Source organism: Mesoplodon densirostris, chromosome 13 (genome assembly GCF_025265405.1).
Source record: "Mesoplodon densirostris isolate mMesDen1 chromosome 13, mMesDen1 primary haplotype, whole genome shotgun sequence".
Taxonomy (NCBI): Eukaryota; Metazoa; Chordata; class Mammalia; order Artiodactyla; family Ziphiidae; genus Mesoplodon; species Mesoplodon densirostris.
This window is the reverse complement of record NC_082673.1, coordinates 52,686,140-52,758,228: the sequence shown is the minus strand read 5'-3', so window position 1 is coordinate 52,758,228 and position 72,089 is coordinate 52,686,140. Positions and strand designations below refer to the sequence as shown.

The 72,089-nt window shown below is 40.1% G+C and overlaps 1 protein-coding gene across 3 annotated transcripts; it reads right to left on the bottom strand.

The window, feature by feature from the left end:
• Positions 1–13,784: 13,784 nt before the first annotated feature.
• Positions 13,785–64,605, bottom strand: ESRP1 (epithelial splicing regulatory protein 1). Of its 3 annotated transcripts, none has more exons than XM_060116010.1 (15): positions 64,459–64,605; positions 63,822–63,950; positions 62,443–62,556; positions 59,398–59,512; positions 48,053–48,151; positions 47,854–47,908; positions 46,244–46,354; positions 45,986–46,118; positions 45,621–45,663; positions 43,388–43,689; positions 39,754–39,972; positions 37,297–37,495; positions 34,018–34,186; positions 17,632–17,782; positions 13,785–13,859 (listed from the first exon to the last, which is right to left on the bottom strand). In XM_060116010.1, exons 1-15 carry the CDS (start codon positions 64,588–64,590, stop codon positions 13,785–13,787), a joined length of 2,046 nt encoding a protein of 681 aa, XP_059971993.1. In that variant the 5' UTR covers positions 64,591–64,605. The 3 variants fall into 3 exon arrangements, with proteins under 3 accessions (XP_059971993.1, XP_059971992.1, XP_059971991.1); XM_060116009.1 differs by having other exon boundaries at positions 37,309–37,495; positions 64,459–64,590; XM_060116008.1 differs by having other exon boundaries at positions 46,244–46,351; positions 64,459–64,590.
• Between the last annotated feature and the right edge of the window lie 7,484 nt (positions 64,606–72,089).

Below are 72,089 nucleotides of genomic sequence, written 5' to 3'. Positions count from 1 at the left end.
AAAGAATCCAATACTGAGGCAAAGAACCAGTGAGAGTTACTGATGACTAGGATGGTGAGGAAAGGAAGTTAAGAATGGCTTTCTTACCTTTAATACCTGGTGGTATGCGGTGCTGGTTCCTGAAGTAAAGAGAACACAAGGACCAGCAGGTTTTTGGACACAGAAAGATATGTTCTTTTTTAACATGTTGAAATTGAAACGCCCAGAGAGACCTCCAAATGGAAATATCTGTTGCATTGTTGGGTTTAGAAGCCGGTATCTCCAAAGAAGCGTGTGGAAGTAAATTAGTGAGTTTGCCCAGAGAACAGATAGAGAAAGTGGCTGAGGAAGAAATCATGAGAAACACCATCAGGTAAGGAAGGATGAAAATCTCTCTCTCTCTCTCTCTCTCTCTCTCTCTCTCTCTCTCTCTCTCTCTCTCTCTCACACACACACACACACACACACACACACAGGCTGAGAACTGTCCAGAACCAGCTGAGAATTCCACATTGGTTTTTTTTGTAAAAAATGTTTCTAGTGCTTACTATCATATTGGTTTTATATGCATTATAAAACACTGGCTCAAATTCAAGTCTGTAATAAGCAGCTTTGTTACCCATTTATCAACATTCACTTTTAGTACAGCAACAATACATAGCTATTGAATAATTCAGCAGCTGAATTAATGGCATACTGGCAATAAAGTAAAAAGGCAGACCAAAGGAACACTATGAAGCACTACTCTGTGACCCTGTAACGATGGACTGTATTTGTGCTATGCTAGGAAAAGAGGAGCGGCTAAGCAATTAGGAGAGCACTAATCACCTCAACCTGTCTCCAGATCTTTATATTCTAGATCCTTTCCTGTACTTTCTGTGCAACCATGATATGTTTTTTTTTTCATACTTTTGATATTGTATTTATTTATTTATTTATTTTTATTTTACAAATTTAATCAGTTATACATATACATATGTTCCCATATCCCCTCCCTTTTGCGTCTCCCTCCCATCCTCCCTATCCCACCCCTCCAGGCGGTCACAAAGAACCAAGCTGATCTCCCTGTGCTATGCGGCTGCTTCCCACTAGCTATCTACCTTACGTTTGGTAGTGTATATATGTCCATGCCGCTCTTTCACTTTGTCACAGCTTACCCTTCCCCCTCCCCATATCCTCAAGTCCATGCTCTAGTAGGTCTGTGTCTTTATTCCTGTCTTACCCCTATGTTCTTGATGACATTTTTTCCTTAAATTCCATATATATGTGTCAGCATACAGTATTTGTCTTTCTCTTTCTGACTTACTTCACTCTGTATGACAGACTCTAGGTCCATCCACCTCATTACAAATAGCTCAGTTTCATTTCTTTTTATGGCTGAGTAATATTCCATTGTATATATGTGCCACATCTTCTTTATCCATTCATCCGATGATGGACACTTAGGTTGTTTCCATCTCCGGGCTATTGTAAATAGGGCTGCTATGAACATTTTGGTACATGTCAACCATGATATGTTTTACTTAACCTACCCTTCACTTCCTGGTCTATAAAAATAATAATAGGGCTTCCCTGGTGGCGCAGTGGTTGAGAGTCTGCCTGCCGATGCAGGGGACACGGGTTCATGCCCCGGTCCATGAAGATCCCACATGCCGCGGAGCAGCTGGGCCCGTGGGCCACGGCCGCTGAGCCTGCGCGTCTGGAACCTGTGCTTTGCAACGGGAGAGGCCACAACAGTGAGAGGCCCACGAACCGCAAAAATAATAATAATAATAATAATAATAATAGTGTTACCTACTGTAATAGGTTGTTGTGAAGATTCATTTAACCAATACAATGCTTTTTATTGTTGATCACACATATTCTCGGTGGTGTTTCTGGTTGTAGCTCATAGTATACTCTGCCAAGGTAATGATTACCAGCTTGGATTTTGGCTCCAAATATCCCTCCACCTTCCACGTAAAGGAATTGAGGGGAAGTACATTGAAATAAGGACATTTGCCCTTTAACTTAGGTCTAAGCTAGGGGCAAGTCAAGCTCTTTGTTTCTGAACCTTTTATCCCTCGGGCCACACTTTGGGATCTTGGCCTTCAAGATCTCACATAACACAAAGGAGGCAGCAAAAATGTAGAAAAACAATTTCTCCCTATGGCACCCACTCAGTGCTCTCTTACTCCTGAATTTCATCCTGGTGGCCTTCCAGTCCTCAAAATTTACATCACCTCCTGTCTAGTCTGTGGCTCATATTAGCACATGGGCTAGGGAATGGAGTACTGAGCAGAACTGTAGAGATTCAACCTCAAACAGAAGACATCCGGAAACTGAATTACTTCCACCAGTTCAGTCCTATTTATCCTCTTCCTCTTCTCAATAAGAGCGCTTCCTACCGTGGCCCAGTTTTTTGGTTTTTTTTTTTTTTTTTTTTTTTTGCTGTACGCGGGCCTCTCACTGTGTGGCCTCTCCCGTTGCGGAGCACAGGCTCCGGACGCGCAGGCTCAGCGGCCGTGGCTCACGGGCCCAGCCGCTCCGCGGCATGTGGGATCTTCCCGGACCGGGGCATGAACCCGTGTCCCCTGCATCAGCAGGCGGACTCTCAACCACTGCACCACCAGGGAAGCCCCCGTGGCCAAGTTTTAAACCTGGAACTCCATTTTACTCATGACCCAAAGAATTTGCTTCAAAATAATACAGCAGTGGGGAAAGTGGAAAGGAATATGGATAATCTATATAATTACATATAACCCTATATATAATAGATTATACAATTGATTACATAATCAATCTATAGGAATGACTGGTTTTGAGTTCATAATTGTTGAAGCTGGAAAGCGACATGGTGGTCATTATTCTATTTTTGTATGTGTTAAAAAAATTTTTCCCCAAAGAGCTAGGGGAAGCAGAGAGAGGAAGAGAAGTTGTGAAATCAACTATAAACCTAAGAGGTGGACCTTTAAGGTTTTTTAATATACTCAAGTCCTCTCTCTTCTCACTCTCTTCCTTCCCCACCAGCTTTACTCAATTCCATACCCTCCTGACTGCCTGTGTTCCTTTTCTGCCATGAGGAGGGCAGCTACATGAGGTGCTATTTCAAGGAGGTAAATAGGAAATCCCCTTAGCCCACGCAACCTGTTTTTCTTGAAGGCAAGGAATAGCCTGGACAATGTTAAATGCCTGCCAGAGACATCAAAGCGCAAAGGAACGTGCAGCAGAACCTCAGCTTGCCTAGAGAGCACTGTTGCCTCCTCGCAGATAACAGAGGCCCAAAGCTGAAGCACAAAATTGAAAGAAATTGCATCATTTTTATAAATGACATTGGCAAGGACTGAGACTGAAAAACTGTCTAGGTGAACCAAACTTCATTTGGTGAATGCTTAACAAGAACATGTACGTAGAAATGTACTAGACATTGAGGGAAATACAGGAACTTCCTGCCCTTGAGGTTATAGCCCAAATCTGGAAATGAACTCTATAAATAGAGTATATACATCAAATAAGTGATACTGACAATATATGTAACGCTAAAGTGGTGTAAGTCACACAAGACTTAACCAGGGTCCTAAAGAAATTTGGCTTAGAGAGAATATTGGAGAACTCAGCCTTAGCAAAGAGAGTAATTGGAATAAAGGAGGAGCATGTGGGATTCAGAAACACTAAAGTTCTAGCTCTTATTATACGGCTTTTAAGAAATGGCTTGGACTTCCCTGGTGGCGCAGAGGTTAAGAATCCACCTGTCAATGCAGGGGACACGGGTTCAAGCCCTGGCCTGGGAAGATTCCACATGCCACGGAGCAACTAAGCCCGTGCGCCACAACTACTGAGCCCACATGCTACCACTACTGAAGCCCGGGCGACTAGAGCCCATGCTCCGCAACAAGAGAAGCCACTGCAATAAGCCTGCACGCCGCAACAAAGAGCAGCCCCTGCTCGCTGCAACTAGAGAAAGCCCGGGTGCAGTTCAACAAAGACCCAACGCAGCCAAAAATAAATAAATAAATAAATAAATTTACAAAAGTCCTTAAAAAAAAATGGCTTATGTGGCTTGAATAGGTTTTCAAATTGTCAAGCAAATAGAGCCCTAGTAATAAGATGCAAGGACCACATATTAGTATCTATCTATCACTACCATAACTTAAGAATTTCAAAATCAAAGTCTCAGTGATTTATGTTCTAAGGATGGTTGTTTGATCTGTATCTGAAGTGCATTAATCATTGATAGCTTTTACAAATATTTATAGTAACTTAGATAAATATCCTACCACCTCAGGAAAAAAAGGCTTTACCCACCACACCCTTCCACCATTACCCTTAACTCTCCTAATAACAAAACAGAATGCAAACATTGAGATTAAACAGGCAAGTTTTATTATCAAATGTAACAATTCTACAAAAACTCAGTAGTATTGTAGTATTACTGCCTATCTTAAAGTCTTTCAGAGCTTTGGGCAGACAGCATCTTAAGGTAGCCAAGTATAAAGAACTATTTTTCTGATCTTAAGTGCCAGTTATCACCAATTTTCACACAAAATGGTTTTTCTTTTTATTTCTCCTACTGCAGTTAAAGGGCCATTGCTGGTCAGTGAAGAGGGAATGTTTGGCTCTCCATTCAAGGTGTTAAAGTAATGCAAAGTAAATAAAAATAGCAGCCACATGAATCTGCATGGCATTGCATCCAAGCTAAGGACAATATGAGTAAATTAAAGAAACGTGTGCACTCAATTAATCAAATCCTGTTTCCTCTTTGGAGTTACACAAGGCAGCAGTGCTATCTAGCTAGTGTCTAATATTGCACGTCTGGAGCATAAACACAGCGAAACACACAGTGCTAAACACTGACAGCATCAGTACCTGTGCTCACCACATCAGTGTTTACCTCTCAGTCTAGCATGCTGACTATAACCCTATGCTTTTAAAAGTTTTCATTATTTGACAGTTAAGGCATTAGAGAAAAAGTTTTAAGGCTATCTTAATATATACAAGCATTCACTTTCGTTAGTATATTGCTTTCTAGAATACACTGTTCAAATATCTCATTTTTGTGATATTAAAAACTATGGAATTCCTTATTAAAGTCCAAACCATCAATAATGGGAATAGTACAATATAAAATAATACATATGAAGCCATAATATTCAATTACAATTCAAACTAGAAATTACTAACCACACGTAGCTGCTTCATTTTTGGTTTTACATTTTGGCCCCTAGTTCATTCTTATTTACAACTGATACCTACTGAGAAAAAAATCCAACTTTTTAAACTATGTATGTTTTGTGGTGGGTGTGCCATTTCTTCTCACTTCTTCCAGGGTGTTTTAAAAATAGTTTCGGTGGCTTTTAACTGTAAGACATTGTGATGGCCAAGAGACTGGGAAAATATTAGTTTTATTTCTTTTTGTAAGTTTGTGACTTTATTCCAGGACCTTATTCTTGAGTTACTTAGGAAGAGCACGTGGTTGTGCAGAAGATGGGGAGAAAAGAGTGGGAACACACAAAAATGAAGCTTCCATAACAGAGTTCCTGATGGAGATAGTAGACACTAGTGGAGTTTTCTTTTTCCCCCAAGACTTAAAACTTAGGAAACACCTATGATGCCACGTTAGCTGGGAGTAATGGAGACACCCGATTTCAAATTCGCATTTTAAATGCCTATTTGCAATCAGCAAGGAGCCAAGCATGCTGCTTGCAATAAGAATTTGGCTTCACTGGCTCAAATTTTTCACTCCACCAAAAGATAGGGCACAGGCCCACTGTCCAATCATGTTTGCTGAAAATACTGCAGCCTGAGTGTAGACAAACTTCTCCTGAAGTTGCTAGAAGTTGTCTTATGTCTGAAGGTTTCAGGATCACCATACATCTTTCAAACACTGAAAAAAATGAACAAAAGGAAAAATTATAGTCTCTAAATTTTACAATTCTTAGTAGCCATAAAAAAAGAGATTCTCAATTCTAAACGGTCTGGAAAAGCCTTTAGGTAGTCCAATTTTTTATTTTACACAGACATAAGTGGGATTTACACAGCAAATTCTCAGGGAATACAGGGCTGACAAGTGAAGTTTATGTGATAATTGGCATTTCCACAATACCCTACCCTTTGGATTATCATGCGTGGGATAACGTGTGTGTTTTCACCTCCCCACTTAACTTTTTTGTGAAGAGACTATTCTCCTCATTCCTTATTCTGGGTCCCAAAGTTATCAGAACATTTTACTGATACTAGAGGTTTAATACCATTTTTAAAATAAATTAAACCATTAAGACAAAAATTTTAAATTAAATTCTAGTATAAGAAATTTAAAAAAATTTCAAACAAGAATATTTGTATCAGTAAGAAGCACTGAAAGGGGACTTCCCTGGCGGTCCAGTCGTTAGGATTCTTCACTTCCAATGCAGGGGGCGCAAGTTCGATCCCTGGTCTGGGTACTAAGTTTGCACATGCCGTGTGGGGTGGCCAGAAAAAAAAAGCAGCACTGAGGAATGACACTGACACTGTAGCAAACATGAGCTCTACATGTCAGTGACTAATCGATAAAAGCCACCTTTATGTGGATTATTTCATCCTTACAACCACCTTATTATATTACCATGTTATCCCCACTTTACAGATGGGGAAACTGAGGCACAGAGCAATTAAGCCAATAATTGGAAGATCTAGAATTTGAATGTAAATTGGTTCCACTGTGCTATTTTTCTTATACACCACACAAAATCTTTAAAATGAAAACTGTAACTAGGCATGTGTATACTTTGACATGTAAATGAGAAACAGAAATGAAGATAGAAATAAAGATAGCTGTTTGGAGTTCAGCCTTATTCATATGGCCAGTTTGTAACTGTGGTTAAGACTAGATTTGCTTTTAGAACAGATTCCAAAATTGGTAGAGATTTAGATTCAGGTACTTTAAGAACAGAGAAATCTTTATTCGTTAGAACTCATTTTTAAAATGTGGTTTACAAAGTGACCATAGTTAACATTTAGCTTTAAACATTATGCATTGAAACCTCCTCCTTGGTACAGACAAGAAAATCTCTATCACTGACCCGACAACATTATTGTACAATAACTATTCTGTCCTTCTTTTGGCAATAGCAACAGATTTTCCTTAAATGACTGCCCCTCACCCAATCTCAAGGCCACAAATAGGCAACTTTACTGCTGAGCCCAACAAGTGACTCAGATATAGCCAATAAGAGCCCTGCATATCCTTGGCCACAGTGGTTTCAGAGATGGACTTAAAGTGGGGCCAGTGACACTGAATTCCTGGCTTCCTCTGGACTTGCAATGGAAGGGTGGGAAGGCAGGAGTTGCTGGGGGTACGTCATGGAGAGAGTTTGGCTGAGAGTGAGCCCTTGGATCCAGCCAAGTCAGTCAACTCTGGACCTGTCTGTTATCAGAGTCAATGAATTCTACCTTCCTCATTCTCAGCCCATACTATTAGTATTCTAGTAGGAAACCATTGTAGATGCTGAAAATTATACCTTCATATTTTGTCAAAATGTGGAAGAGTTCAGAAGAAATTAAAAGTTTAACCTTCTCAGACCTGCCTTTTAATCCCAGTGGTATCCAATGGAATTTTAGCATTTAGCAATGAGCACATTCCTAGCTGCCAGCAAAAAAATAGAAAATCTCATACAAACAAGGAGAAAATGTTTCCTATTCCCCTTTAGCTGCAGAAAAGCAAACACTATTATGCAAAGACAATTTTGAAGCTACAACTGCAAGTATCCACAAATCAGTCTTTCCTTTCTAGTAAGGTCTGTGTTAAAACATACAATGTTGTATTTTGCATTAAACTGTCATTAAAAGTATTATGTACAAAGAATTCTTTTAAGATATCTGGATTTCACCAACTGGTGTTATGCCCTATGGAATGAACCTAAACCTCTTAAAAAAAAAAAGCTTGCAATTCTGATTAGTTGTAATATTTTATTTCCTCCCAGTAATTCTGACATCTCTTTTCTGAAAGCATAATTCATAGGTGAGATTTTTTTGTTAGGACAGAAGAACAGTTTCTTCTTCCTTATAGTAAAGCTAAAATAAAACCCATAACTCAGATTCTTTAATCAAAGAAAGCCTGTTTCTCATTTAAATCAATACAATCAGCATTTATCTGTTGTTCTTACCCATTTTTATAATACTAGTTGGAGGAGGAAGACAGAAGTTTTGTCTAATTTTTTTTTTTTTTTTGCGGTACGTGGGCCCCTCACTGCTGTGGCCTCTACCGTTGCAGAGCACAGGCTCCGGACGTGCAGGCTCAGCGGCCATGGCTCACGGGCCCAGCCGCTCCGCGGCATGTGGGATCTTCCCAGACCGGGGCACGAACCCACGTCCCCTGCATCGGCAGGCGGACTCTCAACCACTGCGCCACCAGGGAAGCCCAGTTTTGTCTAATTTTGAAAGCTGCTTTTTTTAATCCAAAAGATACCTTGAAGGACTTCCCTGGTGGTCCAGGGGTTAAGACTCCATGCTCCCAATGCAGGGAGACCAGGTTCAATCCCTGATTAGGGAACTAGATCCCACATGCCGCAACTAAGAGTTTGCATGTCGCAACTAAAGATCCCACATGCTGCAATGAAGACCCTGGGTGCCCAAGACCCGGGTGCAGCCAAATAAATAAATAAATAAATATTTAAAAAACAAAACAGAACTGAAATCTCTAAAATCAAGCAAACAAAAACAAACAAAAGGTACCTTGAATTTTTTGGCCAAAAACTAAAATATTGATCCAAAAAAAAAAGATTTTTCAATCCACAAATTAATCTAAACTATACACTAAGAGACCAAGTATAAAAAACACTCTTCAAATGAGAGTTACATGGAGATTTTGTTTTGTTTTGCTTTTTTGCATAAAATTTAGCTGTTGTGAGAATACCAGGCTTAATATATTGCAAGAATCTCCAAAAATACCTAGTATACAGACAAAAGTTTTCACAAAAAAGCAAAGAAAACTATAAGCACTTTATCTTGACTTCCCAGCTTTCAGAACTGTGAGAAAGTAAATATTTGTTGTTTATAAGCCACCCAGGGCTTCCCTGGTGGCGCAGTGGTTCAGAGTCCGCCTGCCGATGCAGGAGACATAGGTTCGTGCCCCGGTCCGGGAAGATCTCATATGCCGCGGAGCGGCTGGGCCCATGAGCCATGGCCGCTGAGCCTGTGCTCCGCAACGGGAGAGGCCACAACAGTGAGAGGCCCGCGTACCGCAAAACAAAACAAAACAAACAAACAAACAAACAAAGCATATAAGCCACCCAAATCCATCGAATTGCGTTAGGACAGCCTGAATAGATGAAGCCATTTACCAAATGATCAAATTGATACCACCAGGGAGGTCATGTGGGTATAGTACAACAGATATTATGTATCATGAGATCTAATGAGAGGGGCTCTTCACCTCTATGTATTCTTTCCTAACACCCATTACCCCAGCCTCATCACAAGAAAAACATTAAACAAATTCAAACTAAAGGACAGCCCATAAGACTTCAAAAGCAGCATAACTCAGAATTGTCAAGGTCTAGAAAATAAGCAAAGACTGAGAAACTAACACAGGCCAGAGGACACTAAGGAGACAGGCCAACTAAATGTGAAATCCTAGACTGGATCCTGGAATAGAAAAAGGACATTAATGGAAATACTGGTGAAATATGAAAAATGTCTGAAATGTAGATAGTAGTCAAAAACATAGCCTGTGTAATGATTATTGTGATCATAGCAACAAAATAGTTATTTGTATACAAAAGAACTTTAGTTTGTATAACTGTATATTCATTAACCCATCTAATTCTCACCCCCCAAAATTGTTACATATGTAGAAGAGATTTTTTCCCAATTTTTACAGAGGAGGGAAATGTCACCTCTAAAGAATTATCATCTCCATATGTATGCAAAATATAGTTCTAAATATAGTTAAGAAGCACTTGTTGACAGATTTAAATTTATGAGCTGACCCTGCCCCTTTGAGATCCTAGGAGTATGAGACTTGGAACTCACAGTGAAAGTGGGGGGTACAAGAACACTGGCCATCTGAGGAGGCATTCTTTCCAGCCTGCCATCACAATCTCCTTCTCTGGAGGGAAACTTGGGCATCTTTAATAGACTAGGAGCTGTCCTTGGGGGTCTTTTATGACCAAAAAAAAGAGGCATATCTACAGTAGTTCTTGGGGCAGTCAACAAATATTGGCTGGTTTGAGAGGACTAGGCTACATGAGAAGACAGATAGTGTGACTTTTTTCTTTTATTGATTGATTGATTGATTGATTGATTAATGGCTGTGTTGGGTCTTCGTTGCTGTGCGTGGGCTTTCTCTAGTTGTGGTAGCGGGGGCTACTCTTTGTTGCAGTGTGCGGGCTTCTCATTGCAGTGGCTTCTCTTGTTGCAGAGCACGGGGTCTAGGCACATGGGATTCAGTAGTTGTGGCTCGCGGGCTCTAGAGCACAGGCTCAGTAGTGGTGGTGCACAGGCTTAGTTGCTCCGTGGCATATGGGATCTTCCCCGACCAGGGCTCAAACCCGTGTCCCCTGCATTGGCAGGCGGATTCTTAACCACTGCGCCACCAGGGAAGCCCCAGTGTAACTTTTTACCAGACCTCACTATGGGCTTTGGCTACCTTTATCTGATTCTATAACCAGCAGTGACACTGTTCTTTCAATAAATTTTTAGAGCACTGTATTAGTTTCCTGTGGCTGCTATAACAAATTACCACAAATTGGTTGCTTAAAACAACAGAAATTTATTCTTACAATTCTGGAGGCCAGAAGTTAGAAATCAAGGTGTCAGCTAGGCTGCACACCCTCCAGAGGCTGTAGGAAATAATCTACTCTTGGCTTCTTCCAGCTTCTGGTGGCTGCAGGTGTTCCTTGGCTTGTGTCCACTTCATTCCAATCTCTTTCTCTGTAGTTACACTTCCACCTCCTCTCTTATATGTGTCTACCTGATCTCTTTCTGCCTCTTTCTTGTAATTGCACTTAGGGCCCACACAGGTAATCCAAAATAAACTCCTCCTCTCAAGATCCTTAATTTATATCTTTTGCCATGTAAGGCAAGTCACAGGTTCCAGGGATTAGGATGTAAACATATATTTTCGGTCACTGTTCAGTTCAATGCAAGCACTTACTCTGCTGTGCTCTTATTTGCCCAAAGGAAAAGAGCACCAAGACTGAAGCTAGGAGTTATTGGTCTTTTTATCAGCTTGGTCACTAGCTGTATGACTCTGTGAAAGTTGTCTAACCTCTCTGGATTTCATCTCATCTGTCAAATGGGGTCAGGGTACCTGTCCTGATGCCTCACAGGGCTGTGGTAAAACTCGAATGAGACTGCAGATATAAAAGTGCTCTCAGAGCGTAAGCCACTCTATTGGTGTCAAAGATGACTGGTGATGATGAATTTGCTATTCATATGGATGAGGAGAAAAATATACAAATATACAGTCACAATATAAGGTTAAGGGGAAAGAAACAGGCCTAAAATTCCTTGAGGGCATACAAAAAAAGGAGCTGAAAGGAACTATTCACTGTGGTTATTTCTGGATGGTGGGATTATTTGTGATTTCCTTGTACCTGTCTATATGTTCCAAATTCTTTATACTAAGCACACAATACGTTTATGATCCTTACTTCCTAGGGTTGTTAACTAAATGAGATAACTTATGTTCAGTATTTCACATAGTACTCGATGTGAATTTTTATAAATCCTCAATATAAAGGCAGATTAATCTGATGTTATAAGAAAATGCAAAAGTCTGGATTGTAACAAAGCAGCTGATATGTTATCCTATCATGACCCCAAATATACAATACATAGATAGAATTAGAGGTACTGAGTAATGGTCATAGTCAATTTAACATTTCTAATGTAATTTCAAAAGGTTCCATTTCTAGTCAGATTTTTTTGCTTGTTTGTTTTCTTTTGGCTGCACCACGAGGCATGCAGGGTCTTAGTTCCCAGACCAGGGATCGAACCCTGGTCCCGGCAGTGAAAGCACTGAGCTCTAACCACTGGACTGCCAGGGAATTCCCCAATTCTAGTCATTTCTTATTCAAAATACTCATTTTACAATATGAACAATATGCTTGTCAAGTTCACAGACAGCATCAAGGGGTTAAATAAAGAACATTTGAAAAGACAAAGTATGAACCAAAAAGAACACCAACAGGTTAGAATAATGTGCTCTCATCACTGTGAACTAGACTAGAAAATACCCCATTCATACTACCTCGTATCTGGGCATGCTCTTTGATAGTACCAAGATATCTTGAAACTTCACTGAAAATGGCAGAGAATCAACACTTCCAACCCAGAATGGGGGGCTTTACAACTTCAGAATGAGAGGCTAGGACTATAACTGTCATTTCTCAAAGATGACATTGCACTGGCAACCTCTTTTCTAATTTAGAATCCATGTGGTTGAAGCCCACATGGTCCTTGGCCATGAAAATGGCTACAAAATTTGAAAATGACATGCCAGCAAACCAATTTCTGCAAACCCAATATTAAAAAATGAAGAAATAAGCCACACCAATTCCAGACCATGTCCTTATAACTCTATCTCTTTTGAGGAGACTCATAGGCAATGTCAGTATCCTTTAAGGGAAGTTTATAGATTAGTGGGGTGGGGGTGGGGTGGCTCGACTATCAGGATCCCTTTCTTCTGGATTTAGTTTAAAAGAGAAGAAAGACATGCAACAAAAACCTCACAGTCATTTTGGAATGGAGCATATTTAAAAGTATACCCAGATGAAGCTTAAAACCATTATGCTAAGTGAAATAAGCCAGTTATGAAAGGACAAATATTGTGTTATACTATTTATAAGGTACCTAGAATAGTCAAACGCATAGAAACAGAAAAGAGAATAACAGTTCCCAGGGTGCTGGGGAAAGAGGGAAAGGAGATTGTTTAATGTATTTAGAGTTTCAGTATGAGAAGGTGAAAAAGTTGATGGTGGTAATGTTTGCATAACAATGTGAATGTACTTAATGCCACTGAACTATACACTTAAAAATGATTAAAATAGTATTATAATATATATTACTTTACCACAACATTTAAAAAAAATGAAACTAGGAAAAAAAAGTGTAACCAACTCGACAGAATTATCCTATGACTCAGTGATTCTACTCCTAGATATATACCCAAAATAATTTAAAATACTCAAATATTTGTACATAATTGTCCATATCAGCACTATTTACAATATCCAGAAGGTAGAAATAGCCCATATGCCCATCAACAGATAAATGAAAGAAACAAAATGTGGTATAGCCATACAATGGAATATTATTCAGTCACAAAAAGGAATGAAGCACTGATACACACTACAACGTGGATAAACGTCAAAAACGTGAAATGAAGCAGATTGGTTGCCTGGGTCTATGGGGAGGGGAAATTGGGAGCTACTGCTTAATGGGTATAGGATTTTCTTTCAGAGTTGATAAAAATCACTTAATTGTATACTTTAAAATGATTTATTTTATGTTATGTGATTTTTACCTCATTTAAAAAGAAAAACAAAAGAAAGAAAGCATACCCAACCTGTATTCCACATGATATGAATAAATTTCCAAATGGAAAAGTATTTCCATATATGTTGCCTAGATACTATCTACTTAGATGACAAACTTAATTCCAGTCTCCATTCCTTCTAAGATTTCTGACATTCTTACATCACATAAAGGGAAGATGGCAACTGCCACCTGACTTCTAAAACACACTTTGAGATTCTTGACCTCTATTTGTTTGGCCCTTTATAATTTAACTTTCACATCATAGAGCCTTACCTTCTTTTCTGAGGATGGTCTAACTGCTGGGGCCCTTAAATACAAACCCATTCTTTGGATAGAGTCCTGGCCTGGTCATTTGTGTGTACAAGTCCATCCTCGGTTGCATACTAAAATTCAAGTTAAAACAAACAGGATCAAAAGATGGACAAACTGTCAATATGGATGGTTAGTATTTCAACTGAATAGATCTACCAGTGGAATTATAGGACATTTAGACCACAGGAAACAAGTTAACGCTGATACAAGCCATATATGTAACTGCTAATCCCAAGTCATCATTTCTTACTTAACACGTCTAAATACCATAAAAATCCCTACTAGGAGGGAAGTTAGATTGAGCACATGGATAGAAAAAGAACATCATACTGCAAAGCCACCAAACACTTCAGATCTTGATAATAGTACAGTTTCCATCACACCACAAGTGCGACTAGATATCAAATATTTGAACACCAACTATTTTCAAGGTATTCTACAATAAGCCCAATATCTCTATATAACTTGGTGAACTTTAAATAGTATTAGATATATTTGTAATACCAACCTAATTCTCTCAGCAGTGCAGCAAGTAAAAAGCAGTGAGAGGCCCAAGGAGATAATGAATAAAATCAGTACTTCGAGGAGAAACAAAAACTAGCACTACTGAAAATGCAAAGCCATTGACAGTAGAGGTTAATGCAAAGAGCAAATGAAAAAGTTAAAGGACTTATATAAGGATACCTAACAGCCCATTTCAGAATAAGAGGCCCACCAACTAAAATATAGACACAGATTTATTTCCATGACCAGAATGACATCCTCATCACCAAATATTTTTATAGTAGTCTTTTAGCCTTTGTAAATTCAATCCTCATTCTATTAATCTCATTTATCAAAATGGGCCTAACTCGGGTACTTTTACTTTACAAGAATGCAGACTTGATAGCAGAACCCATGTCCTGCATCTTGCTTTAGCATCAGAATTCTTCCCTTTTTGTAAATCCTTGCCCTTTCCAACTTTACAGCCTCCTTGACCCCAAATGAAGTATGGAAACATTAAGTTGGAGTAGTTTTATAGAAAGAATTTTGCTGAGGATAGAGGAAACATACATCCAAAAATTAAAAAGAACATTTATAAAGATGACACATGCCATTTTATATATAATATATATATTTTAAAAGACAGAAACAGAAACCATTAAGAGATTTCATTCATTCAACCAATTATTACCAAGGATTTGCTTAATTACATAAGTAAATTATATAATTATGTAGTATGAATCATAAGTAACCAAAAATCAAATGAAAACCTCCCATGAAATCAGCAACAGCAATAAACGCACTATAGGTAAAGACAGACACAGATTACACTTGAGAACAAATTTTTTTTAAAGCCATCCATTGATTTTTGTCTTGTGACAAAGCCATATTTAAAAGAATCTAGACTCTCATGGTTAGCGGCTATTACTAACATAACTGAGAATAGGCAAAAATAAATAAGGCAAGGAAGGACTCAAAGGCAGTAGAAAATATAAGCTTTTATGTAAGAGTGATATGAAATTAGGTTATATACAGAGATTTTGAAAGTATGCATTGTAACTACCTTAAAGCTCAAACTACTGAAGAATAATATGATATACTGAATTAGATAATTCAGGTTCCTATGTAATCCTACTTTATTGATCCAGTTCATAAATTCCAAGCACTTCAGAAACAAAGGCAAATGCCCTGAGACAAAATAATTTCACAGAATCTTTGTGCTTATGATTATACTAGGTCTGCTCCAACCTTGAATGATTCCCTAGAAGCTACTAGAAGATAAAATAACTTCAGGGACTTCCCTGGCCACCTGGTGGTTAAGACTTCCAATGCAGGGTGTATGGGTTCGATCCCTGGTCGGGGAGCTAAGATCCCACATGGCTCGTAGACGAAAAAACAAAACATAAAACAGAAGCAATATTGTAACAAATTCAATAAAGACTTTAAAAATGGTCCACATCAAAAAAATCTTTTAAAGAAGTAAATAAAAATTTTAAATAAAATAAAATAACTTCAGTCTGTAGCAGTTTGTCTTAATTTTGAAGCATGTCAATCTTTTAGCCATAAATCTAGAAATAGCTGCTATTACGTGTTTGTGGTATAATAAATACCCACAAAAGCTAGCCATGGCACTCTTCATAGTAAGAGCAATTTTGCTTACTCTCATAATCAATATATGTGTATGACCACTTAATTCTATTCAGTGTGAATGTAATAAAAGTTAATTAGTCAAAACAAAAGAAATTAATTCAACTGACTACTAAAACCTGAAACTTTGCTTATACTTTCTAGAACTGGAAAACCATGGGAGAAAATACAAAACTCATATGTATTCCCCATGAGATTAAATCATCTTTTCAATAGCCTTCAGTAAAATTATCTACTCTTTTTATAATCTAGTGAATCAGATACAAAGTTCGGAAAGTAACATTTTTATTCCTGTAAGGGTTTCCAACAGGCAGCATAATTGTTTAGGGAAGAAGTAAAGTATCTATTGATCTCTGAAAAATAGCTTACTTCTGGAAAGAATGTGCTAAGCCAAGCAGTAAAAAAAGATAACTTTTGTCCACCTTCATTCAGTCTTTCACTATCAGACACTGATTTTCTTCATTTGTCAAAAAATATCCCATCATGGTAACTTGGTAGGTTCGGGGCATCCCCACTGACATCATTTTAGCTGAGCTCCACAACCCTCCATGATCCATGGATACCAAGAGCTTGTAAACCTGTTCTAAGAGTGAAATGGCACCTGCAGGCACAGCCCTTATCATGCTGTACTGTAAATGCTCAAGGGCTATTTTAGGATTTGATGATTATGCCTACAAGTGCTTCTCAACTCTGAAGACTCAAGCACGGCTCAGCTCCAGGAGGAAAGACCATTTTTGCTTTTAGTGCAATTAAAAGGCTGCAAGATACTGATTTTCAGACATTGCAGGAAAGGAAGGAGTTTGGGTTCTAACCATGTGATTTAAGGAAGGAAAGGTGTCCGCTCAGGTGAGATGACAATGAGAAGATTTTGCTTGCTGTTAAGGAGCTCTTACCAAGATGTTCTTAAGTCAAAGAACAGCTGATGGACACAGACAGTCGTAGAAAAACTGACAAGAGTAAATATCAGTTTCACAAGAATTAATAGATCATAAAAGACTCACTGAATATCTTATAGCTCATTTTAAGGAGTTACCATCTAAAGATTTACTGAGTCACCCTTATTTTTCCAGATTAGGCAGAGAGGCCTCAGACTACTTTTTAAATATTCCAACTCCACGTCTGAGGAAAATTCCTTCTTAGCCAATCTTACTATAGATAGAAACACCCAAATCACTGTGTGCCCTAAATAGCTTTCTCAAAGCAGTCCAATTGGAAAAAAAAAAAAAGCATCAAGAGATTAAGTTGGGGCTTCCCTGGTGGCGCAGTGGTTGAGAGTCCGCCTGCCGATGCAGGGGACATGGGTTCGTGCCCCGGTCCGGTAGGATCCCACATGCCGCGGAGCAGCTGGGCCCGTGAGCCATGGCCACTGAGCCTGCGCGTCCGGAGCCTGTGCTCCGCAACGGGAGAAGGCCACAGCAGTGAGAGGCCCACGTACCACAAAAAAAAACCCCAGAAAACAAAACAAAAAATAGATTAAGTTGAAGTAATTAAAACAGCATGGAAAGCCACAATCCTATTAAAGGGATGAGTTTGAAGTTAGCACTCAGACAACTAGTCCCCCTGACTTTGACTCTGGTTCTTCATAAAGAAAATCTATTTATTAACACGTACACATGAGTTTCAGAGGATTTGCTTCTTTCCTGGCTGCATTCTTTAGGCACATCAACTTAAGTAATAAGGGCACTGAGTATTTTTCTTCTTCAAGGTACTGACCTGGTAACCTTGGAAGAAGTTAAGAATTTCCTTAACTCCAGTATTGTAGGCCAGGCCCTGCATTCTGACCACCGTGCCAGGCTGTGGAGGGACACCGCTAAGATTAGCAGCTGTAGGGAAGTAGCCAAGACTATTGGGCGAACCTGGGGGGCTAAAGGGAGAGAAAGCACAGTGAACCAATAGAAATAGACAATGTCTAATATTTACTCTAAAAACATTAGTTACTTAAGGAAATAGACTTTCTCAAGGTGATCTTTCTTAGAATTCTCAGAGTTATCTCTCCCAAGACAAGTACACCATAGCTATTCTGTCCCACAGTTCCACAAAAGCCAAAAGTTGAAAGATAGAAGGGTTAATGCAGAGTTAAATACAGTGTTTCCCCAAAGATCCAGTTCTGTCTGAGAGTCCTAAATGAAGGAAGGAGAGAAGGAAACTTGTGCAGCCACTCAACCACAAAGCACCACTTCCAAAGCCTAGCTCACTGATGATTAACTGGCTAGTTATCAGGAATATTAAGGCATGAAAAGGCATGAACACAAAGGAATAATAGAAACCATAGCCACAAAGACCAAAGAGTATACAAAATGACTGCTCCAAAGAATAGACTGTTTTACTGCTATACACAAATGTACAACACAGTAAGTACAGCATAATATGACAGCAAAGTACTATAGCACCCATGAGTTACTGCTTCCAACCTGACTGAAAAAAAATGTGTGGGGGGTGGAAAGGAACAAGTAAATTAGAAGGGATGCATAACAAACTACATCAACCACCATTAACACGAGGGGAAATTGATGATGGGTCCTCTTTGTGTATCTGGGGCAATTACCTCCAAGGAACAAAAGCCACACGAATAGCTAATAATTCTTCTTTTTTAAAAAAATGTTTATTTATTTGGCCGCACTGGGTCTTAGTTGTAGCACTCAGGATCTTCATTTCCACGTGCAGGATCTTTAGTTGTGGCAGGTGGGATCTAGTTCCCTGACTGGGGATCGAACCCGGGGCCCCTGCATTGGGAGCCCAGAGTCTTAACCACTGGACCACCAGGGAAGTCCCCCTAAGCATCCTTTGTGTGGTAACTCAACTAATTACTAGATTATGAAATTAGTTTCACCCTGTCCCTAAACCAATCTGCTTCCTACCACAGTTAGTTGCTAGATACCCATATTTAAAAATATATACACATAGGGAAAATTTTTTTTAAAGTAGTCATTAGCTTAAAGAGCAATAAAGACCCACAGCTTTAGATTATTAACTCTTATAAATCATTCTAAGTAAGTAATTATCCCATTTCAAAGACAAGTAAACACATAATGGAAGGGACTAAAAATCTTTGACATTATCTATCTTACATAATCCTAACTGATGGGTTAATAGGAATGATACCAGATAGTGAATCCAGTCCCAGACTCCATTTTAGTAGCACAGTAACCTTGAGCAAGTCACTTAATGTCTCTGAACTCCAATTTTATCATTTGTTAAATGGGGATTACACTTCCTAGTTTCTCAGAATTGTTCTTCAGCTTCAATGATTTAACATGTCAAATTACTCCACAAACCATAAAATGCAGTAATTTGTTGTTCTATTATTATTCTCACTCTTGCTATTTCCATAATCATTCTTCCATTTCATTTCTAAAATATGGGAGCCTGAAAATATTACTTGACATCAAGCTGCCCATAACTTGTTAAGTCTCTAAAACAGTGATTCTCAACTTGTCTGAATATTAGAGTCACTTGGTGAGATTTTTACAACTCTCTGAGGAGAGTCTCTTTAGAGATCAAGAGTCAATCTGTGTGTAACTGTCAGAGCAAAGAGAGGGAATGCTGAACTTTACGCCTGAGAAGGACTTAAGCCATCATTTAGCTACACCTCCTCATTTTTACAGAGATGGAAATGGAAACTAAGAGTTAAATAATTTCCCAAAGGTCACACAACCAGTTAGCTCTTCACAAAACTGAAGAACTACCCAGATTTCTCAACTTCTAGTTCAGTGTCTCCCCCCTATACAAGCACCACTCATTCAAAGACCATATTTGCTCATGTCAAATGCCTGATAGATACTAACACTAATACTCAAAGACTATCAAGACTTCTGTGTATTGTGCTGAGTTACTCTGACTTTCCACATTGGATATGAAAATCAGATCATTTCCATAGTACACAACTTACTTCTATGACTCTGACCTGGCATATTCTATGCCTCTGGTTAAAGATCTCTTATAAATTAAACCTAGGTATCTAGTATTGGGTTGGCCAAAGAGTTCGCTTGGTTTTTTCCGTAAGATGGCCCTAGTAGCACTTAGTTGTCTTAACTTCATTTGAAACAATTTTGTTAGATTGCATTGTGACAGCTGTCATATCAGCGTGCATTAAAAAAAAAAAAAAAAACCTTATCAAAGTTGGTGATTTTTGTGTAGCTATTTTAATATTGAAGATGGGAGAAAAAAAAGCAACATTTCCGGCATATTATGCTTTCTTATTTCAAGAAAAACGCAACTGAAATGCAAAAAAAGATTTGTGCAGTGTATGGAGAAGGTGCTGTGACTGAGCAAACATGTCAAAAGTGGTTTGTGAAGTTTCGTGCTGGAGATTTCGAGCTGGAGATTTCGAGCTGGGTGATGCTCCAAGGTTGGGTAAGACCAGTTGAAGTTGATAGTGATCAAATCGAGACATTAATCGAGAACAATCAATGTTACACCATGCAGGAGACAGCCGACATACTCAAAATATCCAAATCAACTGCTGAGAATCATTTGCACCAGCTTGGTTATGTTAATTGCTTTAATGTTTGGGTTCCACATTAAGTTAAGCAATAAAAACTTTCTTGACCATATTTGTGCATGCAATTCTCTACTGAAACATAACGAAAACTTTTTTTTTTTTTTTTTGCAGTACGCGGGCCTCTCACCGTTGTGGCCTCTCCCGTTGCGGACCGCAGGCTCAGCGGCCATGGCTCACGGGCCTAGCCGCTCCACTGCATGTGGGATCTTCCCGGACCGGGGCATGAACCCGTGTCCCCTGCATCAGCAGGCGGACTCTCAACCACTGTGCCACCAGGGAAGCCTGAAACTGTTTCATTTTAAAACAAATTTGTGACAGGTGATAAAAAGTGGATACTGTACAATAATGTGGAATGGAAGAGATCGTGGGGCAAGTGAAATGAACCACTACCAACCACACCAAAGGCCAGTCTTCAACCAAAGAAGGTGATGTGTGTATATGGTGGGATTGGAAGGGAGTCCTCTATTATGAGCTCCTTCCGGAAAACCAAATGATTAATTCCAATAAGTACTGCTCCCTATTAGACCAACTGAAAGCAGCACCCGACGAAAAGTGTCCGGAATTAGTCAACAGAAAATGCATAATCTTCCACCAGGATAACACAAGACTGCATGTTTCTTTGATGACCAGGCAAAAACTGTTATAGCTTGGCTGGGAGGTTCTGATTCATCTGCTGTATTCATCAGACATTGCACCTTCAGATTTCCATTTATTTCGGTCTTTACAAAACTCTCTTAATGGAAAGAATTTCAATTCCCTGGAAGACTGTAAAAGGCATCCGGAACAGTTCTTTGCTCAAAAAGATAAAAACTTTTGGGAAGATGGAATTATGAAGTTGCCTGAAAAATGGCAGAAGGTAGTGGAACAAAACGGTGAATATGTTGTTCAATAATGGTCTTGGTGAAAATGAAAAATGTGTCTTTTATTTTCACTTAAAAACCAAAGGAACTTTTTGGCCAACTCAATACCTTCAAAATACAACCAAGATAAAATAAAAGTTATCTAACTAGAAATTTAAGGCTATAAATGACAATTATGTTCAGCGTCTGTAGGGTAGCACCTACTCCAATGAAGCCAAAACACAATACAATTGGGATTCAATATTTATTCTTTGCACTAGGATTATCTGCTGTAGACAAGATATCTTAAGAAAAATTAAATAATCTGTTTCTACCTGACAGGGCATGAGAATAAGAATTTTTTCTCAACCTAAATTCCAGGTCTTTCAGATTACTGAAATAAAAGACAGCAAGAAATAAAGTAACTTGTGGAGCAAAAATGATAGTATAGAGACAAGGCAAACTTATACGTAGAAAATCGAATAGAGTTTGCTGAACTATTACTAGAATAAGCCAGTTTGGCAAGGTTACAAGATATAAGATCAATGCACAAAATAAATTAACTACATTTTTATACACTACAATGAACAATCCAAAACGGAAATGAGGAAATCAATTCCATTCACAATAGCATCAATAAGAACAAAATATTTAGGAAAAAAATTTGACAAAGGAAGAGCAAGACTTGTACACTAAAAACTATGAAACACTGTTAGAAAATAAAAGATCTAAATAAATGGAAAGACAGCCCATGTTCATAAACAGAAGATTTAATTTTTGTTAGAATGGCAATACTATCTCTAAATTGTACAGATTCGATGCAATAGCTGTCAGAATTCCAACTGGCTTTTTTGCAGAAAACGACAAAACTGAAGCTAAAACATATATGGAAATACAAATGACCCAGAATAGCCAAACTTTCTTAAAAGAGAACAAAGTAGGGAGACTTACATTTCCTAAATGCAAAACTTACTCTAAAGCTACAGTAATCAAGATGGTGTGGTACTCCCATAAGGATAGGCAATGATCAATAGAATAGAATTTGAGAGGTGAGAAATAAACCCTTACATTTATGGTCAATTGAATTTTTTTTTTTGGCCACACTGCACAGCCCATGTGATCCCAGTTCCCCGACCCAGGGATCAAACTCAGGCCCTCGGCAGTGAAATCATGGTGTCCCAATCACTGGACAGCCAGGGAATTCCCTGGTCAATTGATTTTTGATGAGGTTTCCAAGACAATTTGATGAGGAAAGAATAGTCTTTTCAGTAAATGGTGCTGGAACAATGATATATCCACATGGAAAAGGATGAATTTAGACCTCTACCTCACTCCATATAAAAAATTAATTCAAAATGGTAATATACTTAAGTGTAAGAGCTAACACTACACAACTCTTAAAAGAATATGTAGTAGGGCTTCCCTGGTGGCACAGTGGTTGAGAGTCCGCCTGCCGATGCAGGGGACACGGGTTCGTGCCCCGGTCCGGGAAGATCCCACATGCCATGGAGCGGCTGGGCCTGCGAGCCATGGCCTGAGCCTGCGCGTCCGGAGCCTGTGCTCCACAACGAGAGAGGCCACAACAGTGAGAGGCCCGCATACCGCAAAAAAAAAATAATATGTAGTAATACATTTTCATGACCTTGCATTATATCTGACAACAAAAGTATAAGTGAGAAAAGAAGAAATAGATAAGCTGGACTGCATCAAAACTTAAAACTTTTGTGCTTTAAAGGACTCCATCAAGAAAATGAAAAGACAACCCACAGACTGGGAGAAAATATTTGTAAGTCATATAAGCTCTCCTACCTAGAATATATACAGAAATTTTACAACTAAAAAACAGTAAGAAAAATAACTCAATTAAAAAATGTGCAGGGACTTCCCTGGTGGTCCAGTGGCTAAAACTCTGCTCTCCCAATGCAGGAGGTCCAGGTTCAATCCCTGGTCAGAGAACTAGATCTCATGCTGCAACTAAGAGTTCACATGCCGGACTTCCCTGGTGGCACAGTGGTTAAGAATCCACCTGCCAATGCAGGGGACATGGGTTTGAGTGCTGGTCCGGGAAGATCCCACATGCCGTGGAGCAACTAAGTCCCTGCGTCATAACTACTGAGCCTGTGCTCTAGAGCCCGCGAGCCACAACTACTGGGCCCGCATGCCACAAGTACTGAAGCCCGTGCGCCTACAGCCTGTGCTCTGCAAAAAGACAAACCACTGCAGTGAGAAGCCTGCGCACCCCAACAAAGAGTGGCCCCTGCTTGCTACAACTAGAGAAAGCCCACATGTAGCAATGAAGACCCAATGCCACCAAAAAAAAAAGCCAGTCACAGAAGACCACATATGGAATGATTCCATTTATATGAAATATCTGAAAAAGCAAATCCATAGAAACAGAAAATAGATTGATAGTTATTTAGGGATGGGGGAGGGGCAAGTAAAGTGGGTAGAAAGGAAGTGAACGGGAGTTTCTACTAATGGACACCAGGTTTCCTTTGGGGGTAATGGGTTACTCTAAAATTAGATTGTTATATTATCTAAAAATTAGTTTACACAATTGTTCTAAAATTAGCAGCACAACTCTGTAAATACACTAAAAACCACTGAATTGTATACCTAAAATAGGTTAATTTTATGATACGTAAACTACCTTAATAAAGTTGTTCTTAGGACTTCCCTGGTGGTGCAGTAGTTAGGAATCCTCCTGCCAATGCAGGGGACATGGGTTCAAGCCCTGGTCCAGGAAGATCCCACATGCTGCAGAGCAACTAAGCCCATGCACCACAACTACTGAGCCTGTGCTCGAGAGCCCAGGAGCCACAGCTACTGAGCCCACACACCACAACTACTGAAGCCCGCATGCCTAGAGCCCGTGCTCCACAACAAGAGAAGCCACCGCAATGAGAAGCTTGCGCACAGCAACAAAGAGTAGCCACTGTTCACCGCAACTAGAGAAAGCCCGTGTGCAGCAACGAAGACACAATGCAGCAAAAAATAAATAAATTTATTTATTTTAAAAAATAAGTAAATAAATTAACTTTTCAACTAATCCAATTCAGTTAAATACAATTTACAGTCAATGTTTGAGATATTTAATGCTTTCCATGGAAAGTTACTCAGTTATCAGAAAATCTTAGCCTTTTTCAAATCCCATGTAATTTAAGGAATGGTAGGGAGTGCTGTATGTTATAAGGGAAACAATTTTAAACATAAGAATAGCTTCAAAGTATAAAGTATAAATGGATTATGCCATCGCCACAGAATAAGGATAACGTAAAAATTATGTGCATTTGCTTTGTGGCAGTTTAGAGACGGTTTAGAGAAGATAAGGCATTTTTTAACCACACCCTAAATAATGGCAAAAAGAGAGCTGTCCATCAAAACAAGACTATGCCAGTAGCTCATCCTAACATTCATTTTAAGTCATTGTTTTGGGTTTTTACTTCCATTATATCTTTAGTTAGGTTTCAGATTCTCAAGTGTCAGTATTTATCAGTCTCAGGTGTACATGGTAACAATAATGTAACTGCTACTCAAAAGCTACAGAGGTTCAAAAATTGATAAAACTACAAAGGAACCCAAGGGTTAGGGGCCAAATGAGTGAGTCAATGTAACCTTGAACTCCAAGGTCCTACAGTGCATGGAGGGACTGTACCGCATCACATAAACTAACAAGGAGACTGCACTTGAGCTGGGTAAGAAACCCTGTTGGAGTTGCCTGAATGGGCAAAGAACTGAAGGGAGATGAGAGGAAATGAAGGGAAAAAGTAAGTAGCACAGGAGGGGTCTCCCCATAGATTTATATTCAGAAAACTGCTAGAGCATCACAGTTATGAAGACATTACTGCTGAGACTCATTCAGCAAGTCACACTGAGATTGCATTCAGAAATTACTGAGGACTTCCCTGGTGGCGCAGTGGTTAAGAATCCGCCTGCCATTGCAGGGGACACGGGTTTGATCCCTGGTTCAGGAAGATCCCACATGCTGCAGAGCAACTAAGCCCGTGCGCCACAACTACTGAGCCCACGCACCACAACTACTGAGCCCACGCACAACTACTACTGAAGCCTGCACGCCTAGAGCCTGTGCTCTGCAACAAAGAGAAGCCACTGCAATGAGAAGCCCACGCACAGCAACGAAGAGTAGCCCCCCTCAGCACGGCTAGATAAAGCCTGCGTGCAGCAACAAAGACCCAACGCAGCCAAAAATAAAAAAATAAATTTATTATAAAAAAGAAAGAAAGAAAGAAAAAGAAACCACTGAATGAAGCACACCAGTGACTACATTATAAAGTTGGTGAAGATTTCCTCCATGGCAGTACTCCATGTTCTCTCTATGTATTTGGGTAAAAACTTTCAAACCCAATGTAGAGAAAAACTGTATTTCCCTGAGAATTAATGACTTTCTTTCCTTTGAAATTATGAGTTTCATAATTCAAGTTTCCTCCTGCTCAGAGCCTATGATTGTTATGCCAATATAATTTAATTGCCTAAGATTCTGTTGTCAGACTATCAAATATTTCTTCCTATTTTGTATTTTTTCAAATCCTAATTTACATAATCTAATTTTATAATATTCTATGTATCTTAATAACTCATAGAAAATTCTTTGTAGAGCAGGGAAAGATATGAAAATACTGAAGGCCAGGGTGTCTAACAACACAATACATACTCTAGCGGAAACAATTCTCATAACAGCCTTTCATCTAATAATTACAAATTACTAAATATTGGTAACACTGATGTTATCAGGTAGCATTCCAAAATAGAAGTAGTCATAAATATTCATATTTTGAGGACCTGCCATATTTCTCTAGAGGAGAGAGGATCAAAGCATTATCTGTCCTATTAGAAAAAGCGGTTGGGGTTCCCTGGTGGCACAGTGGTTGAGAGTCCGCCTGCCGATGCAGGGGATACGGGTTCGTGCCCCGGTCCGGGAGGATCCCACGTGCCGCGGGGCGGCTGGGCCCGTGGGCCATGGCCGCTGAGCCTGTGCGTCCGGAGCCTGTGCTCCGCGACAGGAGAGGCCGCGGCGGTGAGAGGCCCGCGTACCGCAAAAAAAAAAAAAAAAAAAAGAGGTTAAGGGAAAAGAAGAATAGAAGACTATATTCTCTCCTCTGGATGAGAGGACATTAACATAGAAAATTAAAACACATAAAAACACATTTACATAGAAAACATGCCGAGAAGTCTTGCAAAAAGAAATCTGATTTCCACTTCTTGCAAAATTATTGCACCGAGCCTTTGTATTAAGGTTATTAACACCCCTAGTGTTACAAAGACCATATATTTTTGGAAAGTGACTGGAGAAACAATGTTTTAATCCTAGCAAGTGCAAAAGCTGGAGTCACTTTTCAGGAAATTTCTGAACTAACTTGTTCATCTGAAATGAACAATCTCAAGAAGGATGACTTTTCAACATTCTTTTTGAGTTTAATACTGAGGCAGAGGGACTGATGATCACATCTGGATTCTCAATTTCTGTTAGCTCTTCCTAAAGGCTGTACAAGCTGCTCTGTGCATGTGCATCTATCTCTTGGAGAAAGTTTAAGTAACCAACAAATATAAAAACACTTTGGAAGGAATAAAGAAATCTTCTAAGAATCTATTTCACTGAAATAGTAAGCAAATTTAGGTACTGTCAAAATAGTTTGGTAACTAAACTTAACTTACCCTAATTATGTCAAAGATTACTAAAAACAAACAAAAAAAACCCCCTACTACAGTTATCATAATATGCTCCAAATACATAGTAAAGTTACAGACTGCTTATTCAAAACATGAATTGCCCTCACAAAGCTTCATTTTAAATTTGAAAACTGAATCCTATAGTAGAAATTATTTTATAAGTAATCTTTTTGCTTGATTTAAAGTATAAAATGATAACTGATCTTCTTACATGTTTAGAAAACAGTGACATTTTTAAAAGTAATATTTTGATGAAAAATCTAGATGAAGAAGGAAGCAAAACACACTGTTAACCGTGGACATTTGTAACAGAAGTAACAGAAGACAACAATTTCCAGAGAGGCACATTTACAGAAGTTATTATTTTGTAAACTATTATGGCGTTCTGTTTTTTAAATGAGCTTTTGTCTTGTTTTGGAATAGGAATAGCATACAACATTGAAAGGTACAAATACAGAGCCAGCAGTGTGACTCCATCACACCCTTCCCCCTCCAGATCAGAACCTCTCTAGAAGCAATCCCATTCTAGCTTCGTGGTTATTATGGTTTGATTATTTTGAACTTAAATGGAAAATGTTTGCTAATAAAGCCATTTTGCTTTTTATTTTATTTTATTTATTTATTTATTTATTTATTTGCAGTACGCGGGCCTCTCTCACTGTTGTGGCCTCTACCGTTGTGGAGCACAGGCTCCGGACGCGCAGGCTCAGCGGCCATGGCTCACGGGCCCAGCCGCTCCACGGCACGTGGGATCTTCCCGGACCGGGGCATGAACCCGTGTGCCCTGCAACGGCAGGTGGACTCTCAACCACTGCGCCACCAGGGAAGCCCTGCTTTTGGTTTTTAAAAAGGCAGCTTAGGGACTTCTCTGGTGGCACAGTGGTTAAGAATCTGCCTGCCAATGCAGGGGACATGGCTTCCAGCCCTGGTCCGGGAAGATCCCACATGCCACGGAGCAACTAAGCCCGTGGGCCACAACTACTGAGCTTGCGCTTTAGAGCCAGTGAGCCACAACTACTGAGCCCACGCTCTAGAGCCAGCAAGCCACAACTACTGAAGCCCGTGAGCCTAGAGCCCGAGCTCCACAAGAGAAGACACCACAATGAGAAGCCCGCACACCACAACGAAGAGTAGCCCCCGTGCAGAAACAAAGACCCAAAGCAGCCAAAAGAAAAAAAAGGCAGCTTAAAAGACCACATAACACACAGTAAAGGAAATCAAAAGTCATTACTCTGTATTATTAGATAAAATTCATAGACAAATGTCAATTTTTCCTTTAAGCCTACTTCAAGGTAATGTCTTAAAGATATACCAAGGAAATGCTTAAATAGGGCAATGGAGGGCCTCCCTGGTGGCGCAGTGGTTAAGAGTCCGCCTGCCGATGCAGGGGATACGGGTTCGTGCCCCGGTCTGGGAGGATCCCATATGCCGCGGAGGGGCTGGGCCCGTGAGCCATGGCCGCTGGGCCTGCGCATCCGGAGCCTGTGCTCCGCAACGGGAGAGGCCACAACAGTGAGAGGCCCACATACCGCAAAAAGAAAAAAAAAAAAAATAGGGCAATGGAGGCAAAATAGGTTTATCAAGATTGGCACATGTGTTTTAGTTAAGTTCTGCTTTAACTAAAGTCATTAATGCTTAAGAATAAGGTGCTTAATTTAAAGATATATTGGGCACATAAATAGCAACAGGTGAAAGAAATGATCTCTAGGTTTTTGTGCTTTGAAATGTTCTGCAGGTAAGGGTATAGCAGGGTACGCATGGAAACAGATGATACAAGATTGGGAAATATTGATATTGTTGAAATTGGGTAATAGATATTCTCCCAAATTATGTTAGTTTGAAATTTTCTGTAATAGATTCTTTTAAAGTTATGCTTGAAAATAACATATATAATACCATCCCCATTTTGTAAGAAAAAAAATCCTTAGGAAAAAAATCCTTACACATTGAAATCAATCAAGTGTTTTGGGTAATGAAAATTTTTTTCCTTGAAGTTCACTGCACTTGATAATTTTCTACAATGCTAAAAAGAATTTTAAGCATGTTTTAAATTCCCTGAACTGCTCATCATATGAATAAGGTCTTTAGATGACTAACAAATGACTATTCCATGAAACTACACTGAATTCTCAGGGACTGATAGTATAGACTGAATTGCCCACAGCAGTTCCTGCTTACATCATTTAGCAATGTCATTCAAGCTAAAAAAACAAAAAAACAAAAAAACCCCAAAAAACAAAAAAAGAGTTGTTCCCACCAACAAAAATTATCTGGTGCTTCTCCATTATAACAACATTGCCTGATATTGCATTAATATTGCATTGTTACAATGTTCTAGTATAATTTCACTGCATGCTGAGTTCCAGTTTGCATTTGTGGCACTAAATGTTTAAGTTATAAAAATAATGTTTTTAAAATAAGAATTCTTTCTTTTTCTTAATCCTATCAGAAAGCTTTTGGGACTTCCCTGGTGGTCCAGTGGTAAAGAATCCACCTTTCAATGCAGGGGATGCAAGTTCGATCCCTGGTCAGGGAACTAAGATCCCACATGCGGCGGGGCAGCTAAGCCCGCATGCCACAACTACTGAGTTCCCGCACCTCAGAGAGAGAGCCTGCATGCCACAAACTACAGAGCCCATGTGCTCTGGAGCCTGCCTTGCAACGGAAGATCCCACATGTATAAAGGAAGAGCCCGCGTTCTGCAACTAAGACCTGATGCAGCCAAAAAATAAATAAATAAAATATATACTAAAAAAAGAAGAAAGCTTTCAATGAGTAAATTAGAAAGTAAATTTAACTTTACATTTGGTTTTCAAATGTTACCATTGTGAGAAACTAGTTAAAGTGTATATGGGATGCCTCTGTACTGTTTGTTACAACCGCTTGTGAACCTATACTTATCTCAATAACAAAAGGAAACTGGAATAAGAAAGCCAAGCATTCAAAATAGGAAATGCATCTCTCAGAGGCCTGCTATTCTTTTTGACTCAAGTGCAAAGAATTTCAGAATAGAATACAAAAGCACCACACAATACACCAAGCATTGCAGAATGCCTCAATATTACTAAATTATACGTATTCATTGCTTGGGTAGAAAGAATGTGATTTTACAAGTAATGGTTATCCGAAAAAATAAAAGTCCCCTCCCACACCTCCCAAACCTTTCTCATGGGCATGCAAATAAAGCATCACTCATTAAAAATGGCAGACATCCCTTGCCCTCTCTTTTGGTTCAAGGTGATATGTTATTATTTATAATGTCCTACAAAAGGTGAGGCAATGGATATACAAAAGACATTTATGTTAATCCATCTTTCTTTAAATTACATGACATTTCATTGAAGACTCAGCATGTTTCTTACCTGTGCTACAGCTTTGATGCAAAAGATAATATTCTTTTCTAAGAAAAATGAGAGGTCGGAACAAAAGGTAGGACTTTATGTAATGGGAGAGACAAGGTGTGATAAAACAGAGTTCTGAGTAATAAGCAGGGTGGGCACGAACAGTCCCTTCTAATTCTTTTGTACCTTGGGCTAAGCTCTGGGATACTGGGGTAACTGAAATTTTCTTCCAAGGGGTGAAAGGAAAAACCAATGTTCATAATCAGAAAATAGAACCACTTGCTTTAATTTCACTTGCTCTTCAAGATGCTGTTGTTACAGCCACACATTTAGACTGCTAAAAACTCATTTAACAATAAACAAAAAGAAAGCAATTCACTGGTTCACTGTTTTCTCCTTAAATGTTCCTCAGGTAACCCAAATCCTTATGAGGAAATACCCATCATGGGTTCTATCTCCAAATATACCAAGTTAGAGGAAATAAAATAAGAACAAATGTGTCCACTAGCTGAAGGAGCCCTTTGAAGTCAGACTTTGCACAAGGATGAACTCTGTCAGCTACTCTACACCAGAAAGGGTCCATATTTTATTAACCCTAATATTCCCAATATGTCACACACAGAGGTACTACCTAATAGTTTGCCCGGATAAATTCAAAGTTAAAAACAGTAAAACCAGTCACTTTTTTTGAGGGGCATACTTTTAAAAGTCTGCAAAATGTTAGCATATTAATGTTTTAAAGTAATGAGCATGTTGCATTAATCTGAAGTCAAACAGACATATTTCATTTAGAAAGTGGATAACACATTTTAAATCAACTATACTCCAATAAAAATTTTTTAAAAATTAAAAAAAATGTGCAGGGACAATATTGTGTAATAAACCATAATGAAAAAGAATATATAACTGAATCACTTTGCTGTACAGCAGAAATTAACACAATACTGTAAATCAATATACTTCAATGAAATATTAAAAAAGAGGGAATTTAATTTTTTTAACTTAAAAAGAGACAAACTCCAGAGCTTCTGATTTAATATCTTGTTTTAGCCTGAAGTATGCTATCTCACACTTTCCTACGTATCAGAGAATAGGCCAAAATATACTTAAACATTTATATTACAGAGCCTCAAATGCCTTACAGTCATGTGATATTAGAAATTAATGGCTTTCTCCCAAAAATGTAAAATATTTTATCGTTTTTGGAATTTGCTTTTTAAATTCTTACAGATTTTAAGTATGGTTAACAGCACATCCCCATGTTTGAACACTTTGTGTCAGTAATTTCACTAGAATTAGGGAAATGTAAATTAAGAGAGTGAACCATACAAGGAGTTATTTGGAAATATTAATTTAAATATAACACACATGACTTTTGATTTAAAAATCCCACTTCTGTGAAATTGTTCTACAGAAATAGAAGTATTTAAAGATCAATACGAGTTTTGTTTAACAGAAAAATAAAATTAAATGTCTATAAAAATAAAGGAATTGTTAAATTATGATATATTTTCACTCTTGGGATATCATATGGAAGTTACAAGAGTGAGGTAAAGATACAGATATTCCTTAGGGAAGAAGTCAATGACATACTGGCAAGTTAAAACAAACAGACAAAACAAACCAGTGGGCAGTACGTTAGTACGCCACATTATTTACAAGCACACAGATATGTGTATATTATCAAACTGATAGTAGTGGTTACTTTTGGACTTGGTGTTGTATAAAATGGGAGTCTACTTTTCCTCACTACTTCTATCCTCTTAGACTTAACAATGAGGACATTACAAACTTTAAAACTACTAGTAGAAAAAAATTAACACATAAGCAGGGGCCCAAAATTACAGGAGCTATTAAGCCATAAATGTCAGTTCCGCTTGCTTTTGGGGCTTCAAGACTCAAGTTCCCATCTCACTATGATGGAAAACTATTTCTAAGAGATTCCTTCTTTTAACAGTGTCCAGATAGCAAGGCAATGGTGGAACTGGATACTCTGCAAGTGTATTATAGGCACAAGAAATTGCACCAGGCGTCCAGTGGCACAAAGCATTCCACTCCTGACATTCTGATGGTGTAAGACAGGAAGACAGAGATCTTTCTTATAACCAGAGCCACTATCAGCAAGTGACTGTCACAGGGTCTAGAGAAGGTGGCAGATTGGGATTGGGCTGGGTGTCTGACATAGTACTCAACCATGAACAATTACTCATGCTTCTGAGCCCTTTTTCAAGCTTTCAAAAGATGGCCAGCTGATGATTATCATGGCTTTCTCCCTATTCTTCTTCCCCAGGAGAATAAAGAACATTTTCAAAAAACAAAACAAAACAAACAAAAAGAACATTTTCAATAGCATTAATGAATGTTTTTAAAATTTCTAAAAAAATTAAACAAATTTAATTAATAGTGGCTACCAGCTTCACTGCTACCAAGATTCCAAAGTTCTTGCTCCCTATTGGGAAACTGCAGATGGAGAGGGAATAAAAAATACAGTGTGACAGGGAATCCCCTGGCGGTCCAGTGGTTAGGACCCCGCACCTCTACTGCAGGGAGCCTGGGTTCGATCCCTGGTTGGGGAAGTAAGGTCCTGCAAGTCACGTAGCAAGGCCCAAAAAAACCAAAAAAAAAAAAAACCACACAGAGATCAGATAGGTAAGTTCCAGGCCACTTATCAAAAACCTCACATACACATTGATGGATGTACTTAAAACATTTATTTTAAATAGCTTGAGAAGGAAAAAACAAGGCCTGGTATACTTTAAAAATTTTTTGAGCAATACTGCTTGTGCCAAAGTAAAATTTTATTTTAATAAAGTGAACTGGTTAGTAGCTAAACAAAGACTTTTTTTTTTTGGCTTTGCAGCATGTGGGATCTTCCCCAACCAGGGATCGAACCTGGGCCCCCTCCAGTGGAGGTGCGGAGTCCTAAACAATGGACCACCAGGGAAGTCCAAACAAAGACTTAAAAAAATTTTTTTGTTGTTTTTTGAAAAGAAAATTGAGAACAAGAGGTTATTATATATCCAAGTTAGAATCACAGGCAATCAGACCTGGGAGGGACTCCAAAACCTTGGCTGATCTCATCATTTTGTAACAACCAGAAAGGTCAAGTGAATTGCCTCAGGTAGCAGAACAGATGAGACCAAAACTCGGGTCTCCCAATTTCCAGACTGACAAATTTCTCTCCATTATATCCTGTTGCCTCCAAGAAATTGAGGACAACTAAAAATAACCAGATTTAAAATATGTTGATTCTAATAAAGTACTCAATCTCATCCTGGACTTGTTAGTAAAGATTTAGAGAGGAAAGAATACGAGCCCTATAAAATTTAAAACAACAGTTTTTATTTATTTTGGGTTGACATGAATTCATGGTACTTAAAAATATAATTGTCCTCACCATGGATTTTCCCGTTTTGTAATTCATTCACATGACACTGCCACCCTATTAGAATGATTACTGTGCTACTCACTAACGACCCTAAAATAGAAGGAAAGATGGAAAGTTGTATACACACGTAACCTAAAATATCATGTTGTCAATAGATGGTTAAAAAATAAACATTTTGGTTTGTCTTGAAACAAACTTCTTGGTCAGAGATATGACCAGAAACTGTTGCCGGTCATGCTAACCTTCAACGTGGCAGACAACATTCTTCTGTGAACTCAGGCAGCAGCTATTAAAGGAGTCCTTTGTTTCTGTCCCTCATTTCCACTGCCATCAGAGCCTTACCTGGGATAGTACGCTGTGTAGTTCATGAAGAGCTGGGTGCCCGCTGGGTAGTATGCCGTGGAGGGCTGCAGTGCTCGTGGATTCAAGAGCACAGAGGGCTGATAAATGGCAGCTTCAGGAGGAATAACTGCTGCAGGAGCTGGAAATGTGTAGGAGGGAGGAGACAGGCCTAAATAAGCAAAGAGAGAGACCTTGAGATATATTTGTAGTACCTGACACGTGTGCTAGCACTAAGGCTACAAGGTCGCTGTTCCATATATACATTCGAAAGAAAGAGACCAGTTCTGTATACCATCCCAAGCATCTTCCTTTTGGTTATATAGATAACACCTAGAAGCAATCTCACACACTCCGTCAACCTAAAGAACGGTTCTTAGTCTGAAATTTGGAAAAACCAGTATCAAGTGGACTTTCAAGTCTTCGCAACCATTTCATGACATGTGATTTTTTCTTCCCCACTCCTAAGTGCCAGTTACCACAAACTAACTCTTTGAGGAAAGAAACATGGGACAGACTGACATTTAGTGTAACTTCAAACCAAAAGCTGGGTTTTTTTTTCCCCTATGAGCACTTTGCTGCTAGTTCATATTGTTATCTACTCTATAGTACAACATGAAGACAGTTATGATGAAACACTATTCACCAGGACCATGTGTTATGCCAAAGCATAGACGGTGCCAGAGTAAACTGACCTAAAAGGAGTAGATTAACTCTGGATCATGTATACTTCAAGGCAACCCGGAAGATGGGTTTTTGATGCTAATCTACATCTTCAGACTAGTCTAAAAAATAAAAAAATCCAACCTGGGAGATAACCCTGAAGAAATATATGTGCAAGTCTTCCTGAGAGTCAGATGATGAAAATCTGATTCAGATTAAATAGAAAATAGAAAGGATGGAATTCCTTTGTCTTCTGGTTATGCAACATCTTCAAGGCCCAGTAACTCACTTAAGTCAGGCCAGTTGCTGGTCACTAGCTTTAATGTGTAGGATGAACACAACTCTCCAAGCCATCTGCACCCAACAGAAGAGATAACTGAGAGGTTGCCTGAATTTGGAATTCCTGACTTTATTTTCAAACCTAGAACCACCTAATATATGTTGCAAATAGCTGAAGCCCACTGGATAATTTTCACAGGAAAATCTCTACTGTCTTTTGCTCTTCTTATGAGCTTCTATATGTCTATGGAGATGAGTGAGTCAGCTGAACATGGGTACATAAACCCAAGACCTGGGAATTCCCTGGTGGCCTAGTGGTTAGGATTCCAGGGCTTTTACTGCTATGGCCCAGGTTCAACGCCTGTCAGGGAACTGAGGTCCTGAAAGCTGTGAGGCACGGCCAGAAAAAACCCAAAAACAGACAAACAAAAAACCCCAAGACCAAGATATTGACTGCATATTCAATTTTTGGGTACCTTCTTCATACCCATCAAAAATTGCTACATGGTAGATACCTAATGTAGATAATTTTTAAATTATGATCCCTGGCCTAAATGAGTCCACAAAAAGGACAAACAGAACAAACCGAGGCACCTAAGTCATAAAGAGATTGTCACCTAAAGTGAGTTGGCAGGAAAAAAAAAAGTCCAGTAGAACAAGCATATTAACATGCATAAATTAGAATTCTGATTTTTTAATGAGTGAACTCTTCCACTAAGTTGACAAATGGCCGAATTTTAAATAAAATTTTTAGAAAGTATTAAGATATGGAAATATATTTTATGTAAAAATGCATTTAGATTTTTAAAAAAATTTTTATTTTTTTGGCTGCACATTGCGTAGCATGCGGGATCTTACTTCTCCAACGAGGGACTGAAACCGTGCCCCCTGCAGTGGAAGTGCAGAGTCTTAACCACTGGACCGCCAGGGAAATTATTATTATTTTAGGGCTTGTGAGGGGGAAAAGGGAAGAAGTAAAAGTCTTACGAAGTCTGTAATGATGACTTTTCCACCAGGAAGAGAGGAGTAAAAGGATATCACAGCAAAAGAATTTGGGTTATACATGATGGAGAAATTCCCTTATCTCATAATGCTTGACAGATTGTAAGGGAAATTGTAAAAGTTACTGATATTATCAGTGGTTTATGGACAGGAAACCTACAACTAAGATTGCATTAAGATATCCACTTAAGCCCAATCATGAATTTTTAAAACTTGATACTCATTAATGATCAACTCTTAGATATCCACCAATAGCAAGCAGCAGATAAATGGAACATTAGCAATTAGGAATTCCAAGGGAAATAAAGGATTAAGCCCTACTGAATGTCCTATGAATAATACTTTATCAAATAGGTTTATTGGTATAGATCCCTCTTTACTAGAAAGTGATGTCTTAACACTCCCCACTTTATTGGAATCAAGCACATAATCCAGTTTACTTTCTCAGTTATCTTTGGACTGTATTCCAAGTGCTACTTTCTTTAAACATACCCAGCACGCTTCCTAACAAGGTATGTCTTACTCAAAAGTGAAAACTTGGTCAGAAAATTCAAGTTTTAAACATCAGATTCCCAAATGTTCCTTAGTCACAAACCAGAACTTGGTCTCCCGACTAAAGGGCTTATTCCTCTCAAACAGGATTCCAGATGGCGTGCACCCAGGTGCCAATGAGCAAGAGCATGGCTTGATATTAAGCACTGATCCTGTGATCCAATGGTAACTTTGGCTAGTTTATTTACGCATTTGTATCTTTTTTTTTTTTTTTTTTTTTTTTTTTTTTTACTAACTTGCTCATTCCAGATATCCTGGAGAGCAAGAGGGATGCTCTTCAGGTTATCATCCTTCCCCCAAAATACTTACTGCTCAAAAAATTAAAAATGCAAAACGGGCATCAACTCGCCCTTCTTAAAAAAAAAACAAAACAAAAAAGCTTAATGTGTTGCAGGAAAAAAAAAAGGATCTGTCCATACTTATTTTACCTTTAAATGTTATGTATTTAATATGTAATATTTATTACGTATTAAAATATCTACATAGCCAGGTTGTCTCCCAGAGTCAGTGCTTATCTTGAGCACACTAAGCTTCAGAAATCAAGTGCTTATCACTGGAAAAGCAAGAATATAATTTGAAAGGAGGTATTTGTAGAATCTCTAATTATGGGTGTCCACAACCAAGGTCTTAAATGATTACCAGATACTACCGATTTCAGATGGGAAAGCCTTATGTAACCACCTCACCTGCCTTAGAAAGAACGAAGGGCACAGAAAGTTATGAAAGCAGCTTAAGCACCTACCAGCATATAGCGTAGAATAGCGCCAAGACCCAAGAAAAACTTACATGGTAACTTACATGGCGGTGGGGATAAGCCATTTCGATTTAAAGTGCCCCCCATTAACACAAAGTTCATCTCCTCAGCTGAACACTGAAAGACTTCAACATATCTGTCCTTCATGGTTTTTTTATGACACTTCTGTGCAGCCATAAATGCTCTGTCCGCAGACTTCATCTGGATAAAGGCATCTCCTGATGGGCGTCCCTGAGCACGTGGGGGAAGAATAAAAACAAAAGGAGACTGTCTCCTTCAACAAGGAAGTGGTTGCTTACAAAACATGCACAGTGACAATCACCCATAATACAGACATTTTAGCCATAACATCTGGGTGACAGTATGATCTACTGAAATCAGACTTATGTTTCATCACCTAATCAACAGAATTGCCCACAAAACCTTGAAGAAATAGTTTTGAGAGCTCATAGCTGAATGTGATCCTTTTTGATTTTTATCAATTAGAATTAGATTTATGGACTTTTGAAAGCATCTCCTTGTGACTGCAGTTTCAAAGTAGAGGCTTGTATACTGGGTTTTTCCTTTCTGAAAAATCCGATTAAATCTTACTCAATTGAGAAAAGCTAGTAACAGAACCAGTATTAGAGCTTTATGCATCCTCCGACATGAAACTGAACAAACCAGTGCTCTCTTTTGTCTTTCAAGTCTGTCTCTCACTGACCTGCCACATGGCTTCCCCTTCTCCCTGAAGCCTAGATTGGGAATGTGGCTTGTGGATAGGGAAGGAGGAGAGGAATTGGGAGATGCAAGGCACAGTGAAGGGTGGTGAGAGCTGCTATCATCAGCGTTGCTTGGGAGCCCTTCTCTCACCTCTTCCCCTGCATCTCTGTTTTAAACCTTGGCCGACAGATGGTTATAGACGTTTCCTCTGTTACTAATAGCTTGCTAAAAATCCTATTTAAAACAAAGCTGGTAGATTTCTGCTCCACAGAACCAGAATGCCTTAGTTTCATTTAGCATAGACATTTTATGGGAGAGAAAAAAGGCACAACCAGCTTATAAGACTCCTTTTTTATTTGATGGATTTCTTTAAAGTCTCTAAGGGACTAGTTATTGCAAATTATTACCATGCAAGTTACCATAAGAGTTACCATACCAGGGAAGTTAAGGACACCAGGGAAACCCAGTCCAAGATGGAAAACTAACATCTTCGAGGCAGCTAAGAGCTTGTCCATCATCAAAGAAGCATTTCTCCCAAGTGTAGTCACAATAGGTCACAGGGTCAATGAGAGGCAAATCTGTCTACTGTTGTTAATCACAGAGTAATAATAGCCCCTAGGTTATTAGAAGTGGTGACTCGGAGAGAACCCGAACAATTCCCTGGTGATGCTGAACTGTGGGGAATTTTATTCAAAACGAATCCCATCAGTGAAGCATGCCGAGAGGATTCCTAGTCAGATAAAATGCTGCGTAGCTTCATATTGACATGAGAGTTAGAATGAGCATGTGCTGGTGTGGAACACCAAACAGAGGCTCAATGTTTTCTGATTCCTTGTACCCAGTGGCATGCACTTTCCAGTGAGACAGGATTATGGTTATGAATGTGACCAAATCATCACACGAAAAGAGAAAGTGGGAAACTAGCAGTTTTGAAAAAAATGGTATTTTTAATACAAACCTATATTCAGACTATGATGCACAGAAAATATCTTATTTTCAAAAATTGATACAACTTCACTTTTAATAAAGAGTTCCAAAATGTTAATTAGAGCTACACGCTTTATGGGTTTTTAAAGTTCTATCCTGCTTATGATGGCACAAAATACTGGCAAATTGCCCAGCAATTAATATAATTAATTTTATTTAAAAAATGAGAGATACCAAGCCAGGAACTGCTTTTAATATGCTTAGAATATATATTGCATACTATAAGAAGCTGATTCGATTTTGATAGAGGATTCTCAACAATTAATTCACGAATACATCTGAGCGCCTTTTAAGATCACATAGTGTTCTAGGTGGTATAGATACAAGTTCTTTTTGAGTTTGTACTCTACTGAATGTAATTTGATATCTACTATATATATGTGAAATAAAATAAGTCATTTCTAAACAGTCTATGGATACAAAATACTTGGGAGCACAGACATGCTCATTGGTTTATATATTGTCTATGATTGCTTTCACACTACAGCAGCAGAGCTGCAGACTTCAGTAACTGCAACAGTAAAATGTTGTATCAGACTGGTAATGTATTTGTCTCCTACCCGATGCTACTGATAATTTGATGGATATATGTGATGATGGAATCAGAGCTGAATTTGAATTACCATACCAACGAAAGCATTCTTTCCCGAGTTCATCTTAAAGACAGACCCCTTGCACTTATAGTTAAACCTTTCCTTTAAGACTTACTATACAACTTATGAACATTTGTTACCTTTTTATTGGAAGGGTGTATTTAATGAGAATAAGCAAATCAGTTTTCCAGTAAGTGACTTTCTTACCTGATGATTCAATACCATGTGGACCCCATGAGTCCGAATATCGGTGGAAAATTCCCCCAGAAAGTCCAGGATATCCTCAATTGTGGCTGCATAGGGAAGACCTCGAAGGCGTATACAGTCTCTAATGTTTGTAGGGGGCACAAATTGCTGAGGTAGTACTGGAATAATGGGAGGGGTTGGAAGTGGAATGAGAGGGGCCGAGGAGAATCGATTCAGCACCTGTACTCAAAGCAAAATAGAAGTGGTTTAGAGCCCTGCTACTCCAATGTTGTCTGCAGACCAGTGCTGGCATCCCTGGAGAACTGCTAGAAATGCATAATCTCCGCTCCACCCTGACCTAGTTTATATGAATCTGCAGTTTAACAAGATCCCCAGGTGGTCCACAAGCATGTTAAAGTTTGAGAAGCACTCATGGAGAAAGTTGTTCATGCTTTTCAGCTGGGAAAGCATGATACCCACTTTTGTGAGCTGCCTGCTGAGGTATACACCACACACAACACAATGCACTTAGATTAAGGACTTATCCACCTGGACAGATGTCTCACTATCTGCCTTGAGACAAGTATCCTTAAAGTCTGTTGCCTTTATAAGAATTGGGACGTATTGTTAAATTGTGGACTTATGTACAACCTATTAGATTTCATTTCACTAGTGTTTCTCTCAATATTGTCTTCACATTCCACCTCCAAACCCAAGAAATATAAAGAAAATAAACCAGCAAGGAACCACAGTCAAACAGTGACTGTATTATATTAAAATATGTCACATTTATAATGATGTATAAAGCAGAAGGCAGAATGGCTGGGTAACAGAAAACTGAAAAAAATAAATTAGTGAAAATAAAAATAATCATGTGGATTTGAGACAGTGGCAAAACAGGGGATCTTGACTATCTTTTTTTTTTTTAATTTTTTTAAATTTTTGGCCACACTGCACAGCATGTGGGATCTTAATTCCCCGACCAGGGATCGAACCCGTGCCTCCCTGCATTGGAAGGCGGAGTCTTAACCACGGGACCGCCAGAGAAGACCCTTGACTACCTTTTAAATTCATGGAATCCCGCTATCTTGAGAATGGATGCGAGGTCAGGTACATTTTGGAGAAAGAATTGCTCCCAGGCAAAACTCATGTTACAAGGTTGTTGTCTACTTTTGTCTTAGTTTAGAATATGCCTACTAGTTGATAATACGAGGTCCTTGTGCAAATGCCGTGTGTGGAACCCCCAGGATTTCTGAACCATTTACCACTGCAGCCTTTATCAGCTCATAACTAAAAATATAAGACAATCAATGAACTCCCCCCAAATTGCGCTGATTTCCTCACTCACACCCTGTCCAATTGCTATCTGAATAAGAGGTGACAACAATCAAAGAGTAAACACAACACAGCCAAAGAGAAAGCAAGACTTTAAGAAACTATACGAACAATTCAGACACAGTACAAACATCAGGGGGAAGAACACGAATAGAAAATAAATGTTATGAACAAACTTGGGACAGGAAATGGTCTAGCACTTACAGTACCTGCCAAATAGGAGATCAGTAAAGTTACTGAATGAAGTGATTATTATTAATGAAAAGAAGACAGTGCAAAGTCTATGACTACTACAACACTTATTAAATAAATTATTAGAGACGGGAGGCTGGAAAGCGAAAGTTCACCCACACTCAAAACCACCTATGGCTGAGTCAAACAGAGAAAGGATACTCTACAACCAAGCCAATTAATGTACAGTAGCCAAGGCTCTGGGGTAGTCCATTCTAGGGCATGATTTCCATGAAACTGTTCTTCGAATTAAAGATCTAAAATAAAAATCTCATTTCCTCCCCTCTAGCTTGGGGTGTTTGAAGTCTTAAGCACGCTCAGCATATTTTAGAGATTCAGAATTCATGATACTCATTTTCAACAAAGTACAGAATTGTTTAAACTACAAGTATGCTCGCAGCTTAGGGTTCAAGAGTACCAGTACAGGGACCTCCCTGGTGGTCCAGTAGTAAAGAATCCGCCTTCCAATGCAGGAGACATGGGTTCGATCCCTGGTCAGGGAACTAAGATCCCACATGCCGCAGAGCAACTAAGCAGAGCAACTAAGCTTGTGCGCCACAACTACTGAGCCCATGTGCCACAAAATACAGAGCCCACACATTCTGGAGCCTGCACGCCATAACTAGAGAGAGAAAACCTGCAAGCCACAACTACAGAGAAGCCCAAGCACTGCAACCAAGAGCCTGTGAGACATCAACGAAGATCCCACAAGCCGTGATGAAGACCCGACGCAGCCAAAAAAAAAGAAAAAAAGAAAAAGCAATAAGAGTCAGTGTCTGAACTGCTTGCAAAAAAGACCAAAGGAATCATTGAAATGACTATGTTCTACTATGGAGCCAACTAAAATAAGCTGAAGAGCCATGTGAAACAGTCTATAGAATCTCAGGTGCAAAGGTAATACTAACTGACCCTTGAAGAGAAATGTTCAGCTGGTAAGTCAAGAAGAATAGCTGAAAGGCTTGACACCCTACAGATGGTTTTATGCTTGGATCTTAGTGTGTTTTCGGGAGCTGACTGTCCCATCTGTGCCTCAAAAACAGCGCTGAATTCTGAAAGGTAGTAACAGGACAAAAGGACAATTTGCACTGTCACCAGCAATATGGAACTGATCAAGCCTTTTGGGAAATAAATTTGGCAAGACATTAAAGCCTTAAAAGCTCACAGCCTAGATCCAGTTCTAAAGAAATCAATGAGAAATTGACAGCTAGGGACTTCCCTGGTGGCGTAGTGGTTAAGAATCCGCCTGCCAATGCAGAGGACACGGTTTGATCCCTGGTCTGGGAAGATCCCACATGCCGCGGAGCAACTAAGCCCGTGCACCACAACTACTGAGCCTGCTATCTAGATAGAGCCCGCAAGCCACAACTAATGAAGCCTGCGCACCTAGAGCCCATGCTCCGCAACAAGAAAAGCCACCGCAATGAGAGGCCCCGCGCACTGCGATGAAGAGTAGCCCCCGCTTGCCACAATTAGAGAAAGCCCGCGCACAGCAACGAAGACCAACGCAGACAAAAATAAAAATTAACTAATTAAAAAAAGAAGAAATTGACAGATAAGCATGTTTACCTAGAAATTTCTTATGATAGAAAAAAACCCAACCCAAATGTACAATAGAATTAATAAATAAATTATATGCCCCTGTAACATAGTATTAACTTAAAGATTAAAATTTTCAGACATGAGTAAACTTTTGAAACCAAATACAAAAGTATATCTACAGCAATATTCCAGTTATATAAAAACATAGTATTTTTTTGTGTGTGTATTAAGATAACAGTGGCTATCATTTGGTTACAGAATAGATATTTTTCATGCATTTATACTTTCTGTAATTTCCAAGTTTTATTTTAACACAATGAATAATGTATTATTTTCAGAAATAAAGACTAGGAACTGTATTCAATATCTTGTAATAACTTATAATGGAAAAGAATCTGAAAAAGAATATATATCTGTGTGTATAACTGAATCATTGCTGTATACCTGAAACATTGTAAATCAACTATACTTCAATTAAAGAATAAAATAATTTAAAAAAAACAAAGAATAGAAATAACGCAAAGCCACCAACATGCTCTTAAAAACCAACCTGCTGAACTTCAGCTGCTGTGCTCCTGAAGAGTTCAATGTATCTTTTACCCAACAAGTCCTTATGCTTCCTCAATGCGTTCTGTGCATATTCCTCACAAGCAAAGAGGACAAAAGCGTCCCCTGTTGGCCTACCATCTGGGTACGTAACAAAGAGGATGCCTTCCTTCCCCCCAGTGATGGGGCAATGCTGTCCAAAGAAAGCCACCACTTCATCAGCTGTGGCTGTGAACGGGAGCCCCCGCATGCGGACAATGACTTGGTTTTCCTTGGAGAGAAACTGGGCTACCTCGTTGGACGTACCTAGGGAACACAAATATCAGGAAACACAGGGAGAAATGGTTAAGACATCAACTTTACCAAATTTTAAAAAGTAAAATTTTTGGCAATGTCTTTAATTCATAAGTCCCACACTCCCATATGGATTCATAATAACATCCCAGGAATCAGAATTCTCTTCCCATAAATTTAAAACTTTCCCCCTACCATTTTCATAAGATACTCCTGTTAATATAGGAAGGTAGCCATACAGTTACATCACGGACCAACCACCATATTCTTCTCAAGGAGAGGCAACTAGTCATCGTGGTGGTTAAGGGCACAGGCCCTGGAACTAGAAATGTCTGGGTGCAACTGTGGCTTTACCATTTACCAAGCTATGACCTCAGCCAAGTTTAACCTCTGTATCTCAGTTTCCTCATCTGTAAAATGGGAGTAAAATTACCTACCTCATAAATTACTGGAATAAGTTATTACATAGAAAGCTCTTTAGTGATTTTTGGTATTATTTTCCTGATTACTTTTTATTAAGAAAGGTCCAAACATACTCGAGAGAATAATGAATATACTTAGCAGCCAGTTTCAACATTTATCAACACTCTGCCAGACATAAAGCATGTTGTACAGTGCTGCGCAAATACTCAAATATACATCCTTTACTAGTAACATTTTCCCTAAGCGCAAATTCTTATCATACTGCCCATATACCATGAAGTCCCAGGCACTGATGTGGACGTTAACTTTGCCATCTGCAATGTTATCTGCCATGGAACCTCAGGACCACAGCACCTCCAAATATACTTTATCCCCAACCAATATCAAACAATGGAAACACTATTAACCTTGAAGCTCTGAATTGGGAAGCCTTGGTTTATCTCAAGAAAAAAGTGCAAGAAATATACCAGCACATTGTATAAACAGGATATTGTTACTGCAAGTTTTACAGTTGCAAAGATTTTTATCAGGACTATATAATGAAGGGATATAAATGTTCTCTGTATTTAAGTGAAAATCACCTTAGTATATTTCTGCAATAGGTGTCAAAAGCCCCTTAAAAGGTCCACCCACATTCTTTGAATTAGCTATCCTATTTTTAGAGATTTATCCTAATGAGTGGCACATACAGAGATAAAAAATATTCACTGCAACATAGAGTGAAATGGATGTAAGCTCTAAATGCCCAATAGGATTGTTTTTTTAAAAAATTATGGTACATATAATACTGTACAGCATTTAACATTTAAGAAATTTGAGTAGCATAAGAAGATATTCATAATATACTAAAAGGAGAAAGGAAATTAAAGCAATATGAGCAGAAAAATAGGAACTTACAGAGTAGATACACATATAGAGAAACATCTGTTGGACAAACCACAGTTAACATTTTTTATGCATCTGTTATTTTTAGGTTTTAAAGTTAGAATCACTCAAGAATTAGATAGTGACTTTATCTGTTCCCACTTCTTTCTGACCATATTACTACAAACACCATATATTCTAAAATACTAGAAGCCAGAATGCTACCATGCTCCCGGCCACTGATGAGTAAAGGAAGTGAAGAGAAAAACTGGAAGCAGATATGCAACAATTCCATATATTCTGATATGGCCGTTTGAAAGTAGTTTTCAGACCATTTAATTTCTTTCATGAACTACTCTTTCCCTTTGTACACGACTTTATATGACCCTTTGACTTTTGCATAGCACTTTTTTTTTTTTTTTTTTTTGTATAGCACTATTTTTAATGGCTATTTAACTACAGTTGGTTGACTCAAGCCTTAGGGCAAGCGCTACACACTACACTGACACTACTGGATATTTCTTCCTCCTATTAAAAAAAAAAGTCAACTTTTATGTTTCATTGGGAATAAAATGACCCTATTTATCTACCTTTGCTATGTAAGTAAAGTTTTTAGATTCTTCTTATTATAGCCACGTTATGTAAAAGGTACTCACCGCCAGCAATTTTAAGAAAATCTTCACCTGTTGCTTTGTAAACCTAAGAAAAGAAAGGGAAATTAAATACAGTTTCTGAGCCTTCATTCAAGATGCCAGGGTTGGGCTTCCCTGGTGGCGCAGTGGTTGAGAGTCTGCCTGCCAATGCAGGGGGCACGGGTTCGTGCCCCGGTCCGGGAAGATCCCACATGCCGCGGAGCGGCTGGGCCCGTGAGCCATGGCCGCTGAGCCCGCACGTCCGGAGCCTGTGCTCCGCAACGGGAGAGGCCACAGCAGTGAGAGGCCCGCATACCGCAAAAAAAAAAAAAAAAAAAAAAAGATGCCAGGGTTGTCAGGGTGTCACATGTCAGGTTGTGAGGACATACCTCAATGTACCGGGTCCCCATGTGATGTTTGTGCCTCTGGAGCGCTAGGTCTCTGTGCTCCTCACTCACAAACCTAACCAGAGCTTCTCCGTTCCTTCGACCCTGGGCATTCAGACAAAGTGCTGCACCTCCCCTTTGAAATTAACAGAACAGGAAGCAATAGGAAAAAACAAACAAACAAACAGTGAGGAGAAAATGACAGAAAATCTATTATCCCTTTGGGATTGTTAAATAAAATAGAGATGAAGGAAAACCAACTTGGCAATATTGAGTCCTTTGAAGAATCTTGCAATATCTTGATCCGAAGACTGCCATGGCAAACCTCGTGCCCTGACTACCGTGTTGTCATCAATAAGTTCCATCTTGCTGCTGCGGATTCAAGCAAAACATCAGGTTGCATGATTAATGCTAGGCAGTCTGACCTATTACCCCCAGAAGACAACTGGCCTATTTACACTTGAGGTATTATTTATTTGGAGTTCAGACAGACTTGTAGTACTGCCCAACTTACTTCATAACCTCAAACATTATCTGGGCACAGTTGAAAGTATTCTTTAGGTGGTTTACTATACAGAGGCAACCGCCCATGCCAGTTCAACACAGCTTGCTCACCCAGCAAACCACCTATCAGCTGAGGTGCTGCTTCCTTGTTCTGAAAAGAACGCAGCAACAATTCAGAGGAAGTAAAGTTCTCCCAATACTCTCTTGGCCGGTAAGTTCCTACAGCCGAGAAGGATAGGTTTAAATTCATTCTCTGATCTGGCTAGTACACCAGTGGGGTTTAAATCCAGTTTGACAGCAAAACTTAAGATCCACCTAAAGCTGGTAATTAACCCACATGGGTAATGTGTGCACATGGTCAGAAGTCTGGCATTAAAATATCTCCCCTATCAAACAGGGAGGCATCACAGAGAGCGTTTATGGAAATGCTTGGGAGTTCCCACACCTTAATGAGTCATTTGTATATCACCTATTCTATATTTTGATACCTTCTGATGTTCTAATCCTCCCATATTTATATTTTCAGTACTCCTAGGACATTTCCTAATGAGTCACTTTCTCCACAGCTAAATAGGCCTCAACATCTCTCTTATGGGCAAACATGTCAGAAGTTTCTGTTCACTTCAGGCACCAAGCAATCTCATGCAATTCACTGCAGTGATTTACAAACTATAGGTCTACTTGTGATCACAAACAGAGATACCACCATTTCACACTTCTCCCCAGTTATTTCCTTTGCTTTAAAGTAGGAGCTGATAGAACATACTTAAAATTATCTCAGTAAAAACCTTGTGAACTCTTTTAAAGCCTATGATTTTTTCCTTTGGAAGTTTTCCAGTGAGGATGGGCAGTTCAGAGAGGCTAAAATCAGAATCGCAGACACAAACAACACAAACATATGATGTGCCTAAAGTCATAGTGACTAAGGATACAAATATTTCATTAAATGTAAATCCCAACATCCAAGCTTACTTTAAAATACAATCTTCTAGCTAGTGGGAAGCAGCCGCATAGCACCGGGAGATCAGATCGGTACTTTGTGACCGCCTGGAGGGGTGGGATAGGGAGGGTGGGAGACGCAAGAGGGAAGGGATATGGGAACAGATGTATATGTATAACTGATTCATTTTGTTATAAAGCAGAAACTAACACACCATTGTGAAGCAACTTTACTCCAAAAAAGTTGTAAAAATAAATAAATAAATAAAATAAAATAAAATACAATCTTCTTTAACAAATGACCTAATATTTAAAAATGGATACCCAAAAGGTTTAGTAAAGTTACTAAAATATAACAGGAGTTAAATATCACAATATGAATAAAAACACATTAAAAGGCTCAAATGGAATAGTATTCAAGTACTTACCAAGTGCCACTTTCAAATTTGTAATTTACTCTTTCTGGATCTGAAAACCTGTGATCTAAAATAAGAACATACAAGTCATCATTTTAGCTATCAGGGAGACAAAGCCGAGGGGGCGGGTGGTGGCGATTCAGAAGTATAGGCGAGGGAAAGTGGATGGGATCAGATACTAAGCGCGCATTGTTACAACACCAATACTTACTATAAGGGTCTGAAATCATTGCTAAAATTATATTTCCCATATCTTCAACTTGACAGGCTCCATACCGGGAGGCTGAACTATTCTTCTCAAAATTTAAACCTGGGAGATTAAGTTAAGGAAACATTTGGGGGAGGTAAAATGAGGTTGCTTTTACCCAAAATTAAACTCTCATGGAGCCAAGAAGCCAAGTAAAATGCATCTAGGTTGACAATTCTTTGAAATCTCAGAATAGCTGCTTCCCATCAGTCTGGACTTCACCCAGGCTTCCTGAAGTGTCCAATTGCCCTATTGGGCTAAGACGGCCAAATCAATCCTGTCCTGAGGATTACCAGGAATAATAATAATAACACCAGGAATAAAATGTTTATTGAGCAAATGCATGAATATTGAGCACTTTTAGCGTCAAACCATGAAGCATACAACAAAGTTAACAGAATTCCTATCCTGTCTTTACAACACACACAAGGCAATGACCATGCTGACTTAAAGATACAGTTACATCCTTCAAGATCACAAGGTATTAAATGACTTTTTTAAGCCTAATGTTCAAAACACTTCAGATTACTGAAGACATATCTATGACTCCATTTTTATCCAGAACTCCCTTCTAGAAGATTTTTGGAACCCCATAACACAGCCATCTTGGATGACAGCAAATACTTGTCCTTTTAGAGTACATGTGTAGGAACGGTTCAAACACTCAGAGCCAACAATGGCCAATGTAGCTTCTGATTAAGTAAGTACACTGTTTGGGTAAGCCAGGAAACATGGCTTTTAAAGAAATGCATGGCTCAAGTTGGGATTGAGGGTGCAACCAGAAGAGATTTCCATAAAGTTTTGCGTAAGTTTTATAATGTAGTACAATGCACATAACAAATAATACTATGGGACTCTATCTTTTCTTGAGTTTAAAATGAAAACAGCCATCTGAGTGGTGGTTATTAAGATGTTTGCCTTATTTTATAACAATGTTTCCTGACTGGTATTTTGTAAAATAAGGGTAAAAAATGAAGACAAATATTAAGAAAAAGTCGGTAGGTACTATTTTACTGCAAACAAAGAGGATACAATGTAAAAACAACTCAGAGATTTCTCCCCACCAAGAATTATAGCCAGTCTTCTGAATGAGTAATATTCTATTCTATTCTCAATTCAAAATTCCTTTCTATTTCATCCCCACAGCTTCCTCTTGTCTTTCTCCAGTAAAGAGACATGCTAAGCAAATTCATTTGTGGGTCGTCTCTCAACCGGTTACATTTCTCTGTAGTTAAATATGCTACATGTAGAAAGGCAGCCACATGTTCCTTGGCAAATTACTTAACCCCACTAAATTTCAGCTTATCTGTAAAGCCAAAACTGTGATAATCTTTACCTCCCTGGGCTCTTGTGAAGATTAAATGAGCCCAGGACACAACGCAGGCATTTAATACGTGATGCTCTCCCCGCTCTTCCTAGAACCCTCAGGTGACCAACTTTCATAACTTATGATAATCACACTTTAACAGGGTCACATTTATGACTAAAAAATCTGAACTCACCAGATGCCTATTTGTATGCTCACAGGATAATCATCAAGCTAAAATGGTGGATAATTTCTGCATTTCCCCCTGCAATCCCACCCTTTACATCAATCATCTAGAGATGAAATAAATGTGCTGCCCACTGAGGGATTAGAAAATCAATCCCAGGAGATGTTCAAGCAACAGAGCAATGACCACTGACTGGGGTCATTAAAATGATTTTCCTTGGGAAGCTGTACTATAAAGTATTTATTAATTCAGCGCCATTTTCAAAGGACATAATGATAGGACAGAAAAACTGGAGCCAAAGGATGAAGATGCTTTAGGGAGACAACAGCCCTAAGTTTTCTGGGGAGATGGGAGGGACTTTATGGATCCTTACAGAACTAAGAAAGAAGAGCTGTGACTAGCTATAGTTTATCATGTAAACTCTGTCACCAAATGTCTGGAACCCTGCAATTCTAATAACACTTTCAGCCTCGTAAGGGCGTACAATGAAGTAAAGAGAAACATATCCAAGAAATGGAGACCAATGCCATTGCATAAGCCAGTGTTCCTCAACCTCAGCATTAGCGGCACATAGGGCAGATAATTCTTTGTTGGGGGGTGGGGCAGTGTCCTGTGTACTATAGGATTTTTAGTAGCATGCTGACCCCTACCTACCTCCAGTAATAACAATTTAAAATGTCTCCTGGGCCTCCCTGGTGGCGCAGTGGTTGAGAGTCCGCCTGCCGATGCAGGGGACACGGGTTCGTGCCCCGGTCCGGGAAGATCCCACATGCCGCGGAGCGGCTGGGCCCGTGAGCCACGGCCGCTGGGCCTGCGCGTCCGGAGCCTGTGCTCCACAACGGGAGAGGCCACAACAGTGAGAGGTCCGCGTACCGCAAAAAAAAAAAAAAAAAAAAAAAATGTCTCCAGACATTGTCAAATGTCCCCAGGTGGGTAAAACCCAGCCCAGGTTGAGAACCGAAGGTATAAGCCGATATCTCCCAAGAGTGGCAACTTGACCCCTTACCATCTATTGATTCAGAGAAAACTTTTACATGTAGGAGACAATTAGTAGACAGAAATTTTGAAGAAATCTGACCAAGGAAACACTGCATAAGGACCAACCTGATGCTGTGGCAAAACCCCTGTCAGCAGAGACAAACACAAACACACACACACACACACAGACACGCACGCACACACGCACGCACGCACGCATACCCTACACGGTAAGGAACATGGATGAAAACACAGCAAGAGTCAACCCTTGATCCTCACCCTATTTTTGTGCAGCCCAGAGAAAAGTATAGCTTTTACATTTTTTAAAGGATTGTAAAGAATGAGCAGAGACTGTACGTGGCCTGCAAAAAACTAAAACATTGACTCTTTAGCCCTTTACTGAAAAAGTCTGCTCACTTCTGACCTAGAGGAATGAAAATTGCCGAAAATAGAGAATGCCACAGGAATGTTTGCCACATCGTAACCTTCTATCCCAAAACAGAATCTTGGGGGAAAATTAAGCTTTGAAGGAATTGGAAACTATATTCAATTCAAACCAGTTTTTTCTCCTCTATCAATGACAAGAGGCATAAGCCTTCTCACCTTTGCTCAGGTAACTCCCCTATAAAACGCTCTTATCTTCTTAATCGCTTAACCAGATTAGACCATGGATCACTCCCACTCAGCACCAAAGTCTTCCCTAACTGCTCTAGGTCACAACCATTAAGTTAAGAGTTGATTAGATACTATTCCTATAAAATATTACTCTCTTCAACTGTATTATGCATTTCCTGAGCACAGGTCTGCTTTCCTCTGATCTCTTTCCATCTACCACAGCACCTATTACTTCTAAGACTCTACTGACATAAATGATGACATTTACTACACACCATTTTGTGCCAAACACTGTCTATTTCCTCCTATTTTTGCAGTAGCCCTGCCAGGTAGATAACAATAAAACCAAACAGATGAAGAAACTAGGATTGAGAGAAGTTCTGTAACTCATTCAAGTTTCCCAGCTCTGATTTGACAATGTGTCTGTAATTCCCTGCACCAAGATAAGAAGCTTTGCTTAATTTGTTTTGTTTTGAGCAATAGTTTGTGAGAATCTTTCTAAATGTATGATATGAAAGCCAAGTGAAAAAGATAGCTAAAAAGCAACCATGTAAAGTATCCTGTCTGTGTAGAATAGATTTGTAGCTGAAGAATTATATTACTGAAGTCTACTTTTTAAATTAAGAATATGTTCTAGACATTTGGCTAACTTGGTCCCACGTAACACGTCCTAACATGTTTCCCTTCAAGTCATCACACACCAGGAAGATCAGCAGCTCTAAACTCCCAGCAACTTTTAAAAGTCACCCAACCTCCTGCATGCCCAAACCGCCCACCCACTCACTGTCTTCGGAAGATTCATTCAGTTTTTCATAATTCTTACCAGAATGTAGCATGAACAACAAATAAACGGGAGTGAGAAAAAACTTTTAGTATCAATTCTTTCTCCTATCAATTTATAATTATATATTAAATTACTTGCTGCACGTCCGATCTTGAGAGAAGGAAAGATGAGTCTGTGCCTCCTGATTTATGGTTGTCATGCAACATAGTCATTCTGCCCTTGAGGCAGCCACAACAGCACCAACAGGCTTAGCCAGCTTTGCAGATGAGAAACGCCACGAGGAAACAGGAAGAGTAAAGCCAGACATGGTGGGAACCAAGTGAGCATGTCAGGGTAGAACTGAGCAAATGGATGCATTGATACAGAACCTTCGCCTATAGTTGAACAGAAGGAACGTTTCCTTAGTGCCACAAGTCCATCAATATTAAGTTAGCCATTCAAAAGAAGCTACCTTTTCTGACTGTGGAAAATGGACACATTTGGTTTCAGAACACCTAGTAAATAACCTCTCTTTAAAACTAAGTTCTTAGTTTCTATCTAAAAGAAGCACACATAGGGGACTTCCCTGGTGGTCCAGTGGTTAAGAATCCACCTTCCAGTGCAGAGGATGCAGGTTCAACCCCTGGTTGGGGGACTAAGATCCCACAAGCCACGGGGCAACTGAGCCCACACGCCGCAACTACTGAGCCCTCGAGCCACAACTAGGGAGTCCTGTGCCACAACTACTGAGCCCACACACTCTGGAGCCCACGCACCATAACTAGAGAGAAGCCTGTACACCGCAACTAGAGAAGATCCCACATGCCACAACTAAGACCCGACGCAGCCAAAATAAATAAATAAAAAATTAAAAATAAATAAAAATAAAAGAAGCACACATATAAAATAAATACACTGTGGAAAATTAAGTTTAAACTATGTTAAAATTGCATCCCAATTCAAAATTCCAACTCAAAGCCATTTTTCATTGCCATTAAACACCGCCCCCCACCCACCAAGGACAACAAGTTTGTTTCTTCCCCTTCTACTCTGTTTACTCTTTTATAAGAGTAACACAACTGCCCATATTGCCAGACATTTTTCAATAAAATTCCTGTGCTAAAGGAACAAAGGAATAGCAAGCATAAAATGTCATGAGAAAAGTTGAAATCGTGCTCCAACTAAGAAATGAATTTCCTACAATTATGTGAAGGAAAAAACAGAAAGTGATAAATTACCCTTATAGGAGTTGTATGATTTAAAAAACAGGTTCTAGGGACTTTTCGGCGGTCCAGTGGTTAGGACTCCATGCTTCCACTGCAGGGGGAAGGGTATGACCCCTAGTAGGGGAACTAAGATCCCTCAAACCTGCCGCATGGCCAAATAAATAAATAAAATAAAAAACAGGTTCTATAAATAACCTGCTATATTTTAAAATGAGATTTGAAAGAAGCAAATCAAGAATGCCAGTGTAAAAGAATGTAACTAAGAGCCAAAGCAACAAAAACTTTCTTTATACCAGTAATAAATGCTGGGGAATCTAAAACCATAGTTTTGGGCTTCCCTGGTGGCGCAGTGGTTGAGAGTCCACCTGCCGATGCAGGGGACGCAGGTTCGTGCCCCGGTCCGGGAGGATCCCACGTGCCGCGGAGCGGCTGGGCCCATGAGCCATGGCTGCTGAGCCTGCGCGTCCGGAGCCTGTGCTCCGCAACGGGAGAGGCCACAACAGTGAGAGGCCCGCGTACTGCAAAAAAACAAAACAAAACAAAACAAAAAAAACATAGTTTTAACTCTATTCTTCAGAAGCTTACTCTTTCCAAGAGGGGGAAAAACAAACAACAAAAAAGCGAGATCCAGGGCTTCCCTGGTGGCGCAGTGGTTGAGAGTCTGCTTGCCGATGCAGGCGACACGGGTTCGTGCCCAGGTCCGGGAGGATCCCACATGCCGCGGAGCGGCTGGGCCCATGAGCCATGGCCGCTGAGCCTGTGCGTCCGGAGCCTGTGCTCCGCAACGGGAGAGGCCACAACAGTGAGAGGCCCGCGTACCGCAAGAAAAACAAACAAACAAACAAACAAACAAAAAAAGCGAGATCCATCCTACCAAATATGACTTCAGGAGGTATTATTGTTAACAAAGCGCAAAACTGACAAGTCAATTATACCTTCGAAGAAATAAGGTAAAAGTAGGAACTAATGCAAAAAAGAAAAAGATAAAAATTTCTACTTTAGAAAAATACATTTATATGGCATAAATAAATTAGGAAAGGGAGACTCCATGATAATGTCTTCCAAAGCCTTCTAAAACAAAAAAACTATCCTGAAATTCCCAAACTCGCATTTTAAAAGTAAATTATTTTATAATCAAGATAAACCACACAAAATTAACATAACAAGTCTGAGTGCTGGCCAAGAATATACAGTATTTCTAGTCACCTAACGTATTACAGCCCACATACCAGAGTATTCGCCAGTTTGGCTCACATCATACCGATGTGGTACCAAAGATAATTTCTTCTCCCCTCCAGCCAACAAGGTCAACTACTAACCCAACTTAACTGTACACTTGGTGATAGTTAAAATCCCTTTCATACGCAGAAAGGTGCCAAGGAGGATTCAGCATCTGCCTCCACTTTTTAAGAAGAGCAATGACGGTTTTGCGACTGCAAAGGCCCAGTTCAACTAGTCATAACAAATAAGTAGGTAGTTCAGAATGAACCACACTCGCACACACTATTTTTACAAATGGAGAAGCTAAACCCTGAAGCTTACCTGTACTAACATGTAGCTGATGTTTTAAAAGGTCTATAACCAGTTTCACGAAAGATTAGAAAAAATTTTTTTAGGTGTAAGATAGTTTAGATAAGGTCTTAAATCAATAAGGAAGTCCTTTCAGAGTCTTTGGCAGACGCTTTCTTCTTTGGAGACATGCTGCAACCCAGTCAACACTGGAGAGCACACAGTAGGGCAGGCAGTGGCTGAGTGGTTGCATGTACTAGCTCATCATTCCCTGCAATAGTTACGCCCATTTTAAGATGGGAAAACTGGGGCCGAGAGGTACAGTAAATTCATCCCCAGTAAATCTGACTCCAGAGCTCATGTTCTTAACCACTCTGCTACTAAGGCTATTATCTCCATCTTTAATATATGGGAAAAACTTGTCCTCGTCACTGTGTCAGTAGCATGCCCACAGAAACACATATCGTATACCCCCAACAAGAAGTGGTGAAACACAAACACAGGGAAAGACACACACACCCCTACTAACACTTGGATGGGTAGACAAGAGTGGTTTAGTGATTTTTTTTTTTTTGCCCTGTTAATGGAAAGCTGCACTAGTGAAACGGCATATGCTTATAATATCAAACAGCACATATGGATGCAGTACCCTACAACCAGATTGAAAGTTTACAAAATTAACTTCCCTTTTCTCCTGAATAGTTTAGTCTCAGGAAACATAGACTCTAAATTTATAAGGGAGATAATCTATTTAAATAGCCAACCCCACCCTCAGATAATCTTTATAAATTCTAGAATATTATCCCCTAGTTAACAAGCAGACTGTTTGCAGTCAGACTCAGGTTCAAATGTTGACACTTTTAACTTAAGGTAAAATCTCTAAGCCTCAGTTTCCCTAGCTATGAAAAGGGGGCAATACCTCCTCCACTGGGCTCTTGGGAGGCTATTGATGGGAAAAATAGTAAGCACCCAGTTGATAGATAGTTCTCTTCTTTCACCTGCTCTCTGGACAAGGCCATACTTCATTTAAATTGAGTTCTTAGTAAAGGCTTGGCAAAATGAAATAAACACAACGGTAGAGGTCTTGATTAAGGAGAATAAATCAGCTCATGAGTTACAAAGCTAACAAAAAATAGGTTAAGAAACCAGGAGGAAGTAATTCCATCCAATACTGTGGGGGAAATAGGTTTGTTTTTTTAAAAAAAACAGATAAGTCATTATACAAATAGCCTCATAATCAAAATGTACTTTCAGCAGGGGACAACTAGCATTAATTTCCCCAAGGGATCTATGATAAATTTCTTCCTTTAAACAAAAAAAAAATCACATCGGCCTCAATTCCTATCATCACACCCTCACCACCTCACATGATTAAGTAAAAAGCTTACAAAATGCCACCCACAGTTCACCTGCTAAATGAGGTCTTCTTTCCAGCTAGGACTGCATAACTCAAAGCAGGTAACAAAACTGCAGCTGGAATAACTCTGAGGATCAACACTAACACCAGAAATGGTTTTAGAACCATCACAAAGACAAAAGAGGAAAATATTTGCTAAAATAAGAACAAAGACTGCATTCAAGAAATGCCTAAACCTTTTTCTTTTATCAAAGTGGTCATACTGCTTCATTTACATAGCACCCACGGTTCACAAAGCTTTCACTGGGGACTACTTGAGATAAAAGTGAGGCTTGGAGAAGGCCAGTAACTTTCCCAAGGAAGCAAAGCTGCAAATTCTCTTACTTGTTCCTTTCTGAGGGTTGGCAAGAGCCTCTCTCCCTCCCCCGCTGGCTACCTGGTGGAACAGGTAATCCCTCTGGAGCAAATGACTCTCCATCTACTTGGCAAAACCATCAAGGATGCGTAATGAGTACCTTTATGTTTCCAAATCCAGTGCCATTTCCATATTAGAAAGGAAAATGTTTAGTGGTCTGAGAGAATTGGACAGCTCTTTAGTTCAGACATTGTAGAAATCCTCTGCATAGTCAAATATGGTATGATTGTCTTTGACCTGAGGAATTAGTTTGATGGCTTAGTCAGGGAAATAATGAATCCTCTGACTAAGAGTCATAAAGTAACTGATCACAGCAGCAACATATAACAAAAACCACAGATAGAAAGGCTTAATAACATTTCTTACCTGTTAAATGGGAAAGAAGTATGCAAATAAAACACGAATAAAAACATTTAAGATTAAAATCCACTTTGGGGGGAATTCCCTGGCAGTCTAGTGGTTAGGACTCCACTCTTGCACTGCAGGGGCCATGGGATCCTTCCCTGGTCAGGGAACTAAGATCCCCACATTCCATGCGGTGCGGCCAAAAACAAAAAAATAAAACAAAAACAAAAATCCACTTTTTGATTGGCAATAAAACTATAAAAGCTAAGACTTCCAATGTAAGTCCAAAGAAACTAGGCCAAAATTAGGTTATTTTAAAATAAACAGAAAAATTCCCTAATTTTTCAATGAATGCATTACTTAATGGTCATCAGATCCTTCCTCAAATGTCAGGTGTTATATGCCTGAAATGAAGCCCAGCTTAGCTTTATTCACAATTCACCTGTTTACTGTAGTCAAATATTCCTGATTTTCATCTCCATGGTACTTGGAAAAAAAACTGTCAACAAATAGTTATAGAGCTAGGATAAAAAGCAATGACAGAAAAAATAATCAGCATAGCATCTTACCCATTCACCTTAGGTCACCTTTAAGGTCAGATAATTCAAAAACTATATAAAAGTACATAGTACTTTTAAAAAGTATGTATGTGTTGTGTAGGTAATACAGCATAGAGCAAGTAAAAAGCCCAGGTTACCATACTGAAGATATTTACTAATAACCCCAAATCGTATATACATGAAGCTCTTAAGAAGAAACCACGGAGAAAAAAAAAAAAGGTAACCTTTAAACAAGCTCTCTGAACTGTGAACACATTGAGAAAACCAAAATACCTAAATATAAGAACCTCTTATTTGTAGCTATGGAAATTTTTACTAATATCTGACCTACAATTACTAGGGAAAGATTTTCTTTGCTAAAAGAGAAAACAGAGCAGTCAGGGATAAACGGTTCTTAATATACTCTTTCCTACTCAAGTTGTCTTTTGCTAAATTAAGATAACTTATTAAACTTTCCCTTCAATATCTACTAATACTTTGCCAGAATTTTTCATTCTCTATTTTGTACCAGCACATTAAATGGTTTAGCATTCGCTATAGATGGGATTGTGTCCCTCCCCAAAATTCATGTGTTTAAGCCCTAAACCCCAATGTGACTGTATCTGGGGATAGAGTATTTAGGAGGCAATTAAAGTTAAATGAGGCCGTAAGGAAGGGGCCCTAATCTGTTAGGCCTGTGGCCTTATAAAGAGAGGAAAAGAAAGATACCTCTCCCAACACTCCTGGCCACGCCACTCCCCCTACCCCCCATTTGAGACACAGGGAAGAGGCAGCTCTCTGAAAGACAGAAACAGCCCTCACCAGAAGTCAACCATGCTGCCACCCTGATCTTGGACTTCCCATACTCCAGAACTGTGAGAATATAAATATCTGTTGCTAATAAACCACCCAGTCTATGGTATCTGTTATGGCAGCCTGAGCTAATTCATACAGCATTTAAACCAGCAAAACACATAGCAAGTTTTTCTACTGTCCCAACCTTCTAATGAAACTCTTGTAAGAATTCACTCAAATGAGCTTATTCTACCCTTCTCCCAGCAATGCTGGGAGCTAAACCAGTAATTAACTAGTAGCTAAATCAGCTACACCAAAATTCTAGCTACCTATTTCCAAGAAGAAGGCAAATAAAATGGGTTTGATCTGTTTACAAATGGTTAGGAAAAATACCCAAACCATCTTTTTCATCAAGAAATTTTGAAATAAAACAAAAATCAAGCTTTAGCACCTGAAAATGGATGAGAAATTTTTAGAATAAACATCTATACCCCCATGTTCATGAATATAACTTGAATCTGACTTCATGATGATTCTCATAGTGGCTTTGGGCGAGTCCCCAACACTTCTATTACTCAGTGTTACATCTGATATGTTAGCACATGACTCTTATTAGTTAGCACTTTAAAGACTTACTGGATGAAAGATGATGGGTCATTCATGACAAGATTTGTGATTATAAAATTTACTTTTACAATACATAATGCATCAGATATATTTTCTTGGTAATGAAAGAATTTGGGGTAAAATCTCAGCTTCATTTTATCACCTCAAAAGATGGCTTGTAATAATTACTACAATCTACTTGTATTTGACAAACCCAGAGAAGGTTAAAAGGGGTGCCAATGAACAGCTGTTTGTCCAGAGTATACATCCAAACTTTAAAAAATTCTTATCCATTCAAAAGAAGATGAAATAAACCCTAAAACCAAGAAGTGGCCTTAGAATTGGCAAAGAATGTGGTCTTCACATTCATCAATTCGTCAACTGAAAAAACAAAACAAAACCACTCCCATAATCCAAAATTGAATTCTATTTTAGATGTGTTCACCTAACAAAAATCCATGTCTAAATCACTATTCAAATTCAGTAAATTATAACTACTTTGAAAGATGCCAGTAATTGCACCATTTTTCCTAGCACAGTAGACAAATTTTGGACAAGTCAATTTTCATACACTGTCAAAGTTAAAAATGTTTCAAAGTTTCTTGAATTGCCATTTTTTTCTGGAGCTGTCTTTTCAAATGATTCCTGGGTCATCACTTAAAGGATACACTCTGTCATTGCTGCAACATCCAGTTTATCAATATCAGGTGAACCAGGGCAACACTTCTTAAACTCTTTCCGAAGATCAAAAAAGGAATAGAAGCATTCAGGCAATAATACATTCTGAGGAAGGACAAGGTAGACACTGTTAACTAGATAAGTTTAGTTCAGTGATTCCTTAAAGATTAGGAACCTAAGAATTGAATCTAAGTATATTTTACCACAATTTAAAAAAATATTTTTAAATTAAACATTAGAATGTCTTCATTTTCTGTTACAGTATTACATCCTACATAAAAGTCTCATGGAAAAAAAATTCATCTTATTTTAAGGCAACAGATTATTCATTTGTTCTCCATTATGTATTCCATTCAAAACAGTTCTGAAGCTATAAAACATAGGGCTATTATATTTTCTGTTTGCTAACATTATGTACTTTGTCTAGCCATAATTATTTTAGACCATCTGTATTTTCATGCAGCAGTATTAGCCCTCAGTTTTCATATAGATGCATATGTTTACAATACATGTCTAGACATAGGATTCTATGTGTTTATCAAAATTTAGTTTTCTATTAAAACCTAGTAGTTTAAAATACTGGGTTCTAATAATACATCTTCTGTGTATTAAAATTAGATTAAGATAGTAAATTCCTGATTACCTGAAGAGGATTATTTTTATGCCAAATTATAGTCCCACATTAGTTTTCCTGACCATTATTATTTTGGCTAAACCTGAGAACTCAAATTACACTTAAAAAAATATATCACAAATCTCAACGGCAAAGGAGAAATTGTTACCAGTCGTTCTTAGCTATTAGCATCACTCTTGTGGTAATTAAACAAAGCTCAACTGTCAGAGCAAATATTATACTATTGTGTCACTTTTTTTCCTTAAAAAAAAAAAATCCTCATTGAATAATTTTCAAAGTTTAATTTTGTTACACTGAATTTCGATTTTTAAAAAAATTTCAAGATAATTTGTATTCACTTATGGGGAATTTGTACATTATAAAGTCAAGGAAATAAATACTTTTTAATGTTTGTGACCCATAATATTTAAGTAATAATGTCTCTATCTAAATTTCCTTTATTGGATTCTATTAGATGTGACCTGCTCATGCTATATCTGAAATAGGTATCACTACATCATGGTGACATTTTCCAAAACAGTTACCAAAAGAACTGTGAATCTTCAAGATTACCTACAAAAATGCTTATGTAAAAGCTGTTTATAATGACAATAACTCAAATGTCCAACAATAAATGTTTGGTTTCAATAGGTATATCCATTTAAAATATTGAATATTTTATTTACTGCTTATGAAGGATACTAATGTTATATTAAATTTAAAGTAGGCTAAAAGGTTTGTGTGGTATGAATGCTCCTTGTAAAAGTAAGGCTTTTCTACAAAACTCTGAAAGAATACATTCAACTATGTTCACATTCAAAAAACCACTTTAATGTTTTCTGACTGGAAGGATTATTTTCTTTTATCTTTTACCATTTCCTTATTTTTCTGTAATGAATAGAATTATTTTCATAATGACACTAAATTAATTGTTTTAGTTTTCTTTATCAAAATCCTAATAGAAGTGGCTCAGGAAAATGTCTCAATTTTTCTCTGGAGGTTTTCCCACATCCAAAGCAGTGTACCTAAAATAACAAAAACAGCCGTTTTCCTCTAGCCCAATAGGGAAGGATTAAGTTTTATCCCTTATATGAGTTTGAGGGGAAAAAAATTCTCATATATATCTATTTCTGGATTAAGGGTATAGCAATTTGTCTAGCATTTAATTAATAAAAAATACTCCCCCCTTTTAATCAAATAATTACTAAGGTTAATGTAAAAGGGAGTGTTTTCTTCAAGCCTCCAGATACAGGAACTTGAGTTTCTCCTTCAGACTTTTAAAACTGTCATTATACATTTAGTTCATTTCTTTCCTTTTCCCTATTGGAGTAAAAAGAAAGAAAATCTGCACTGACTACTCACTTACGACATCAATTGCCAGTCTAAACTTTTCATTGCAAGACTTACCTCACAAAGTTTCCTTAAAAATATTTTACTTCCATCTTTTCAAGTTCAGTATCTGCCTACCACAATAAAAAGTTACAGCTCTAATTAATTAAGTTGATAAGATCAACTATATTAGCAATGATTGATTACACTGGGTCTGCTGTCTGTGCTCACCATTTGTTCTCAGCCCCTCAGTATTCTTCCCAGAGAGAGAAATCACATCTACAGTAAGATTGTATTTTTCTCGTTTCATACTCTTTTCCAGAAAGATAAGTAAAGGTAAAAGATGGGGGTGACCCTATTGTTTTGATACAAAATTCAATCAGTTTTGAATGTTTACTTTAAGTCACACAAAGTACAGTATGCTATAATTAACATTTCACTAGTTATATGGTTAAGTCAGAGTACAAAACTTTTTAATGAAATTATTAGAACTTCAATTTAAAAGTTTTAATTGGATTTTTCTTTGCTCTTTCCTTTCTAGGATAAGGCACACAGACAGGAATATTACAATGTATTAAAATACAGTTCTACCTACTTGTTATTTTAAATGTCAAAAATTCAGCTAATATGCTTTGGAAGAGAGAATGTCAAGCATCTCAAAAACTTGATATAAACAAAAAGGAAACTTTTATTAAGTCACCAAAGGGTATCTATAAAATTACTGTAATCTCAAACATCTCTATGAAAGTGTTGTGACCTTTTTATTGTGGTAAAATATACATAACACAATTTTAACCATTTGTAACACAACATGTAACACAATGTTACATGTTACCATTTGTAACACAACATGTAAACACAACACATTTTAACCATTTGTAAGTGTACAATTCAGTGGCATTAAGTACATCCACACTGTGTGCAACAATCCCCACCATCCCTTTGTCATCTTCTCAAACTGAAATTCTGTACCCATGAAATACTAACTCCTCATATGCATATTTTTAAAATGGAGAAACTTGGATAAACCATTTTTTAAGCCTCCAGTCACCCCTAACGTCCAATCGTTTTTTCGAGAAGCCAGCACTCTTACCTTCTTGGAAGCCTCAGGATGCAGAATTTGCCTGACATGAAGCTGCCCATCAGTACAGAGACAGAAGGAGGTTCCTACCCCAATATTCAGTTCATTGCTCACTGACTGGTTAAACTGAAAAGAACAAAACACACCCAGGGATGCAATGGATGCAGGATTTACAAACTCTAAAAAGTGGCCCCCCTCGGTTAAAACCTGAGAAAACCGCGCTAACTGCTGTGAAGGACACCGCTGCTGGGGGCAACATTAGAAAGACTCCGTTCCCACAAACTGTGTAGCTTCCTTTATATAGGGTAGCTTTCCAGTCAATCCTCTGTTTGCGCACAGGAGAATTTAGTAAATGCATTCTTCCTCCCATTCAACACCCACCGCCTTCTATTTTTGTGATAAATCCATTCGAGACTTTTAAGTCAGAGGTCTCATTTCATCAGCAAGTTGCCTTCTGATTACATCATTTTCTGGTGCTACTTTTTTTTTATGTTAGGATGTTCTAGACTTAAGAAAGATGTCAGTTTCTGATACGAATGTGGGTAATGTGTATATAGACCACTAGAAAATCTAGTAATGCGTTTCCTGTAACACACCCCAGAAATGATAACTTTCCCCTATAATTCGCAACTCCTGTGCTAGGGCAGAAGCCGTGAGAGCGCCGGACACTCACCTGTGCACAGGTGTTTAGCGCCCCGCCCTATCCGCAATCCAGTACCCGTCGGCACCCTGGAGCAGCCGGTTTTTAGGTCACCTCAATCCCAGTAAGGGGATTCCACTACTTTCACGGTGACCCAAGGAGCAGCCTCACATGTCCGGGTCCGCAAACCCTCCCGGCGCTAGGACCAAGGCCACTAAAGAAGTACGCGGAACCGGAACCGGGCCTTTGGGAGTTCAGGAGCCTAAACCCAAGCAGGCACCTTCAGGTTCGCCCCCAGCTGGGGCCGCCTCCAGCATGCCACAGCTCGTCTACACCACAGCGCCCCCTGTCCCAGGGCTGAGCTGCAGACCCAAACCCGGCAGAGGGCTGGCGTGTCTGGGGTCTGGGTCTGGGTCTGGGTCTGGGCCTGGAGCTGGAGCGCTAGGATTCAAACTCCGCTCATCACTCGATTGGTAAAACTCGGCAGATTCTCTGGCCCCAGTAATAATTCAGGAAGCAATTCGAAAGCTATCAAGTTTTGACCCAAAGACCCTGGGAGCTGGGAGGCGAAAAGGAGCAGCGACCTCCTCGCAGAAGGTCCACCAGAGGCTGCAAGCCCGGCTCTCGCCCCTCGCTCCGGGGACACGCGTGGACCGCCCGGCGAGGGCGTGGGACCTGATAGAGTTGGGCTGGCTTGGAGGGACGCCCGGGTGGCTAAGATGGGGTGGGCGGCGCGGCCCAGGGCTGTCACCTGTCGGAGGGCTTGGTCCAGCTGCGGCGCCGAGGACAGGCTCTCGGCGTCGATCTTAGTCTCTTCTTTACAATCCTCCGTCAGCTCCAGCTGATCCGGTCTAACTAGTACTTCGTGCAACTGTCCCACCTCCGGGGGAGAAAATTAGGGGTCAATTTTCCCTTCCTCAGTTTGGGAACCTCTACCTTCGCTCTCCTTCCTTGCTCCTCTGCTGGGGGGGCCCACACCTCTCGACGGGTCTGGCCTCATAATCAAAGTTCACTTGTCGCCAGCGGCTCCAGTGGCCGAGAGGTCGTCGCAGCCCAGCCCCCAGCCCTACCCCCACCCGGATCAGGTCCGAAAGGCCCTGGAAGTGAGCACTTGGGCCCCCAGGGATCCCACCCCGCCTTCCCGGGGCGTCCCCCGTCCGGTAGAGAGCATGGCTTGCCGGCCCCCGGCCTCCCCACCTGGACCAGATTTTGGAGGACTGAAACGGTTCCAAGGCGGTTGGCCAAGAGGTTTGCTTTTATTCTGGATTCTCAAGGCCCCGGGTCCAGCCTCCCAAGTGGGCAAACAAGAGCACTTGTTTACCGACTCCCCAAACTTTTACAAGCTTTTGCCCCACTCCTATCACTTGGACAGAAACGTGGAGAAATACCTTCTTGTTGGCCAGATCCACGACTTTCCATAACAGTAGGATCAGCTCCTTCTCATCCGAGCCCAGCTTGGCCCCGGTGGCCCCAGCAGTGATTCCAAAAAGCACCACCAAGTAATCCGGAGACGCCGTCATGACGATAGGTGGGGAGGGGGAGAAGGGGGGTCGGGAGGCGGTGAGGTGAGGTGGAAGTGAGAACGAGGAAGCCTGTGCTAAAACCTCTTCTAAGAGAAAAAGAAAGAGCGACCACCCCCCCCCTCCTCGCCGCCGCTGGTGCAAAAGGCGGTAACCAACCACCCAAGCCCACACCTGGCCCGAGCTCCACACCCAGGGCAGGAAGGGGGGTGAGAAGGAGGGCGGAGAAGCCCTGCCCTTTTTGTATTCAATTGCCCGTGCGTCTATGCAAAAAGCCTGGAGCAGGGCTGCACCCGCGGGAGGCGCGCGCAATGGCTGAAAGCTTTTCTGTTTTGGGATGTGGCTCTACCTGCCCGCCCCTTCCCCCTCCCCCACGTGGTGCAGGTAGGAGACACCTGGCGGCGCCTGCCCATTGGCTCCTTCAAACCACGACGTGGCAGCGGTGGGGGAGGAGGCCGCCCGGGGGAAGGGGAGGAGGGGGCGGGAGACAATGGCTGGATGATTGGAGAGGGGAGGGCAAGAAGGGAGGAGGGGGAGACGCGAGGGGCGGGGAAGAGGCGGTTGCCACCCAGAGGGTAGCCAAGGCCGCACGGGAAAAGGGTGAGGGGTAAAGGGCGCGCAGGGACGGGTACCCATTTGGAAGTAGCCGAGCTGTGGGGGTCTTGGAGAAATGCCGGCTGTGGGGAGCGAAGCCGGAGGTCCTAAAGGGTCAAGCGGAAAGGCCTGGCGCGGGGAGGCGAAAGGAGGCCAGAGGTGTGGCTCGGGTGCAGAGCTACCCAGGGCGCGGCGCTCTGAGAGGGCGAACTGCGGAGGGAGGGACCGGCCAACGGCAGCCGGGAGGTGGCGGGAGCACTTGCCAAGCACCGGAAAAGCCTCTCCCGAGCCCAACACACCTTGAAGTGCAAACAGCAGGCGAAACCCTTCGGGCCCTCCCCCTCTCCGGGCGCCCGCTCCTCCAAACCCCGAGGTACTGCCCACCTTGGGGAGTGAAACCCCCCGCGCGCGGCTGAGCCGAACTCGCGGGGCTGGACGCCCAGCCACCAAATGACGCCCAAGGACACAGCTGCGGCGCGCAAAGCAGCAGGGGGTCCCCCGTGAGGAAGTTCAGGCACAATGAAACCCACGCCCTTTTCTCTCAACTACTCCTTTAATTGCTACTCCTTGTTTGGTCCTGGCTTCTAGCTCGAGACTGGAGCCTCCTCCGGGCAGGGGCCCACTTCCTTTGATTTGCCCTGGGCCCTAAATGAAATGTATCTACAGTACCTAATGTTTTCCTAAATCAGGCCAAAGCCAGATTTTTCCACAGGTCCCCGCTCTGATCTCCCGCCCTCTACCTCATACCTTCGCCTTTGTACTTCTGGGTCGATTTGGCCAAGTTCCCGAGCGGTCTCCCTACCTAGCGCAGTTAGTTCTGCCCAGGGGCCTGAGCGCCCACCCACCGCCCCCATCGCCCTGCCACCAAGTCGGACGGCAGTGTGGTGGGTCCTGTTGACATTTTCGAGAGAAAAGCTCTAGAGATGAAGTTTCTTCGGCTTTTATATTTGAAACTGATCTCTTCTTGGAAACACAATTCCGTCTGAAGTATTACTAATTCGGCTCCAGGTGTCCAGCCCTTTATTTCTGAGGTGAAAACGGGCAACCAGACACCTATCACGCCAGTAACCCACTCCAGGTGCAAATCTGAGAACCTTTCAGAACGCATGTCAGGGGAAGTTGGAGATGCGGCTTTCCTGACGCGGAGGAAGCGCGGACTGCGTGGGGAGGTGGCGGAAGGGTTTTAGGAGTCTGAGGCCGACGGCGCCACGCTTCCTGGCTGGAGAGGGTGCTGGTGACGACGGCCGCGGCACAGGTAGCGCAGCTCGCGTCCCCAGAGAGCGGGAGAAGGCCGGGCTCTACCAGGGCCAGGCAGCTTTGCAAGGGCCCTCGAGGGTGCTGGGTACCACCCTCGTCCTCAGCTGGAGTTCCAGCGTCGCGTGCTTTCGGCTCCTGGACTTCAGGGTGCTGGGGCCGGAAAGAGGCCCCCGCCGCCCCTCAGCTAGCTCGTAGCTGCAGCCCCGCCTAGTCCTCGTGTCTCCCAGCCACCCTCCCGGGCCCGCGGAACGAGGCAGGGAGGGACCTGGAAAAACCACCCAGATTGCATTGCAGTGGGCGAGGCCGCCGGAGGAGCCGTTTCCCCAGAGCCATCTCCCCGCGAGGCTTTCTCGGTGCGCAACTGATTCCCAGGTGCTCGGCTCTGCCGGGCGCCGGAGGTACCGCCGCGCAGGGACGCGAGACCAGGTGCGTGGTCCCCGCGGGGCGGTCAGGCCCCACACCGGGCGGGAGACTGCTGCTGAAAAAGTGGTTAGAACAGTTCAGGAAGTCCTGCCCCGCCGGTCCTTTCAGGTCTTTGGTGTTCGGATTAATCATTTGAGTAGCGCGTCTGGATAAACTCAGAACTTGATCAACAGCCAGGGGTTCAGCGGCGTTATCCACGTTAGAATCGAACCGCAGAGCCTTCCCTTTTCTCAGAGACTTGTTTTCTTCCTCTTTAAGAAGTCGGATTCCTGGTGTGCGATTTTTTTTAAATGTAAATTTGAATTTGTCCAACTAGATTGCAAGGACAGGGATTTTTGTTTTATTTTGTTCTCGAATGTATTCCGAGGGCTTGGAACAGAGCTTGCCATACACCAGGTACGCAAATATTTGTTGAATGATTTTAATGAGTAACACCCACCCATTTTTGCAGCTCTTTGTCTCCTGAGCTAGGGCATAGTTCATCACTGCAACGGTGAGGTTATGAAAATGGGAGTCTACAGGTAATTTAAGTCTCAAATGTTTTTTAGAAGAGTAGGTGCTAATTATACAATCATTATTATTGTCTGTTTTGCTAACAGACGAAACTACTTCTGTTAAAGAAATTAAACTCTTGTAAAATGCAGGGATGCTGAGAAAACTATGTAATACAAAGAGATCAGTTCCTAATACAAAGACGTTTTATTGTCCATCCCACCAGCTACAAACAGTTCTAATATAGCAGAAATAGTCTGTACGAGAGAGGAACCTTGAGAAGAGAGGCTCCTTTACCGATGGTCTTCACTTAAGACCACACCTAAAACTCTCAAAACAGAAGCGAATCTTTGTTTAAAGCAGAGACCCAAGTTGAAGGACAGGCAGCAAAATAACTGGCCTGTATTCTTAAAATTCTTAAAGTCATGAAAGACCTTGAAATTATTTTCTGAAGAACTATTCCAGATTAAAGGAATTTACAAGACATGAGAACTCAATGCAATACGGATCCTGGGCCAGAACAAACTTTTTTTTTTTTTCTTTGAAGGACATTATTGGGACAATAGGAAAAAATCGAATAAGGTCTGAACATTAAATAATAATATTGTATCACTGTTAATTTCCTAATTTTTGTACTATTACTGTGGTTCAGCAGAGAATGTCCTTTGCTTTAGGAAGTACCCAGTATTTAGTGATAACGGGAAATCCTTATCTACAACTTATTCTCAAATGATTCTGAAAAAAATATATACATATATACATACATATATATATACATACATGGAGAGAGAATGATACAGCAAATGTGTAAAATGTTAATGTCGTAGAATCTGAGTGAAAGAATTCTTTATACTATTCTTTGCAACTTAAAAAAAAAATTTTTTTTAAGCATCAGAGGACTTTTTGCTGCCACCGTCATTTGGTGTTTAACAAGGGTCTGTCTCATGACTTTCTAGGTTAACCTAATCCTCCATACTGTAGAATGAATCCATTTTCTTTGTCTTTTCCTTAGTGAAAGAAGGAGAAAGAAAAGGTCACTATTTTCTGTATAAAAATCGTTTCATATCCTTGAAAGTTTTCTTAAATAACTAGACTAAATTACTGCAAGCTCTTTAAAGTTTTCATCATGAATCTTACTATCCTGCTCTTTAATTATCTTCATTACGCTCCTTGGACCCTTCTCCTCTTACCACTTTTAGAGAGCAGCTCTTGAACTAGACAGAAGACAAATGTGCCCACCGTGGCCTGACTATTGACACAGTGGTACCTAGATGTCATATTCTTATTACTTGCAATGCAGCTCCCTTTTAAAGACTACAGTAGCAGCACTGCATTTGCTGGCTCCAGTTTTGTTTTGAGGTCTCTAGATCTTTCTTGGAGTTCTCACATGCAAGTACTCAGTTGTTCTTTTATACCTGTAAGAAAATAGCCTTCAAAAAGAAATCAAAGTATGAAAATGTTCTCGAATTAGTTAGTTGTGGTGGCTGTACAAACATGTGAATATACTAAAAACCACTGAATTGTACAGTTTAAAAAGTGAATATTATGGTATGTAAATTATATCTCAGTTTTTAAAAGAGCAAATCAAAGTAAAAGCCTCTATTCTGAGGCTACCACAAGCCATTGGTGTTTCCTAATTATTTGTATTGGATGAAGTTGTAAAACAGATCACATTTTATACTCCCTAGACTAATCCAATCTCTCTGAAGTGGAGAGGTAGGGGGAAATGATGGTCAGGGTAACTAAATACATTATATATAATTTTCTATGAATTACTCAGTGCATTACACATTTAAGCAAATTACTGGTCTGAACCTTTTATTATAGCAGTTATCATAGGTGATCTGTGTGGACAAAGTATGGGTTTAATAATCGGCCTTGCCATGTGCTACCTCGTGGCTGTGGGCATGTTCCTTAGCCTTACAAGGACTCAGTTTCTCACCTGTAAAAATGGGGATTATGATAATGTACACTTCATAGGTTTTCAGGGGAGAGGAAATGTATAAAGAAGTGTCTTCTTTAAAGAAAAAAACTTGAGAACCAGGAAGGTTACTACAAAATAGGAATCTCCCCATGGGGAGGGGTCTCTTCAGACAACAACCACAAAGGCTCTGGCCTTAGATTGGACTAAAGACACCATCAAGTGAGGATGAAACATTAAATAAGATTTTACTGACTGTCGGTGGTAGGAAAATGCACAGAAAAACTACACCTAGGGAAATGTGCCATGAGTCTGGGCAAGACATGTCTTCTCCTTGGGGACCACAGAACTGATCCATTTAAACTGGGCATCCAGGGAGAAGATGCCACCTAAGGAATTCCTCCCTCCTCACTCCCGGCCTCAAGTCCTTTGCTCAGGAGTACAGTCGGACCTCTATATCTGTGGCTATGCATCCACAGGCAGATTCAACCAACTGAGGATTGAAAATAAATAAGAAAGGTATTAGGCACTGGAAACACAATAAATAGGGAATAAATGTGAACACGGTCCTTGCCATTATTCACTGGGGGCACAAATAATCACAAAAACATGTATCACCGCCAACAGTGTTTAGTGTCCTTAAGGTACACAGTGCTCTGGGTTTGCACAAGGGGACATAAACACTATCAGGGAGACCAGAAAGAGGCTAGTGAGCAGCAGTATTTGAATTAAAATCCACAAGTAGTGAAATAAGCAGAGGTAGGAGCGGGTAAGGAAGAGGGAAAGCGCTGTCTCAGCAGCACAGTGTGTAGAGGCCTATGATGGGAGGGTGCTGGCTATGGAAATAAAGACTGAAGGTGCTTGAGGAGAAGGCAAGACCTTGGGCATCACCCTTGACTCCCCCGCCACCCCTCCACCGCCCATGTCTACGTTTTCACCAAGTCCCTTGGAGTCTCCCCACTCACTCCCGCTCCATTCCTCATGTGACCTTTCTGGGCCAAAACTACAGAATCTTTCCAATGGATGCAACCGTCCACTGTGTGCTCTAACCTTTCCCACACATCCAGTGGTTTCTAGGAATACTGGACTTCACAGACCTTTAAAATTAAACCAAAAAGCGGGGAACAGTGACTGCCATAGAAAGAATTTCAATTTTTTTTTTTAATGTTGAGCCTTCTTTTATTTATTTTTTTTATTTTTGGCTGTATTGGGTCTTGGTTTCTGTGCGAGGGCTTTCTCTAGTTGTGGCAAGCGGTTCATTGCGGTGCGTGGACCTCTCACTGTCGTGGCCTCTCTTGTTGCAGAGCACAAGCTCCAGACACGCAGGCTCAGTAGTTGTGGCTCACGGGCCCAGTTGCTCCGCGGCACGTGGGATCCTCCCAGACCAGGGCTTGAACCCGTGTCCCCTGCATTAGCAGGCAGACTCCCAACCACTGCGCCACCAGGGAAGCCCCAGAATTTCAATTTTTAAAAATTTGTTTTATTTTATTTTTGGCTGCGTTGGGTCTTCGTTGCTGCTGCATGCCGGCTTTCTCTAGTTGCGGTGAGCGAGGGCTGCTCTTCGTTGCAGTGCGCAGGCTTCTCATTGCGGTGGCTTCTCTTGTTGCAGAGCATGGGCTCTAGGTGCGTGGGCTTCAGTAGTTGTGGCACATGGGCTCAGTAGTTGCGGCTCGCGGGCTCTAGAGCGCAGGCTCAGTAGTTGTGGTGCACGGGCTTAGTTGCTACGTGGCATGTGGGATCTTCCCAGACCAGGGCTCGAACCTGTGTCCCCTGCATTGGCAGGCAGATTCTTAACCTCTGCGCCACCAGGGAAGCCCCTCAATTTTTAATTTTGCTAAGAAGTATTTTTTTTTTTTTTAAGCCGTGCTGTGCAGCTTGTGGGATCTTAGTTCCCCAATCAAACCCCAGCCCAAGGCAGTAAAAGCACCAAGTCTTAACCACTGGACTGCCAGAGAATTCCCAAGAAGGATATTTTAAAACAAAACAAAACCAATTACCATTTACTGTCCCCTTTATTTCACAAAAGAAAGGCTATTTTAACACCAAAAAGAAAGACTCATCTCAGAAAAAAGAACTGTTTTTATATTAGTTGTATGTATCAGCTTTATGAAAAGGTTGCCACATTGTCCTTTTTTAACTCATTCAGCCTCACATTGGGAAAATTATATGCCAGGGTTTCGGAGCCAGTGCCTTGATCCCTTCTGAAAATTATCAACAAATTGATTTTCCAAAACTCACTTGTTTTAAAATTAATATATATTTATTTAAGTCAAAGTAATATAAATCATCGTTTTATAAATCTAGTAGTTGCACATGGTTTATAATAAAGAACTGCACTCCCCCTGCACCCTGATTCCTGCTTCCCAGAGGCAGCTACTATCCACATTAAGCTGTTTTTCTGTTTTGGTAGTTACCTCCTCGTTTGTAAATAACATGTACTTACTAATACTAATCACCATTTTTTAAAGTCTAAAAGCCAACTTCAGTCGTGTTGCTCCCCTTTTCAAACTGAACTGGAGCTATGGAATAAAATATATACTCTTTGTATATCTGTAAAATCTCAAATCCATCTATGATGCTTCCCAGATAACGAAGCCCTTAGTGGTTACCACTATAGACTATATACTTAAAATGCTGCCCTGTATTATCTATTTCATGCAGACAATGACTTTCTTTTATTAAAATTCTAGACTCTCAATTATTGGTCACTGTCCTTATGGCTGGTTTCATTCCCATTGTTAAATTCTCTTTATATGCACTTTAACAACCAGTAGAACTTGCTCATGCTTAGAACTTGGGAAAGAAATTTGGT

Bases quoted from the DNA above. Each gene is read 5' to 3' on its own strand.
- ESRP1 (XM_060116010.1), bottom strand. From the start codon at position 64,590: ATGACGGCGTCTCCGGATTACTTGGTGGTGCTTTTTGGAATCACTGCT. The intron at 47,909-48,052 runs GTAAGTATTGGT...TTCTTATTTTAG, and splicing joins AATGATTTCAGACCCTTATA to ATCACAGGTTTTCAGATCCA. The intron at 45,664-45,985 runs GTATGTCCTCAC...TTCTTTTCTTAG, and splicing joins TGGGGACCCGGTACATTGAG to GTTTACAAAGCAACAGGTGA.